General features: G+C 43.3%; 4 protein-coding genes across 9 annotated transcripts; 2 read left to right on the forward strand and 2 right to left on the reverse strand.

Moving 5' to 3' along the window:
- Window positions 1–1855: 1855 nt before the first annotated feature.
- Window positions 1856–24259, forward strand: MOV10 (Mov10 RISC complex RNA helicase). Of its 4 annotated transcripts, none has more exons than XM_031967309.1 (22): window positions 1856–2308; window positions 4764–4908; window positions 5060–5157; window positions 12013–12248; window positions 12503–12761; window positions 13267–13398; window positions 14208–14376; window positions 15919–16070; window positions 16413–16589; window positions 16820–16967; window positions 17395–17553; window positions 17757–17860; window positions 18035–18132; window positions 18248–18361; window positions 18994–19096; window positions 20076–20193; window positions 20820–21011; window positions 21152–21226; window positions 21372–21497; window positions 21577–21665; window positions 21941–22059; window positions 24157–24259. In XM_031967309.1, exons 1-22 carry the CDS (start codon window positions 2172–2174, stop codon window positions 24237–24239), a joined length of 3033 nt encoding a protein of 1010 aa, XP_031823169.1. In that variant the 5' UTR covers window positions 1856–2171; the 3' UTR covers window positions 24240–24259. The 4 variants fall into 4 exon arrangements, with proteins under 4 accessions (XP_031823169.1, XP_031823171.1, XP_031823168.1 ...); XM_031967311.1 differs by lacking the exon at window positions 24157–24259 and adding an exon at window positions 22142–22207 and having other exon boundaries at window positions 5057–5157; XM_031967308.1 differs by having other exon boundaries at window positions 1857–2308; window positions 5057–5157.
- On the reverse strand, window positions 22964–28213 carry RHOC (ras homolog family member C). 2 transcript variants are annotated; one of them, XM_003769788.4, is made up of 5 exons: window positions 28094–28213; window positions 24702–24865; window positions 24204–24324; window positions 23798–23928; window positions 22964–23568 (listed from the first exon to the last, which is right to left on the reverse strand). In XM_003769788.4, the coding sequence occupies exons 2-5, from the start codon at window positions 24855–24857 to the stop codon at window positions 23395–23397; spliced, it is 582 nt and encodes a 193-aa protein (XP_003769836.1). In that variant the 5' UTR covers window positions 24858–24865; window positions 28094–28213; the 3' UTR covers window positions 22964–23394. The 2 variants fall into 2 exon arrangements, with proteins under 2 accessions (XP_003769836.1, XP_031823172.1); XM_031967312.1 differs by lacking the exon at window positions 28094–28213 and adding an exon at window positions 28007–28027.
- Window positions 28214–28761: 548 nt separating this feature from the next.
- PPM1J (protein phosphatase, Mg2+/Mn2+ dependent 1J) lies at window positions 28762–34328 on the reverse strand. Its single transcript, XM_023503478.2, has 10 exons — window positions 33964–34328; window positions 32584–32698; window positions 31886–32182; window positions 31388–31500; window positions 31025–31109; window positions 30464–30582; window positions 30164–30227; window positions 29924–30031; window positions 29549–29700; window positions 28762–29066 (listed from the first exon to the last, which is right to left on the reverse strand). The coding sequence occupies exons 1-10, from the start codon at window positions 34281–34283 to the stop codon at window positions 28919–28921; spliced, it is 1521 nt and encodes a 506-aa protein (XP_023359246.1). The 5' UTR covers window positions 34284–34328; the 3' UTR covers window positions 28762–28918.
- A 3720-nt stretch (window positions 34329–38048) lies between these two features.
- On the forward strand, window positions 38049–46769 carry TAFA3 (TAFA chemokine like family member 3). Of its 2 annotated transcripts, XM_031967313.1 has the most exons (6): window positions 38051–38828; window positions 40759–40845; window positions 41206–41321; window positions 42159–42308; window positions 43903–44027; window positions 46361–46769. In XM_031967313.1, exons 3-6 carry the CDS (start codon window positions 41207–41209, stop codon window positions 46370–46372), a joined length of 402 nt encoding a protein of 133 aa, XP_031823173.1. In that variant the 5' UTR covers window positions 38051–38828; window positions 40759–40845; window position 41206; the 3' UTR covers window positions 46373–46769. The 2 variants fall into 2 exon arrangements, with proteins under 2 accessions (XP_003769851.1, XP_031823173.1); XM_003769803.3 differs by lacking the exon at window positions 40759–40845 and having other exon boundaries at window positions 38049–38828.
- Window positions 46770–69463: the final 22694 nt, after the last annotated feature.

A 69463-nucleotide genomic window follows, 5' to 3' on the forward strand; every position in this document is an offset into this window, starting at 1 on the left:
ACAAAATCTAGCTTCAGATACTTAACATATCCTAGCTGTGGGATCCTGGACAAGTCACTTAACCCCAATTGCCTCAGCAAAATCAATCAATCAATCAATAAAGATTTAAAAAACAAGAATGAATTATAAAAGTAGGTGTGGGGGGGGGGGGAGGGAAGGCAGTAGAAAGAAAATGTCTATAACAGGAAGTGATGAAAAACCAGACTGAACAAACAGTAGCAAACTTAGCCCCAAAGCCAAGGTGTGAGAATTGACTGTTAAGTTCCTCCCTTCTTTGAAGAAGCATAAAGTTAGAATTGTTTTCTGTGTGTCAGCTTTGTGGAACCGATTTTTTCTCTTTTTAAAAATTCTTTGTTATGAGGGATGGTTCTGAGATGGGACGGGAAAATGAAAGTGATTCAAAAAAATAAAAAAAATCCAAAAATTGTTATCATTGGATGAATAGGGTTGGGAGGAGGGGTAAGTTGGTTTTTAGAGACGGTTTATGGTAAAACGAAAAGACAGCCAAATTTGGAGTCACAAGATCTGACTTCATATTCTAACTCTGCCATTTATATATGAGCTTGGTCAAGTAATTTAGCTTCCCTGGACCTTAGTTTCCCCAAGAAGTCATTTTTAGTTGTTACTCTTCCTCCTACCCTCAGCATTTTACAGGTGAAGAAAAGGAGAGACAGAAAATGTTGCACTTGACCAAAGTTACAAAGCTCTTATTAGTTTTCCCCAACTCGTTTTTCCCCCCCACATTATATCAAGCCCGGGTACCAAGAATTTCATCCCATACTCCCTCACTCTGAAAGGTGACAAAGCAATAAAAATATTAGTATATTGCCCAATCTTTTTGTTTCTATTTGAAAGTGTTCTAAAAAAATTATGTCATATTAAGGCGTTTTATTTCCTGCTCTATCTTCTCATGGGTTTCGTGCTGGCTCTTCATCCCCTTCATATTCTGGAGCTGGGTGATCTGGGCTAAGAGTTTGTCACTTCGAATCGTGGAAGATACAGGCCTTTCCGTAAAGAATCAGTCTGCCTCCCACCAGACCGGGAAACAAAGGAAAGCCCAACCGGAGCAATTCCGAGTTCTCCAAGGCCCCCCACCCCCCATCTCTCCGGCTGGCTCATCCCGGCTACGTCTCTCCCCTATTTTCCACCCCCGCATACATCCAGTGCCAGTTAGTTCTTGCTTGTCTTAATTTTATCTCATTCTGAAGGACTCTGCCTGGTACTTTGCATCCTGTTCTTGTTCTTATCCTGGCACTGATATTGCAGTTAACCCTTTGTTGCCCAATGTACATGCTGCAAACCCTCCTCCAGGAGCTTCCTGTGGGGGGAGAGCCGATTTATCCGTGAAATAATTAATGCAAGTCGGAGCGCACCTAAGTCCCCGAATAGGTGACTGGAGCCGGGATTCTGGAGGCAAATAATAAAGGCGATGTGGCTGCCAGGGAAACTTTTTAGGCGTCACCCTTCTCCCCCTAGTCCTTTGGTCTATGTTTACACGGCTCTGTCCCCAGATCACCCCGGTTTTCTCCTTCCCCAGGGGTTCTACCCAGCCTAAGAGCGGCAGGTAGGGGAATGAGGCTGGGGATGGATGGCGGAAGGTTGGTCTCCAAATTGGGTCAGGGTCTCAGTGAGCTAGCAGGATGAGCTCTACTAGACAGGGACAGCCCCGGCGGATTCGGGTCTCTGTCCTGACCTTTACTCCCTACTTGTCAAATAAATACAAAGGCTCTGGAGTGGGGAGGGAAGGCTGGAGTGCACCGCGAGTGGGGTGCGGACACCCACCCCTTCCGGGCTTATCTGGGAGCCCTCGGCAGAACAGTGTCCGAGATTCGGGCTGGATGCCAGGGGAGGGAGCTCAGGATGAGAGGAGGGCCCGGAGGGAGGGGTCAGACTCCTTTGCGAAGAGTTAATGGGAGAGAAGGAGGAGAGAAGACGCAGTGACCGCACTAGCCGCCGCTGGAGAGAGGGTAGTTGAGGATGGACTAGGCTGCCTGCCGGGTCAGAGGTCGGAAGAAGGAGCTGCTGGACTGAATTAGGGGCTCCCGCAGCCCCACTTCGCCCCGTATCCCGAGACCTGGCACTTCCTCTTGCGCTGGGGACTTTCAGTTTCATTTCATTTCGCGCTTCAGCCCGGGCCCCTTCCGGACGCCAGCTCACTCCCCACCGCCGCGATGACCAAAAAGTTCACCCGCGCCAAGCTCCGAGAGACTGGGCAGAGATTTAAGAGTTTTCTGGCCGCCCGGGGAGAGGACCAAGAAACCAACCGCGAGCGGCTGCGAGACATTTACAACGAAGACTTCAAGATCAGGTACCTCTGGGGCTTTAGCTCATCCCCCTCAGCCAACCAAGCCAGACTACCCCACCCGCAGCCTCCTTGCAGCAGCCGCCACATCCTCCCCGCGAAGCACCTTTCCCCCCGGATTCGAGCCTCTACTGCCAAAGCCGGCAATCGCCGGGCCCTGTAGCTGCCCGACGATGCAAAGCCCCCACTCCCCGCTCCCCACCCCCATTCCCGCTTTCGCGATCCTGCTGCCCGGCTTCCACCCATTTTGACCAGAGCAGGACCTTAAACCCTAGACAGCCTTTCCCCCTACCCCGCACCCAAACGGGAGAAGCCAAGCCACTCGAGGAGCGCCGGACTCCGGGGAGACCGCTGACCACTGTATTTTTCTCCGAGAGGGGAAGGTTCAAAACGGAGCCCTAAGGGTGCCTATCTTCCCGGACCTCGGAGATAAAACTGTGTCCCTGAGAGACTCCCCTTTGCCCGCTTTCCCGGAACAGCTCACATCTAGCGCTTAAGAAATGCTTGTTGAGTTGAATTTTACTTAGCTTGAAAAATGCTTGTTGAGGTGGATTTCACACACACACACACAAGCGGTTGGGGGGGGGGGGGGCACTAAGTGGGCAGTCTCGGTAGGTTCTTTCCCTGGGAACCTCCAGAGCAAAAATGCAAAAATTTACTAGTTATTGAGCTCACTCTTCTGTTGTGGGCGATGAGCAGTTCTGCGGCCACTGGATTTAGTTGTATCAGCGATTTTCTTAGAGTTTCTTAAATCCCCTTTGTAAAGAAGGGAGGGCACTACGAGAGGGTTTTAATTCAATATATTCAGGTGAGGTAAATCACAAATTTACAAACGCCTCATTTTACAGATGAGGAAACTAGTCAGCCAAGAGAAAGAAAGTTACTTGCCAAAAGTTACACAGATTGTAAGCGACTGAACTGGATTTAGAACTCGGATCCTCTCATGATTCTGTAGGTGAAGGGTCAGGGTAATAATCTAAAAGGTCAGAGTACCTTCTAGGTATTGTCCCTGTTCTTTTGGACATCAGGCCTGGTCTGGTACTTTGGGTTATTTATGTTCTTGTGTGCCCAAACCTCTAAATCCAGACTAGCCAAGTAAGTGCTCTCAGTTCCTACTGGAATCCTGATCTTTACCTGTTTGGTCCTTCCTCTATGCCTTTGGGTTTCCACTTTGATTCTGCCGCTGGCCTAGAAGCCCCATTCACATTACCTTACCCCGAGGTTAATTTATCACCCCTACCTGTTTTCAAAGAGTAGCTTTCGTTACTGTTTATTTTTCTATCTAAAACAGACCCTTCTTTTCCCCACCTCCCCCAAACTGCTAATTTTTTTTTTTTTTTTTTTTTTTACCTTTGTCCTCCTCCCTTCCTACTCTGTTCTTTTAAAAGCTCACTTTACCTGGAGTCAGAAATTCAAAATATACATTTGCATAATAAAGGCTATCTCCTTCTAGTTTTTTCTTCCAATGTCTTAAATGCTTTTGACCTCCATATTTACATTCTAATACTTGAATGCCCCTAGACTTGTCTTGAGATTGGACTCTCCTCTTTCTCCACTGTTGGGCTGGGGGAGATTGATGGTAATGGGCTTTTAAGAGTTTTTAGGATTCTTTTGGAGCAGTTATACTCCTTACCAGTACAGCCCATTAATACCTTCTCCATTTACATATCTAATGTGGAGAAAGAGGTATATGTAATAAGGAAAAGCCATCCTATCATGAATTAAGCACCTACTACCCATCCTGCCTGAGATACAAAGAAAGGCAAAAATTGTTGCTCTTCTAGTTAAGATGTTAATTATTCTAGTTAATCTCTTGAGGAGCTTAAGATATAAGGGGGAGACATCATACAAATAACTGTATAAACATGATGAATAAAGATAGCTAGAAAAATGTGTCTGTACTTGTAAGATAAATTAGCCATCATCTCAGAAGGAAGAAGCTGGATTAAGGAAGAGCAGAAAAGCTTATTAAAGAAGACAAAATTTTAGCTGAGGCTTGAAGGAAATCCAGGGGTCAAGAATTCCCAATATGGAGGACAGCAAGTAAAAATCCAGGCAATCTGGAGATCTGGTGTCCTGTTCAAAGAACAACAAGGAGGCCGGCGTCTCTCAAGGGATATGGGAAAGGGACCGATGAGGAAGGTCGTTGAATGCCCAATAGGATTTTACCTTTGATCCTGGAGATAATAGGGAATTATTGGAGTTTGTTGAGGGGAGAAGGGAAGGTTGGCCAGGGTAACAGATTTTCATTTTATAAAGATCACTTTGTTGCACAATGGACTGGTGTAGGGAGACACTTGAAAGACCAATTACAAAGTATTGTAATCAATCAGGTGTCAGTGAGGGGATGAGGATTATGGTTACAGTGTCAAAGGAGAGAAGAGTATATAAGTATAGGGAAGACAGAATAGACAGAATTTGGTAACATATAGACCTAATTTCACTTATTCTCATTTCCTAGTCTCAGACCTTCTGGCAGCCATGGGGAACATGGAGACTTTGAGGATCCTGTTCCTACCTTCTCTTCCATGCTCTATGGGATGCGCTTCTATGGGCAAGCTAAGGTCACCAAGGATAAAGTCAAATTTTGCAAAGTGAATCACAAGGTAAGGCAATGAAATCCTCCGACCTAAATTCACCCCTTAATTTTTCATCTCATTATATCCTTATGAGGGGGGAAGGAGAGGATAGTTTAAGGAGGAAATGGGATAGTGCTTCTTCCCCTTGCCTGATACTCTTCTTCCTTGCTCTCAGAAGAAGAAGAAAATGAAACAGGAAGATAAGGTGTTTAAGGAAATCAAACCTCCAGGAGCCAAGAAGATGAAGTCCCAACTGTCAAAGATCTTCCAAGACCGGTATGTAGGAGTTGGAACAGGATGGACCTAGAGATGCAGCATGATGGGAACAGAGAGATACTGCTGGGGGGCGTGCTCTGTAGTGAGGATCTGTCCTGCTGTCCACTTCTGGACAGTTTCCATATTGGATTGGTTAAAGTGGGACAGTACTAAAAGGTGTTAACCTCAAATTATGCTAACTAATCACAAACTGTTCCACAATATTTTGTGAACCACAGAATCCCTCTGGTACCATGGTAATGTTAGGGAAGAGAAGGGAGTGAATAAAAGACATAAAGGAAGAATGGAAAGGAGAGATTCTTAGATAATTCTGTTAACAACACAGTTATCCCTTCCACATCACAACTTTTTCCAAGCCAGATTTCATATATCGTGGGTCAACATAAGAAATCAATCCAATTTCCCAGAAATTATACAAACAAAACATTTATAGGAATGTAGAATTTTAAGTCACAAAAATGGATGTTCTTCATAAGATGGAATTGGTTTGGTTCTTTCAATTTCCTCCTTTGATCCTTGGAGAATTTATTGGAATTTATTTCTCCATGGATCACTTATCCAAAGCCATTTGCATAAAGTCCATTGTAAATTTAGGACCAATATTTTGGATCATTAGCAGAATATTAGGGATTGATTTTGAACAAGTTTTAATATAACAAATAATAATAAAAATTATGAGACTTAGGGCAGTGAGTGCCCATTTTGGGTTATAGTTGTAAAACCAAGAAGAGAGTTCCCACTATGGGGCATCTACATTTTGATTGAAACATTAGGTTTCTATTTTAATCTGCAGCATTTTGTGGAGACTTGTTACAATCTCTCCTGATCAAAACAACAGGATTGATGGACCTTTGGCAAAGGCCTTTCATTATGAAGCAGTAATAAGTTCTAAAACCATGTGATTTTGCACAAACATCTGGGCTTTACATAAATTTTACATCTATAGGAGGGTGGTCAAACAGTGGCCAAACAGCATTTCATATAATTCCCACTTTGGTCTGTTTCACAGGAAAATTAAAACAAGGGAAGCATATCAGGCCATTTTAAGTGGGTTTCAGTGCCTAATTTACTAGGGAGGATTTTAAGATCTTTTGTTTACATATTCAACCTGACCTCAATTACCAAGGTAACCAAAAACTTTCAGTAAACATAAAATACCATGCTAAAGTATTCTAATAACAATAATATCAAGACTCCTTGTAGCCTGATAGATATACCACTCCCAATGTCCTTTTAATCATTTTATTTTGAGTCCCACATGTCCTATGTAGATGTCTGGTTCAGGCAAACATTTTCCCTTGGACTTTCTGGAATAGGTCTCATTCTTAGGACAGTTCTGAAGGAATATCCTCCTGGGAGATCTGCCCTTCTGGTTCCATGGTAATGTTAGGGAAGAGAAGGGAGTGAATAAAAGACATAAAGGTAGAATGGAAAGGAGATTCTTAGATAATTCTGTTAAAAATCTATCAGTAACAATACAATTATCCCTTCCACATCACAACTTTTTCTAAACCAGATTTGTTATATTGTGGGTCAGCATAAGAAATCAAATGGGAATTTTGGGGACTTTTGTGGGAGCTGCAGAAAAAGGCCAGCAGATGACAGAGCCTATGACCAAATTCTTAACACAAATTTTATAATAAGGTACTATCAATACCCTACAAAAGAAAAAAAAATATTCAGACTTATCTGATATGAAGGGAGGGCCAAAAATTTTTTGGATTTTTCCAGATCTTGGGGGTGCTAAGCCCCTAAATCCCTTGATGGGAAGAGATAACTATACTCAATATAATTTAGTGTTGAATCAGTAAGGGTTTGGTTTGGAAATCGAACCCTTCTATCGCTTTAAGTTATCAAAGACTTCAAAAAAAGTTGATGATTATCAATGCAATATGTAACATCCTTAATCTAATTTTGAGAACTTGTTACTACAATATACTCAAGGTCTGTAAATCCCAGCAGAGACATTTGGAGGCCTATTTCTCTCACACACACACATACATGGATACGTGTATAGGTATATATGTATGTATACACATATACATACATATGTATGTATACCACATTTGTATGTGGTATACAAATACATAATAGCCATACATTATAATGTACATACATAAATACATACATAAATAGCCAGTCTTTAATTCCCCCTTTGTGATCCATGGAGAAATAAATTCCAATAAATTCTAAAAGAACGAGATACTACAAGGAAATAATGTTAACATCAATATATAACTATGAGTAAGTGGATGGCAAGCCCAAGGACTCATTCAGCTGAAAATTGCATACTAAATTTTTATGTTCACTTTCTCTGATTTATGGAAATTTGCTCTTTAAAGAAAAGAAGGGACTAAATCAAGACTATCCCCTTTAAGGAACAGACGGACCTGAAATCATAGCAGGGGGAAACTCTTCTCCCTTTGTTTGATTCAAGGCATGAATTATATTTAACCACCAGTTGTCAATCAGACCTCACTGCCCTCTCACCTGTGGGTGACTAGAGCCAAACAGAGCAGACTGGAGACAGAAGAGAAGGGAATCAAACAGAATTTTTATTTCAAAGTGAGAGAAATAGCTTGCAATCAAGGGCACATGGGCTGGGCCTTGACCCTTGTAGGAAGACCTGTCTTAGTGTAGCTGAACCTTGATTTATATTTGTGCCTAGACAAAGTATCAAACAGTGTACTATATCAACAGTAGGGAGGCCCAGAAGTTTTAGTGAGACAAGGTTGTCTAAAAGAAAAAAAAATGTTTGTTTATAGGTTTCATGCCTGTGACTTTTGGTGCTTGCCTGAGTTTGGGGATCATCAGTTCCAAAAGCTTAGCACAAAGCATTGTTGTTATGTCAAGCTGAAGGTACAGCTTGCTTGTTGAACTGTAGCTTTGAAAAACAGAGTATCTCCATGTATTAAGTTACATATTATTCACAGGCTAGCAAAAGTCAGACTCAGAATTAATCAGATTGGTAAAATTTCCTGTTCAGAAAGGAAAATAGCAAAATGGGGAAAATGAGTCAAGAGGCTTCTAACTCAGTCTAAGGTTGGCCCCTCAACTTTCTCAGATACAAACATCCATCTGTAACAGTTATTGCACTCCTTTTTTTTCATATTAAAGCTTTTTATTTTCAAAACATATGCATGGATAAATTTTCAACATTGACTCTTACAAAACTTTGTGTTCCATATTGCACTCCCTTTTAACAACACAAGCATTTCCCTTGAATGGTGGACTATTGACTTAGTGATAATACCTGAAATCAAAACTTAGAACATCAAAACATAGTCCCATAAGATTTTAACTTAAATAGTAAAATTTCACTAATTACACCATAGGGCTAGGTTATTACTTTTTTTAATGATCTTGAGACAGTTAACAATGAACCAATATAAAGCCATTTCATTTACCCTTCATTTATAAATTAAGAATTATTACATTTTGGAGTTTCACACATACAATGAATAGTTACATATAAAATTATTTGTTTATTAACAGATGCAATTTCACAATTATCATAAGTGATGGCCAAATAATCCTAGATAACAACACTCATCATTATAAGCAAACCTGTAATCTCCCCGACTTTGGCTGGGAAGGATTCTAGTTCTTCCTGCTTCAATATTACTCACAAAAAGTGGTTAGCAGGCTGATCAGATCTTCTGACTGAGTCCTAGTAGGAAGTAAATCACAGACAAGGCTAATTTAAGGATTTTGTTCATTTTTTTCTCCCAACAGGAAATTATCCACTTTAAAGCAAATACATTCTATTAAATATTATTTGAGTATAAATTGCCTTAAAGTCAACAATTGTGCATAAAGAGGTGAGAGATTGAGATTTAGCAGTTTTCAAACAATGGTTTCTCAGATTTCACACATACATACACACAAAATTAGGAACAGTACTTATCTTTACTAAGATTTATACAATCCTTTCCCTTTGCCAGGCACTATTATAAGCACTTGACAATCATATGATCCTCACTACTACCTGGGAGGTAGGTGTTATTATTATTCTCTCCAAGACTTTTAAATCGCCCTAAGAGTCAAATCAATTCCTTTTGTTTCTTAACTTAACCCAGCTGATACCTTGGATAGGTGGACATTGGACTTACCTCATCCTATTCAAAGATTTTTCATTTATAAGCCTGGGAAAGTCAAAGAGGACCGGCATCTGGCTAGCAGTTACATCTTTAAAAAGAAAAAGGATGCTTAAATTTCTACAAAGGCCTTTAGCACAATTATTTGTAACAGTCCAAGAAAAACAAGTTTTATGAGTTTTCTTTTGTAATCCTAAATTGATTGGGAGAAGGCGGTACTGAAGAAGACATTCTATATTTGTCAAAGAGGCATTTCTCCAAAAGTTTCTAAAACATTTCTTATCTCAGTGGAATTGAAACTTCTCAAACCCTTTTCAAAATTAAATGTTTTCCTTCACATTAAGCTCCATTCATATGATCAATACAAAGGCACTCTACCGTTCTTCAGTTTTCTATTTTCCTCTTTTCTCTACTTTCTGAAATCTTTCCTCTTGTAATGGTCAACAAAGAGTTAACAATAGACAGTTCTTAAATTTAAGAGAATTATAAATTGTAAACTGCTTTCTCAAATAGTGAAATCACCTTCCTTCCCTGCAATAAATCTGTCACTTTCCAGGAAAAGAGTGATATGAGGTCTAAGTGCTGTTTCCATGTAACTTTCAAAAGAGTTTTATAAACTAACATTTCAGTTGCAAATTTATTGTCTAATGATGCTACGATGCCAAAAATTCCTGCAGACTGGGAACAAAGATTCTCTTATTTCTTATTTGTGTATCTTGTCTGCCTCTCTAATTTAAGGCAGAGTTAGGGATGGGGGGAGGGAGGAGAGAGAGGAGAAGAAGGGGAAGAGAGAAGAGAGAGAGGGAGTGGGTGGGAGGGAAAGAGGACAAGATAGGTGAGGGAGAGTAAGGAGTGGGGGAGAAAGAACTTTTCTGAAGAATTTGAAAATTCCTCTAAAAATTTTTTTTATTTTTTTGGGGGGAGAGCACTATTTCCTTTGGCTGATCAGGACATAAGAAGAAGTTGGTTTGATTTACACAAAACGTAGCTAAGCCAATAAGATAAAGATATAGATGTACCTGCTGGCAAAATTCCTCCTCTTCACCTCTCATTGAAATCATAATTTAAAAAAATTAGTGGGATATAAGAAAGAAACCCTGTCAACAAAAATCAGTGGGCACAATTTATTTTTTTAGTTTTTTGAGAAGTAATCAGGGTTAAATGACTTGCCCAGGGTCACACAGCTAGGAAGTATTTCTTCCTCCCAATAGGAAGTGTTTGAGACCTTATTTGAACTCTGATTTTCCTGATTCTAGGGCCGGTGCTTTGATACACAATTTTCCAAAATCTATATCTAATACCAAGTTCCTTTTATGACATAGATATGGTGCTGAAAGCTAAACTAAATAGGACCAAACAGAAAGAAAATTATGACCAATTTCTCTAATAAATGTTGATGCAAAAGTCTAAAATAACATATTAACAAAGAGATTATAGCAACTTATCACCAGGTTAATACACTATGATCAAGTAGGATTTATACCAGGAATCAAGACTGGTTCAATAGTAGGAAAACTATTAGCATAATTGACTATATCAATAACCAAACTAACAGAAATCATATGATTTTTATCAATAGATTCAGAAAAAGCATTTGACAAAATACAACACCCATTACTATGAAAAATACTAGAGAACATAGGAATAAATGGGGTTTTCCTTAAAATGATAAGTAGCATCTATCTAAAACCAAAAGCACTCTATACAATGGGGATAAACTAGAAGTATTCTCAGTAAGATCAGGGATGAAACAATGTTGCTCACTATCACCATTACATTCTATGTTGTAAAAACTGTATCTAAGCCTTTAATTTGCAGTAATTGAAAGTCCCTCCTTTGGGCCAGCTCAGGGCCTATCTGGATTTTTAAATATTATATTTTTGATCAATCTTTACACAATTTAAAAACTTTATTGTCTGAATGGGAAATTTCTCCTGCTTTCAAGCCAATAAAAACTTTCTTAAGGGGCTGTATGAATCTTTTGCATGTTTCACGCAATTTGTATATGTATGTATGTATGTGTTATAATATTTTTTCCTTTTTGGCTTTTTTTCTTTAAGGGACGGACTCCCTAAGGTTGAGGCCTACCTTAACTTTCAAGTATGTGATCGTGATTGAGACAGGAGTCCAACCTCTGAGGCAATCTTCCTTGGGGAAGACCCCTGGTGTACATTCTAGTTCTGAGAGGCTATCTAGGGTCAGGGTCCTTCTCTCAACCTCCTGACTGGCTCTCCAAAACTGTCTTGAATAAAATTAATAAGAGATTGAGAAAGTGAAATCTGAGCATACTTATTCATTAGCAAGGCTAATAGTTGTATAACAAATCAGATTCATGGCCTCTCAGTAGAAACAAGGACCTTGAACAGCAGTCATCAAAGCTTTCTCATAGTCAGTAATAAGAAACAAATCAGGTTACATGATCTTGAACAACAAAAGTGTACCTTCTTTCTGAGTGACCAAAGCATGACAGATACTAACCACACAAGTTATGCTAACTAATCACAAGTTGTCCCAGAACATTTTGTACTATCCAATTTCCCTGAAATTAATATGAACAAAACATTTACAGGAATACAGAATGTTAATATTATTCATAATATGGAGTTGGTTTAGTTCTTTCACAGTTGAACACATTTAATCTTGATTTTTTTTTTTTTTTTTTTTTTTTTTTTAGTATAATGTCCAGGGGGGACACTGCTGTCCTCTCACCTTATTTTCCTCTACCATCCTTACCTCTCCTCTTCTGAACATCTTCTAGGGCCAAATACATTCATGGGAAACATGGTGTGGATGTGGAGGTTGAGGGATGCTACCAGAACCAAGACGGGCAGCTTGTTATCCGTCTGGATCTGAACCAGGAGGTGATATTGACTCTGCGTCTTCACAATGGGGGAAGTTATCCTGTCACCTTGCTCCATATCATTCCACTTTTCCGAGTCACTCAGTTAACTTTCAAGTCAGAACTCCAAGAAGGGCCGATCACCCTAGATCCTGGTGAGGGGGATTTGGTGGATGGATTTCTGAATGGGAAGAGGTTATTGTTCTGGGGAAAAATTCTCGAGAGGGTTCTTGATAGGGACAAGGTATTCTTGCAGGGAAGAGGCCATCTGTGGTTGGGAAGAGTGGCTTTCAAAGAAAAGGTCTTTAAGGTGGGAATGGCATGAATCCTATGTGCTGGAAGGCCCCCTGTTGAGGGAAAGGATGCTTTCAGGGTGCCCCCTCATCTATTCAAAATTTCCTCCCCTCAGGTCACTTTCATGAACTCCATGTCCACTGTTACACCAGTTATGTGGGCTATTTCCCTGCAACGGTGCTGTGGAAGCTGCAGGGACCTTTGGGATCAAGGATAGAAGGATCAGAAATCTTCTACATTGCCCGATTCCTTGCCGTCATGTCCCGAAGCCCCCTGGCTGAAGCGCTGAAGCCCACGGCTCCCTACAGACCAAACCGATTTATACCACACCCAACTTTAAGAAGCCGGGTGGAAGATGGGTTGAGACCGGACAGGTAACAACATCTTCAGGCACAAAGATTTCTAGGACGGGGTGTGCCCACAGTGGGTCTGGGAATCAGGTGTGCAATTCTTGCTTCTAATTTTTTTTGTCGCCTGTAGGGAGCTATTTAAACTCTCTGGGTCTTAAGTTTTCATTTTTAAAGTGGAAATAATGACTAGCTATTAACTGTGTTTTGGAGTTGGTATAGGCAATGGTTCCTCTAAGCTGTTAGGTGATACAGTGGACCTACAGAAAAGAACACCCAAGTTTGAGGCTTACCAGCTCTGAGTCTCAAGTTCTTTATCTATAAGAGAGAAAAAGCACATCAAACTCAGAGATTTTTTTTTGGGGGGGGGGGGAATCAAATTAAGTGAAAATGCTTTACAAACCTTATATTGCTATATGAATGCTAACTAACTGTTTTGGAAGAAAAATAAAAGGAGGAAGCATAAAAGGGTTCAAATGCCCTTTGATTCCACGATGGTTGTCTTATTATATCTTTTTCCCCATTCCTGCAGGGGTCAGGGGTATGAACTGGAGATGACCTTGAATCTTCCCAAGTACCACTGCCCGAACCACCTAAAGCACCTGTTTCCACAACTCCTCAAATCGACCAATTTCAACCATCATAGTGATGTGGCTAAGATTCAGTATGTACCCAACTCTTCCCTCCCCAGCCTCCCTGCCCCATCTAAGTTATCTATTCCGAAGCTCTGTGTCAGTCTCCTCCCTTTTTTGTTTCTTCTTGCCCCCTCTCCTCTGAGGCCATATGCATTCTTCCCATTCCTCTCACCTCCATTTTTTTCCTCTTAGTGGAATGGGTTTGATTCTTTAGGAACCAATGGAGAGTAGCATAAAGATACTCGTAATAAAGGTATAGGGTAGAGCCTTTCATGGAGGAATTTATGGAAAGACATAAAAAAGAATGGTATGTTTTAAGAAGAAAACAATACATATGTTGTGAGTGAGAACAATGGAGGCAGTAGCCAATCTGGTGAACTGGGGCCTACTCTAGGATCTATGAGGGAAAAAGCATAAACCAGAGTATAGGGAAGAAGCCTTTGCTGTATACCTAAGGCTCCCTTTATGGAAAGAGAGCATAGTTGTAAGCAGACTGAATACCCAGTTCTGCTAGCCTTCTTTGAATCTCAATTTTCTTTATCTATTTGGAATAATACTTATGTTGATGATCTTGTGTATGAGCAAACCTTACAGCATCCTATAAACAAATGCTCTTGATATTAGTTTTACATAATTAGTAATACTATATTTTTCTTGCTTACCTATGTGATTTGATCAAGTCCTTGTGCCTCAGTTTCCTCATCTGTAAAATGAGATGGTCTCTTTCAGTTTCTGTGATTCCTGACTGTTTCTCTTCTGTCCCTTGTACAAAAGGGCACAACCGAAAGAAGGTAGAAGTTATTGGGGGGATATTGATCCAACCTTCCTTCTATCTTAGAAGCCGGCTGAAGACCCCACTAAATTGGAGGAATTATGAGGAGAAGCTTCAGCTGCTTCTATATTTGGAAGAGCTGCAGATGGAGCAAGACATACGCCACTATGATTTGGAGTCTGTCCCCATGGTCTGGGACCTAAAGGACCGAAACCCTCCGCTCCTCACCTTAGAGGTCAGCATTTTGTGAGAACCATGAGAAAGTTGGGGAGGTAGAGAAAGGAGACTGGGGTCCCTCTCTGGTGGAGAGTCAGCCAGAATGATGAAATGCATTTAAGCACACTAAAAACGGAACACCACACAGGTTAACCTAGAAACAAGTGTGAAATAATATGTTGTAAATAATTGTGTGTGAAACAATGACTAAGAATGTACAGAATGAAGGAGTGTTATAGAAAGACTGAAACTAAGTAGAATCAGGGAGAATTTCCTGGAGGGACTAAATCTGAGCAGGATTTTAAAGCTCTAGAACACAGATGAAGAGTGGAATATAGTGTTAGACATAACTGTTGTTAAGTCATTTTTCAATTGCCTTCAACTCTTCATGACTCCATTTGGGGTTTTCTTGGAAGAGATACTGGAGAGGTTTACCTTTTCTTTCTTCAACTAGTTTTACAGATGAGGGAACTGAGAGAAACAGGATTAAGTGACTTGCCCAAAGTCACACAGCTCTAGATAGTGTCTGAGGTCTGATTTAAATTCAGGGAGATAAGTCTTTTTGACTCCAGGCCCTGTACATAGTGTAGGTACCTCCTAGCTTCCCTAAACACAATCAGGATGGCCTTTAAAAAAGGTTTCTGGGGGGTCAAGGAACAAGGGTGGTTCCTTAGTTATGTTGCTGACACCATCTTGCCTTGATAAATCTTGGTTTTTATCTTTGGCAAGACTTACCTTTGAATGTGTGGACAGGTAAGTGGCCCTTTGAATAGAGCATGGTTTGGAGTCAGCAAGACTCCAAATGATCAAATCTGGCCTCAGACATTTCCTGGGTAAGCTAATTAACTATTTTTATAAAATGAGATGAGAAGGAAATCATGTAGCTCTCCCATTACCTTTGCTAAGAAAACCCAGATGGGGTCACAGAGTCAGATATCGTTGAAAAATGACTGAATATGTGTATGATTGAATGGAGAGAAGAACTGGAAGAGGAGTTGCTGGGAAGGAGTCAGTAGAGTAGCACAGGTGGCAGAACTTGCCCTCCCCAAACCATTTCCTCTCTCTCTCTCGCTCTCTTTTTTTTTTTTTTTTTTTTTTTTTTTACTTTTATAACTTTTTATTTATAAGATATATGCATGGGTAATTTTTCAACATTGACCCTTGCAAAACTTTCTGTTGCAACTTTTCCTCTCCTCCCCACCCCCTCTCCTAGATGGTAGGTAGACCAATACATGTTAAATATGTTAAAGTATATGTTAAATCCAATATATGTATACATATTTATACAGTTATCTTGCTGCACAAGGAAAATTGGATCTAGAAAGAAGGTTAAAAAACAAAACAAAACCCTAAGAAGGAAAACAAAAAATGCAAGCAAACAATAACAGAAAGAGTAGAAAGGCTCTGTTGTGGTCCACACTCATTTCCCTCATTTCTCTCTCTGGGTACAACTGATTCTTTTCATTACTGAACATTTGGAACTAAACCATTTCCTCTTAAAATGGTGATCAATTGTGTACTGCTCCTAGTGGGTGCTCATTGCCATGCTTTTTCTCACCAGGTTCCTGGAGTAGCCGAGAACCGTCCTTCTGTGCTCCGAGGGGACCACTTATTTGCTATCCCAAACTTGAATCAGAGCCAAAATGTGACCATATATAAGGGCTTTGTGCATCAGGTCGAGTTGGATCGGATCAAGCTGAGCTTCTCTTCCAGGTAAGATGGAAGGAAGAGGTAAGCTTGGGGTTAAATGGTGCGGATGGGAGTGGGCTTCTTTTCATCCTGGGTCAGGGGGAAGTGAGATTAGGAAACTGGATGTACTCCTTCACAGATAGGGAAGTGCATGGATTTCTTCATAAAGATGAAGTTAAGTTGTGGTAAGTGGCAAAGGACTTTTTTTTAGTGTGGGGTCAGAGAAGAGAGAGTGTGAGAGTCCTAGATTTGGGAGAGGCCAGGTTATAGGAGTATTAAAAAAAGTTCTGGGAAAGAGAGGGAGGGAGTATATGTTATCCATTTTAATCTTGTGTATTCCTCTGTCCCCCATTCACCTTCCCTCAGACTCCTGGAGCAATTTGTGAAAGGGATGACTTTCAAGGTGACCTTCACCTTCAACCGACAACCCCTTCGAGTCCAACACCGAGCCCTGAAATTGTCAAGACCTCACATGTTGGAACCATTGCTGTTTCCATCGTCCCCCCGTGGGATCCCGCTCCTGCCTCCCAAATTCCAACTTTCGTGAGCAAACTGCTTGTGGGGAGACAGAGGGAGGGGTTTGTATGCTGGGGGAAGAAGGGCTAGAAACTGGGAGAAGCATATGAGAAAGTGGGTCCAGGTTTGGAAGGAGCCCCCTGCAAGTTTTCTAGCTTAAGAAATGTTTAATTCCAGTGGCCCTGGGGATGGAAGGGTCCATTTAAAGACTGGTGTCAGCCCACACACCTGCCCTCTTTGTCTTGTCTTTCCCCAAGGCTATATGACCGGAATCTAGAGTCCAACCCTGAGCAGCTGCAAGCAGTGAGGCACATAGTTCTGGGCACTTCTCGTCCCACTCCCTACATTATCTTTGGGCCTCCTGGAACTGGAAAGACTGTCACCTTGGTGGAGGCTATTAAACAGGTCTGGGTCCAGCAGAAACAATCTCTCCTTATAGAGACTTTCAATTTCTGTTGAATTTCTACCTCATACCACCTCTCTTTCCCAAGACTTTGGTGCCCTCTCCAGGCCCCTGAAATATATGCCCTGGATCTAGCTAGAGAAGAGGTTGTAAGGGGGAAGGTACCATCAGGCCACTAGTAGACGATTCCAGGAGCTCTTGCCACTGATCTTTCCATCCCTTCAAACAGACCCCTTCTTTCCCTTTCAAAAAAAAAAAAAAAAAAAAAAAACTCGCCAAATTTTAATTCTCCCATAGGTCATAGGGCAAATGTACATTGGGGGAACTCACACTTGGAAAAATTAAAAAACAAAAAACCTGCATCTGTGCTCTCTCTTTCCCACTGGGGGTCTGGGGATGGGGAGTTTTTGAAGAGTACTCCGCCTCCAGGTGGTGAAGCACCTGCCAGATGCCCATGTCCTGGCCTGTGCCCCATCCAACTCGGCAGCTGACCTGCTTTGCAAGAACCTCCGGCCTCACTTGCCCAATTCCATTTACCGCCTGCTGGCACCCAGTAGGGACATCCACTTTGTGCCTGATGAAATCAAGGTGACTGGGCTTGGGAGTGGGATCCTGGGAGGAGAGAGATGGACGGAGAAGTTTTAGGAGATTTAGAACTGAGAATTTTGTGGCTGAGGAAACAGAGGGATTAGGTTTCAGAGGGGCTGGGAAGTGAGAATTGGGAGCTGGAGTGGGGTGGCAGTGGGGAAGGCAGGCTGTGACCCTAATCTACCTGATCCTCCGTATCCCAGTCCTGCTGTAATTGGGACCCACAGAAAGGGATGTATGTTTATCCCGCCAAGAAGAAGCTGCAGGAATACCGTGTTCTCATCACCACCCTCTTCACTGCTGCCAGGTGGGAAGTGTGTGTATGTGTATATGAGTGATAGAAAGAGATTCAGAGACAGAAAGACAGAAAAAAAAACAGTGAGAGAGACAGAGAAAAAGACGGATGAAAGAAGGGAAGGAAAGAGAGAGAGGCTGTTTAATTGGTTCTTTGGCTGAAGTCTGACCCACCTGGTACTCTTAGACTGGTGTCGGCCGAGTTCCCTCCTGGCCATTTCACCCACGTCTTCATTGATGAGGCTGGCCATGCTATGGAACCTGAGTGTCTTGTGGCTGTCGCAGGTGAGAATATGGGATGCAGAAGTCTGGTCGATCACCTGGGGAGATCTTCCCTTTGCTTAGTCTTCCCCCTAACAATCTCCCATTTTCATCCCTCTCAAACCTCTCTCCTCTCCAGGCTTGCTGGCCATTAGGGATTCAGAGAAACCAGGTGGACAACTGGTTCTGGCCGGAGATCCCCAGCAGTTGGGGCCGGTGCTACGGTCCTCCATCGCTCAGAAACACGGATTGGGTAAGTGGGGGTGGTTGGGGAAATATCTCAATATGATGAATCCAGTATTTTAATTTTGTAAACACTAGTATGACACTCCTCTGCTACCTCCCACTCCTGTGGGACTCCAGATTCCTAAGAGGTGGTCAGTGAGTGTGGGGGGGAAGGAAGATGGACCCACTATTTCCCTTCTCCGCATGACAGTTCCTCAGATACATGGAGTGATCATGTCCCCTTCGAGCCTTTCTTCTCTAGTCTAAGCAACCCCAGTTCCTACAACTGATGCTCTTAAGGGTCTTCAAACTATGGCCAGCGGGCCAGATGCAGCAGCTGAAGACGTTTATCCCCCTCACCCAGGGCTATGAAGTTTCTTTATTTAAAGGCCCACAAAAGTTTTTTTTTTTTTTTTTTTTTTTTTTAACTATAGTCCGGCCCTCCAACAGTCTGAGGGACAGTGAACTGGCCCCCTATTTAAAAAGTTTGAGGACCCCTGTTCTTAGAGGTCTGTCCTCCCAAAAAAAGGGATCTTAAAATTTCTCAGGAACTGGGCCATAAGAAAACCCCACACCTTCTCCCTCCACCCCAACAATTTAGGAGTGATATGTTCCCTATCCAACTCGGCTCAACAATGTCCCTAACTGACTCCCACGCAGGTGTCTCTTTGCTGGAGCGGCTTCTGAAATACAACCCTTTGTACCAGAAGGGCCCCAAGGGGTATGACCCCCAGCTTGTCACCAAGTTATTGCGCAACTACAGGTATCATCTCCAAGACCCACTGTATCCCTTCTCCTCACCAAACCCTACCTCCTTTCTGCCAAGATCCCCTCCTGTTGGCTCTTAGCTGTCCTTCTGTACAAATAAGCGTAACTAGCTTATGTCACATTAGCACTTTATAAGTCACAAATATTTCCACAGCCACTATAAATTTGGTCCTCACAACAACTTGGTAAGATTGTGAGAACACCCGTCGTTAACTCCACTTAACAGATGGAAGAACAGTTAAGTGACTTGCCCATACAGCCATTATGCTGGTTTTCTGACTTCTATTTAGTGTAGCGTTTTTTTTCTCACTCAAAACACACATCTCTTCCTGGCCCAGACGTGGGAACCCTTATCATGTGTCTGCTCCTGAAAGCCACCTTTAGCCAGTGGAGGTAAATGTTCACATACAGCAATTCCAGGGGAGTTACAAAGGGTAGGAACAGGGAAAGGTATTGGAAGATTTCATAGTTATCTTGGGCTAAAAAATTCAAAACCTGTTCTTGAGCTTACAACCTAGTGAAGAGCTAGGGTGTGTACACAGCTCAGTATATCCATACTGCTACTTTCAGGAGTAGGGACACATCATGGAGGCAGGGGATGGCACATAAGCTGATCCCTCAAGAATGAAGGTGAAAGGGGCAGCTAGATGGTACAGTTCAAGTCAGATCTCAGACACTTAAAATTAGCTGTGGTCACACAGGAAAGGCAAGCCCCTTCCCCCAAATTCACACAAAAAAGGTAGCAAGAGTGAAGATGAGGAAGGAGTGTGTACTAGATAGAGAATTCATGAGTGAAGTTTTATCAGAGCAGAGCAGAGTTGGAGAGTAATGATGTTGAAAAGCTAGGGTGCAGCCAGACTAAAAGGCTTTTTAAATACTTAAGGTTCTGAGCAGCGATTTTGAGTATTCTGATCAGGTGTGAGCATTAGGACCCCAGGTTCCTTTCTTCTATCTCCTTGCTCTTTGCCCCTCAGGTCTCACCCTCACATCCTGTACATCCCCAACAATCGGTACTATGACGGGGAACTCCAACCCTATGCGGACCAAATGGACAGAGAACGATATTGTCACTGGGAGGAGCTGCCTCAGCAGGTTTGTGGGACTGCGGGTTCTGGAGGTCTGAGCAAAGTCCTCTTGGGTCCTGGTCATCTGTGAAAAGGGTACAGCTGTTTCTTTGGTTCACTGGGATGAGGAGTTTTTTTAATCTGGAGGGTTGGTTTTGTTGGCGAGGGGATGGGCATTGGAATCTCCCATTGAGTAAACTTGTCTTTACCAATTCAATCTGCACCTACTTTGCGCAATCAAATCTTTGTGAGTTATCTGGTTTGACTCACTCATTTATCTGATATATGCAGAAAGACTAGACGTTAAATCTTCTTGACTCTAGGCTAACTCTTAAAAGTTCAAACAGAGGGAAGGAATTTCGCCTCTTTGTTTTCTTTGTCCCACTGCTCGCCAGAAAGGGGCAACTCGATGGAGGCAGATTCTCAGGAATCAAGTAATTTGTCTTGAGAGGGAGGGAGAAATGGGGTGTCAGAGATGGAAGATTTTTGGGGGGAGGTGAGGCAGAAGCAGAGAAAGATGGAATCTCCTATTTTTAAGGCAGAAATGTTCAGTTGGTCCTGGGTACAACATCTCTGCAATCAGCCCCAGTGATGGGAAGAGAATTCAGGACCAGTTGGGTTGACTGCTTGCTGTATCATTCCTTATCACTACAGGGCTTCCCGATCATTTTTCATGGCGTGATGGGCAAGGATGACCGGGAAGGAAACAGCCCATCCTTCTTCAACTCTGAGGAGGCAGCCACTGTTGTTTTCTACCTGAAGAAACTTCTGACTTCATCACCCAAAAAAGGCCAGGGCCGGCTGAGCCCCCAGAATGTGGGAGTTATCTCCCCATACAGGAAACAGGTTAGATCGAAGCAAGGGCCCTGCTGTGGTGGCTGTTCTATGCCTCCCTTTCCTAACAGCCACTAAAAGGAAAATGTCCTACAAGATTTAGTCCCTTCACCGAAGACAAGTCGGCTTCAGCATCTTTTCTCATGTTCCAGGTGGAGAAAATCTACCAGTGTATCACCAAACTGGACAAGGAGCTTCGGGGGCTTGACAACATCAAGGATTTGAAGGTGAAGGCCATTCTAACATCTTCTAGGCCCTTCCTTTCCCATTTCTGCCCTGCCCTCAGTTCAGCATCTACAAACTCCGCAACCAAATCGAGACGGCCCCGATTTCTCTTCCCCTTTCTCCAACCTCCACTGTCTTTGCTGTTAGGTGGGTTCAGTGGAGGAGTTCCAAGGGCAAGAGCGGAGCGTTCTTCTAGTGTCCACTGTCCGGAGCAGCCAGAATTTTGTCCAGATGGATTTTGATTTCAATCTGGGCTTTCTCCGAAATCCCAAGGTCAGTCGGGGAGAAGGGGAAACGGGACGAGTTTTAAGACCTGGTCCCTCCCCTCATTGTTTTCCCTTTCTTGTTGCAGAGATTCAATGTGGCTGTGACCCGAGCCAAGGCCCTCCTCATTATTGTGGGCAACCCTCTGCTGCTGTGCCAGGATCCCGAATGGAACACGTGAGGGATCCTGGGTGCTTTTGCCTCCTTTCCTCCCACCTTAGAGCCTCTCAGAATGCCCATGGGCTAGTGGGGGTTAAGAAGCAGGGGCCCATCCTTCCCTCTACTCTGGATTCCAGGGAGGGACTGGACAGTTGTAATCTCTAGAGTTATGTTGCGGCTGCAAGTAGCCATGTGTATATACACATGGATAAGGCAGGCTTAACCTCTGAAACTCAAATCACATCCCCTACAATGAATTTAAGATGTCACTGTCCCTCCTCTCCTTTGCCCAGGTTTCTGAAGTTCTGCAAAAAAAATGGCGGCTACACGGGCTGTCCTTTCCCCACCCTGGAAACAGAGCAGGCCCTAGAGCAACAGCTGAGCACCCTGAGCCTCGGCCCCTCTACCTCAGGTAAGGTGGCCCCCGAAACTTCCCAGGTCACAGCCCCAGCCCCACCCCAAAAGACAGGAAGCCTTCCAAGGGTCAAAACCAGTCCTTCTCTGCCCCCCTGGCATTCCCTCCTCCTTTTTCTAGAAACTCACCCTCACGACCTCCTGGCAAGTGGCCTTCAGGAGCAAGTGGAGCCAGCCTGGAGAAATGAGCTTTAAGGAGACCCTCCCCCTCCGCCCAACTAGCCCCCCACCCTCCGCCATGTCTCATGCCTGTACGTCCCAGACACGGAACAGAAGAACCCCACTGAGTTCTATCTTCTTGGGCAGGAAAGGAGGGAGGATAAGTGCGATAGAAAGGAGAAATTTGCACCAAGCCATTCCCCCTCCTCCTCCCAAGCTAGAGATGACAGATCAAGCTTCTGGGATTTTTTTTTTTTTTTTTTCTCTTTTGTGGGGAGGGAGAAGGAAGAGGATTCTGCAAATAATAAAATTTGTTGTAAGCCATGACCTCTGGGCCTCCAGTCCACCTCCTCACAGCTTCCTGCTGGGTCTGGCTCTGTCTTCCAAAGGATGGGGTGGGACCAAGGGAAAAGGAGGCAGGCAAAGGGACCTTGTCCCCACCCCTAGAGCCTGGGGCCAAAGGAGGAAGCCGAGTGGGAGGTGGACGGGAAGCCACCCACGCAGCCTTCTAATTTTAGCCCCAGCCAAAGGCCACTCCCCTCCAGCCCGCCTCCTCGGGCGCTGGGCCAAGACTGACCTCATTCCCAGCCCGGCCTGGGGGAAGAGGGGGTGGCCGGCTCCGGGGCGGCACACCAGGCCAACCCCCTTTGGCTGTGTTTTTTCCTCCAGGAAGGAGAACAGGAGGGTATCTGGGGGGGAGGGAACAAGGAGGGGAGGAGAGAGAAGCAGCCAAGGAGCCAATCTTGAGAGCCCCTATAGACTTTTATTGACCGTCTTCCATGAGGAAGAACAATGAGAAAATAATCCTCGGCCCAACCTAAAGTGGAGGGTGGGGGTGGGGAAGAAGGCTCCCTGGAGGGGAGGTACTGAAAGAACTAGGCTCCAGAACTAGTTATATGTAAAAAATGCTGGTGGGCGAACCTTAGGGAGGGCAGCACAGACAGGGAAGTCCCTCACCCCCACCCCTGCATCCTGAACATGAAAAGCACAGTCCTATTTCAGATGGGAGCAAGCGCTAAGCTCTGACACCCACGAGGATACCGAGGGTCCCTTTCCCCTAAAGGACCTTCCCCACTCTCAAGAGCAGAACATTAGAACACACGCAGCCTTGAGCAGGAAGGACCAACAACTATTTGGAGTCCGTCGGTGTAGACTGGGTGGGGGTGGGGGGGCCTCAGAGCAGAGGGCAGCCCCGTCGCCGCTTGTTCTTCCGGACCTGCAGGCCGGCCCGGGTGGCCATCTCGAACACTTCCCGGACCCCTTCCTTGGTCTTGGCAGAACACTCGAGGTAGCCAAAGGCGCTGATGCGATTGGCCATGTCCCGGCCCTCCTCTGACCTCACGGGTTCCTGCGGGAAGAGCCGGAGAGGTTAGGAGGGGAGCTGGGGCTTCCCCAAGCTCTCCTCTTCCCAGGAAGTCGGGGTTGAACTTAAAAACGGGCCCAGGTTTGGGGGGAAGGAAAAGCCAGGACTTGGAGCACGTCCTTCTCTCCGGGTTCTGCTGGTCTGTTCCTTGCGTCCACACCCTTGTCCCCCCCCTCTTCCTTGGGAGGTAACCAGCCCCACCCTCAGCCCCTACCTGCTTCATCTTGGCCAGCTCTCTCCGGGTGTGCTCGTCCTGTCTCAGGTCCTTCTTATTCCCCACCAGGATGATGGGCACATTGGGACAGAAGTGCTTGACTTCTGGGGTCCATTTCTCAGGGATGTTCTCTGCACACAAGACCCACCAATGCGTGAACATAAGAAAGACGGCAGCTTCTACCCCATACCTGCCGAATACCCCGGGATGTTACTCCTTCCTGCCTATGAGCTCGGGAAAAACTGTCTCCTAAATGGCTTTCTGGGAAAAGGCAAAAAGTTCCTCCTTCTCCCCCCACAATAACCCCTGAGGGCGACTTATGGGGCTGACTAATTCTAAGGGTTCTCCTTCTTATACAGGGCTGTCAGGGAATCTCCCATTCCCCACCCCGCCCCTCATGCCTCACCAAGGCTGTCTGGGCTATCAATGGAGAAGCACATGAGGATGACATCAGTGTCGGGGTAAGAGAGTGGCCGGAGTCGGTCATAGTCTTCCTGCCCGGCTGTGTCCCACAGTGCCAGCTCCACCTGAATGACAGGCAGTCAGGGGTTAGTTAGTCCGTCCGTCCCGCCCCCCAGAGAATCAACCCACCAAAGAGCCCGTTAGCGCAATGCCCTTGTTTTTACAGATGAGGAAACTGAGGGCCCGGGGAGGTGATGTGCTTTGCCCAAAAAGACAGGGAGCACAGAAAGATCTGAGCTCTCGACTCCTTCCCTTGTCCCAACCAGAGTGAGGGTCTCTCAGGAGAGACCGATTCTGGCACTCGGCTAAAAGGGTCTCTGCTGCTTCCAGCTCTACTTGGCATTTGTAGCCAGCGACAGGGTGGGAACAAGGGGGCAATGAGGATTTTCTGGCCAAGGAGGAAGGGTCCCGGCTCTGGCCCGGGGTCCGCTTCCCCGCTCACCTGTTTGCCGTCCACTTCGATGTCGGCGATGTAGTTCTCGAAGACCGTGGGGACATAGACCTCGGGGAACTGGTCCTTGCTGAAGACAATGAGGAGGCAGGTCTTTCCACAGGCCCCATCCCCCACAATCACCAGCTTCTTGCGGATCGCAGCCATGGCTGGAGCTGGAAGAGATAAGGGTCAGTGGGGATGGCTGAACCTAGCACAGTAAAGATCTAATCAAGCCCCACAAACATTCCCTTTGAACCCTAAGGAAACAGACAGACAGGGTGGGAGGGGGTTTGCTCAGGCGCAGGCCCTGCTGCAGTTACCCTAGTTCCCAGATCCGGGGGGGGGGGGGGGGGGGATTTGGGGAAGGGACCAGCTAGGACCACTTCCGGTGATTCAGAGGTCAAGAATGGGCCTTCCCCTTGGGCCGGGGAGATGCAGAGTGGGCCCTAGCAAGAAGACAGAAAGGGAACCCCCAGGCCTGGGACAGTAGCCACAGGCCCAAATCTTCCCCCTCACCCCCCCCAGCAGGGAACACAAAAGAGGCTCAGTCCTGGCAATACCCTCAACCCTGGTGCTGGGCATCTTGCCCACTCCCTCCCCCAAGGGCTGGCAGTTACACTGGGTCACTCAGCCCCGGGAGGGGGACAATAGCCACACTGTAGGGCAGTCACACACGGCATCTCTGGCTGAAAAGAATTCCCAGGAGAATAGCCTTCTCCGGCCGGTCCCCCTCCCTGGAGCAGCCATTCCAGGCTCCAGTTCCTCCAGCCCCCAACCAAATTCAGCTCCCTCGAGGCCCTGCCCAGTCCCTCGGACGCCCCTCCCTGTGACTCAGGCTAGGAGAGTCAGCTTCCTGGGGTTTGCAAACACTAACCTCCCCCAGCACACATGTCCAAAACAAGTCATCACACCTTCCTATCGCCCAGAACCCGGCCTGGCCCTCACCGTGAAGGAAGAATCCCTTTCTCCTGGTTCCCTGGGGAAAGAGGCTGACCTGGTGGCCACTTTTTAAATTCCCAGATGGCTTTTTGCCTTGAGGAAGAGGGAGGCTCTGGAAACCTGATGAGCTTTGGGGGTTGGGGGAGGATTGTAATCCAACTGGGAGGGGCCCTAAAAGGAGCGTAAATAAGGCTTAATCTAAGAGCTGTATACAAGGAGGGGGAAGGGAAATCCAATTCTGACACCAAATCCCGTGGTATATGTTCTCGGTTTCACTTTTGGACTGCCCCTTACTAGCTCTGCTCCTTCACCTCGAGTGCAGCCCCTCCAAGTCCCTTTCTCCAGGAAGAAACCCTTAATCAGAGTAAAGGAAAAACATTTCTAGGAGTATGGATATAGATATGTATTAGGATTGGGGGGGAGGGGAGAAAAGTTACAAATCAGGATGAATATTCAATCCATCCAATGAGTCTCAAGGCCTCAGTTTCTTCCTCTGTAAAATGAAGGCTTAAATTGTTTCTAGGATCCCTCTCAGCTCTAAACTTGAGGTCTCAGGTTCCACTTAAGGGCAGAGATGAGATCCCATGGACTCTTCTAGGATGAAAAGGGGGAAAGGCAGGAACAGATCACCCCCTACAAAATGATTCCTCCAGTCAGACAAGATTTCCTCTACCCACCATCTTGCTCCAAGTCAAAACTTAAAGGGAAAGTTATCTGGATAGAAGGCTTCAGACAGATGGGAAGAGTCACAGCCCTCTCTAAACTACTCTCCCCAACATGGGGCAGCACCAGATTTGGGGAAAACCAGGGGGGGAGGGAAGGGAAGTAGAACCAGATTTGGGGAAAGCCCCCGACGGCAATGGGGGGAAGGGAGGACTTCAGGCCAATCCCATTTTCTGGGGCAGAAATTGGAGGGGAAGGTCAGTCGGGAAGATGAGCAGGATTCTCCTGTTTTAAAAAAGTTAAGGAGCAACTGAATCAGGCAGGAACAAGACTGAAGCTGGCTAAGCCAGAGGGGAAGGGGGAGGGGGCTGTGACCTTTCCTACCGGGGGTTAAGAGGGTCAGTTCTCCCGAGTTCCAGTTCAACTCCAAAATTTACAGAGGCCCAGGGAGGTGAAGTGAGCCATTGCCACACAAGTAGAGCGGCCTGGCCCGGGAGTGACTAACCAAAGTGTTCCAGGTCTGGGGCCAAAAGCTCCCAGCAAAAAGGCAGGCAGGGCTGCTCCACGGACCCCACCCTGGAGGCCTTCGCCAACTACCCACCATTTCACTGAAGCCCCTTAGGTCCAAAGCGGCAAAGACTCGGACCAGGGCCGGGAAGGAGACGTCTGGACTCCCCCAAAGCTGCTTCTTGGGTTTCCAGGGTGACGTGACCCGCCGGACACCCACCCCCACCCCCGGCAGAAGAAACACTCTGGGCCTTGGTCAAACACAATCCTCAACTTTGGAACTTATTTGGAGACTGGATGTTGGGAAGAACGGGGCGTGGGAGCTGGGGGAGGGGGAAGTTGTCAAGGAAATCAGAATCTACCCTCTCCAATCTTGTAACAAGGCAGCCAAATTTTTAAATCTGTCAATTTTTAAGTCCGTCAAATCGGATGAGAAAAAAATTACTTTTGTTCACTCCCGAAGAGAAATCTGGCGTTTTCTTCCCTTGCGACGGCGGGCAACAAAGCGTTTTCCTAACCAGAAATGGTCCGAGCTTTCCCCGAAGTGCCCGGAGGGCGATCCATAACAAAAAGGGGTCTGGGGTGGTAGAAGGGTTTGGGTGGGGACGGAGGGGGGGGGGCGTGGGCCTGTTACTAAGATGGCTAGGTCCTCTTACCACCCTCCCCCACCCCGACCTCCAGAATGCCCCAGGGGGTGGGGGTCGCATTAGGATTCCCTAAAACAGAATCAAACCCAGACACACGCGCAAGCACCGCAGAAAGACCATCTCGAGCCCGGCTGGGAGCCTGGTAAAGGCTATCCCCCTACCCCCCCCACCCGCCCCCCGTCCCCGACCTCCTGGGAGGGACAGCACTTCCAAGTCCCGTTCCCTGGCTGAGTAAGTATCACGCTCCGATTCGGGGCTCGCACACCCATCGGGGCGCTCAGCCGCGAAAGGAGGGAAAGATTTAAGGAAACCGACGGGGCGGGGGGAGGGGAAAGGGTCAGGGGGCCCAGTCTGTGAGTAAAGAAAAGAGAGGAGAGGAGAAAAGAGAGGGAGGAGGGGAGAGATGGAGCCGCTCTCCCTTCCCGCCCCCCCATCAGCCCCTCATCCCAGCGCAGCCCGCGACGGTAGCGGCATCCACCGGACAGAGCAAACGGGACCCTTTCCCCCGCCGAAGAGGGGACCGCCGCGGGCCAAAGCCAAGGCTCCCTCGCTTCCTACCTGGCACCGAGCAGCACAGGCCGGAGGAGGAAGGAGAAAGCTCCCGGGCTGCCCCCCGCCCTCTTCCCCAGCCCCTTTTCCCGGTACCTCGGGCTCCGCTCCGCGCCGCGTAGTCTCAGCACTGGGCGAAGACTGACCCGGGGGTGGGGGCCGCCTCGCCCTCCTTCAGCGCAGCCTCGGGGAGGGGGCGGTCCGGGGAGGTGGGGGCGGGGAGGCTGGGTCGGGCCGGAGGAGAGGGCGGGGAAAGGACGGGGAAGAGGTTGAGCTTAGGCCGAGTCCGGGAGGGACACGCCCCTCTCCCCAAACCCTCCAGTCCGCCTGCCCAAGGCCGGGGTCCAGGTGGCCGCACTGGTGGCCCTCGGTTACCCGCACCTCAGAGGAAGAGGGATGGGAGCCAGCGGGAGTGCTCAGGAAAAGGCGGCAGGGGGATAGGTGCCCGGACCCAGGATTAGGGGGTGCCCCAGGGCACAGCTTTGGAGTGGCCACGGGAAAGTTGGGAGAAGCTCTGGGCGGGGAAGAGTCCGGAAGCGGCCGGGGCTGCCCTCCCGCGCCCAGCTCCGCCTGCACTCCTGGGTCTCCACCTGGGGCGAGGAGGAGCTTGGAAAGGCTAGGGACTGGAGAGGGAAGGAGAGAGGGAGGCAGGCAGCGGGCCTGCTGGGTCACTTCTCTGGATCGCCTTCCCTCTTCGGAAGCCCAATCCCCTCCTGATCTCAGCTTTTCCCCAAAGTAGAGACGCACGCAGTTTTTGGATCCGTTTGATTTATTTACACACATCCCAGGGTAAGATAGAAGCAGCAGACAATCCCCGCCCAGTGAAAGTCCTCCCGAACAGTATTATGGCCCCAGCTGCAAGGGCTGGGCTGGGCTGGAGCCGGATTCTGAAGAGGCTGAGGGAGGAGGGGCCTGGGCCCCTTAAGTATAGCTGCCAGGCCCCCCTAATGGGATGACGAAGACAGAAATATCATCAACAGAGCCCATTTTGTTATTGGGGAGCCGCCAGCCCTGCTCCCTGGAGATGCCCCTGGCCCCCAAGACCAGGGCTTGGGCCAGTGCAGTGTACCTGCCAGGAACATACATGTACTCAGGTTACCTCCGTGTGATAATAAAAGTAATGGTCAGAATGATGATGGCCCCTTACAATTGTATCATCTTTCTTTCAGCTTCTAAAGGACTTTCCCGTTTACTATCTCACAACTGCCGTATTTAAAGTTGGTATTATTTATAGACTCATAACTGAGAGCCTCAAAGACCTTGGAGATTGTAATCTAGCCATTTTATGGCTAGATGGGGACGAGGAAACCCAAATTAAGCAAGTCAAATGCTTGTTTAAGATCTCAGAAACAATACTAAGCTGAGATTTTGTATTATCCCCATTTTACAAGTGAAGAGACTAAATGTAGAACAAGCTAGGTGTCTTACTGTAGATCACCTAGACATCTGGACCTTTTGGTGCCCAGTCCAGTGCTTGAGAAACACGGGCAAGTAGCATGCATGAGGATATGTAGAATTTGACTGTTCTGTGACCTTTCCATCCAATCTCACCTGCTGGGATCGTTAGGCTCGTAGCTGGACAGAACTTTGTCCACAGTGACAGCCACATCTTTATCACTGTTGACATCCCATAATCCATCTGTTCCCAGGATTAACACGTCATCAGGGCAGTGCTCATACTGGGTCAGGTCATATACCTGTACCTGGAGAGGTTTAGGAAGGGGTGAGTAAGTAGGTAGATGGGTCAGATATTCACTGGAGCTGAAAGGTGGGAATGTCTGAAGGTCAGGACAAAGGGCTAAGGAGTAAACCTTAGTATGTGTAAACCTTGATAAAATTTGAACATACAGTGAAGAGGAGTGATACGGGCTTTAAAAAGTCAGGAGGTCCAAGGGTGGGGTGTATAACAGGATTATTACAGCTCACCTCAGGGAAACAGGAGAGGAAGGGTTTGACAGGCAGCGTAGAACTGCACACTTTTAGATTATGGTCACCCAAGCCTCGGGTTACTCCGATGGTGGCCATTACCCGAGCCTGAAAGGAATGAGCACTATTTAAATTCTTCCTCACAGCTTAAAAGACCATTTGTTGACACTATGATTCTCCCTTTCCTTCCCTCTCTCCGTTCCTTATCTACCACATATGTACTTCCCTCAGAGGCTTTACCTTTTTGCCTTCTCCACAAATCAGGGGAAACCTGAGATCTTCCAGTTCAATCTTTTTATAGGCCCTGGGGAGGGGGAAGCAGGGAAAGTATTACCCAGATATCAAACTACTTCATCCCCCTAAGAAGAGGCCACCCTGATTCTCACTCAGCTTCCCTGGAAAAGGAGTCTCTGTCCTTACAACCAATACCCAGCCTCTGCCTAAAGCAGTGAGCCTCCTGGCTTACCCATGGGAAGGGCCTCCCAGTGATGGGGCGATGAGGGGACCAAGCAATAATAACTAGCCGAAAGGCAGCATTACCAGCCAGTCATGCTCTGGTCTCGATACAGCACTCGTTGACCCAGCTCTTTTGGCTGAACTCTCCGGGGGAACTGGAGGTGGGTGAACTCACTGCCCAGTAGTTCTGGCTTCAGGAAACCCTGATGGATTGTGGCAGGGTTTGGTGAGGAGCAAATCGCATCCAAAGGAATTGGGGGATCACGAGGGGCCCCGGGTTATGTCACATCACCCCCTACTCTTGCACATCATTTATCAGTGCAAGATAAGTTTGGTTCTCAGGACACAGAAGAGTGATTCCTTCACAGTGACTAAAATATCCCCCTTCCCATCCAGTACATTTTCTTCCCTCCTTTTACATTTTACCTTAATCCCTTTCCTCAACTATGAATGCAGAATATGAAATTGAAATGCCCCATCAGATAATCCTCTCATCTTAGACTTTCCCCAGCCAGAGGAGAGCTACTCATTACAGCGGGAAAAACTGAGGCAAAGTCTGTATATGAAATAAAAGGCATGGTAGCCCTGGAGAAACTGAAGTCCAGGAGAGGTGCAGGGAAAAAGGGAGGGTTGGGTCTTACTTACAAGGAGTTGCAGTCTTTGTCTTTCTGTCTCAGGGGTAAACTCCCGAGACATTGGAATGATGTCCCCATTTCGAATAATGATAGCCCTAGGATGAAGGAAGGCAATGTAGAAGCAGCTTCAAGACCAAACCAAAGCTGAAGAGGCTCTGACCAGACCTCCCCAGATTTATTGCCCCAAGCCAGACCTGCCCAGACCTTCTCCCAGTGAATTCCCCGCAATTCTTTTGTCCCTAAATGCCATCCCCTTGTTATCTGACCTCTCCTATCTCCCAGCCTTCTTTATGCCTGTAGTTTCTTTGTTCTAGCAGCCACTGTGACCTTTAACCCTCAAAACCAGGTCCGGCTCCATTCTTCTTGCCCATACCTGCTGTCTCCAGCATTGGCCACATACATCTTCCCTAGGAGGTAGACCACAACCAGGGCACAGCAACCACCGACTGCGTGCTGACCCCTCTGCTCTCGTGCCATGTGCTCATCCTACCATCAGGGAAAGGTGGGAGAAGTGGGAAGGTAAAGAATTGGCAGTAAAGAGGCTCATCCCAACCCCGGGGAGAAACTGTGACCCAAATCTGCCCGTGCCCCAGTTATGCTGACTAAATTGTTGGTGTGATAGAGACAAAAGGGGGCTGGGAGGGAGGGTCTGCTTAGGAAGAAGTGTCAGAAATGAATGGAATCCACAGAACTGGGAGAAAGGAAGGAAAATCTTTTAATTTCCCTTTCCAAAATCTTTTTAAGGTTGAGCTCAGATTCTTTGAACCTCTCCCTTTGTGGCACAGGGGTACCTTCCATTAATATCCACAATGACTCTCTCCTGGGAGCTAAAGTGTCTCCCTCCCCACCCTGATACTCTCTTGCCTCTTACCATGAACTGGAAGGCGTTCTCAATGGCTCCCACTACCAGGCTCTCGTGGGTCACCTCTTTCTGCAATGGCCAGCAGGACTGGGACCCACTGGGACACGAGGACTCCGAGGAGACAGAAGCCTTGGTATCAGATGGAAGGCACAGAGGTGGGGGAGCAGGGTCCTGCAGAATCTCCACCAGGCCCCGAAGCTGTTCCCGGATATATCGATGAAGAAGTCTGGAGGCCATCTCTGCGGCCCCAGCCCCTGCATGGCCGTCGAACAGGCCCCAGTAGTGGAAGCAGAGACCCTGTTGGCCCTGAAGAGAAACGATGGAGAGGATGAGATGGGTAGGAAAAACTGGGAGGGGACCAAGCCAGGTCAAGGAAGAACAGGATCAGAGAAAAACATCAATGTCAGTTTGATGGGAGCAGAGGTTAAGGGTCAGAAATGTGAGGTCAGATAGAATCCCGACCAAAGGTCAAACTTGTAGTAAACTAGTAATTAGCAAGGGTTGGGGCACTGGTTGTGTTATAAACTGGGATTGACAAATTTTCTTAAAGGGAGCTCAAGGCCAACAATAGGAATTTTTTTTTAAATCCAAATATCCAAAGCTGAAGATGAGACAGTCAAAGCTGAGCAGCTGGCTAATTAAGGTTGGGACCCAGGGTTTCCATAATGATTTCATATTTCAGGAGGTCAGGAGCGTGAGGAACTCACCTGGTCCGTGATGGATTTCCCTGGCCCACCCATTCTGGCCTGTCTGCCTTCAACATAAACCACCTCACAGCATGCCTGGTCCTCATTATGCCGACTCTTGCCTGCGTTAATGACCCTGCCAGGCCAGATTGACCACATCAGGTTGGACACCCAGCCAGAGACCCAGAATAGTCCCCCTCCCCCATCATCGGCAGCTTCCTAGCCAAGTGTTGAAAGGTCAGAGCTGGCCTGGGATCCGGGCCAGAGACAGGCACAAGGATTGGATGGAAGGGAACTATACACCGAGCTTTAGTTTGGGGGGTTCTACTTTCCCATCTGACAGAAGTTCCCTTCACTACTCCCCTCACACCTCGTCTTGACAAGGGAGAAGTTAGAAGTGAGTTAGGATTACTCTAATTTTAAGAAAACACTATAATGGGGGTGGAGGAGAGAAGAGGAAAGGAGGGGAGATTTTACTTCCTCGGGTCCTGCCTTCTATATCCTCCATGAGGAAAACCCAGCCCTCTTTGGGCTACAGATTCTAAAATGGGACAGGGAACGCATTCTGGTCCTTTGCAAAATGGGGAAGTGCACCAACTCAATCAGAAAAAGAGGAATTAGAGGGGAGACAGCCCCTTCGACCCCGGAAAGATCATGCCGGGAGTGAGAGTGGGGGTGGGGACCATTATGTCACTACCCCCACTTCCCTCCATCAATCCCATCCCACTTCCAGCTTTGGCTTTCTCTGCAGAGACATTAAAAATGCATCCCCGGGTGGGAACCCGCCCGGATTCTAACTCTCGAGCTGCAGAGCTAGCCTTGGCTCAGGCGAGCTATTATCTAGCTCCTCCCCGGCCCCCACCTGCCCCGACACCTCTCGCTACCTCCCCCCTCCCCAAGGGAGCAAGGCCGAAGCTTCGAGTCCCAGGCTATTTCTGGTGTGGAGGGGGAGGGGAATGGCTGGTCCTGAGGCCAGGAGTCAGCGCAGGGGGTGCTCCCTGGTTCCAGTTCAGCTCCCGTCTTAACAGATCCCCCCTCCCTTTCTTTTTCTCTACGGCACTCCTCTATCTATTAACTGCCGAGCCGAGAAGTGAGCAACTTATAGCACAGGTTTTCCAGCCTCGCCCTCTGCCTCCCCGCTCCGGGATGTGGGGTGGGAATCCCAGAAAAGAGTGAAGGGCGTGAAAGGGGTCCCGGAGTGGTGAGATTTTGGGGACACCAGCCTTGAGATTTCTGGTGCGGGGCATCCCCAAAAGAGACAGGGGTCCGAGGGGCAGGGGCAGGGAAGGAGAGTGAATCTCGGGATTTCAGGGGCAAATCTGGGGGAGGGGAAGAGGGAAGATCTCGGGGTCCGGGCCCCTAAGATGCCATTTTGGAATGGGCTCAGAGCGGGGGGCTCACTCGGCATAGCCAGTTCTCCAGGGCAGGCGGCGGCTCGTATCCGGGGGGCTCTGCACGACCCGGCCAGCGTGATCTTCCGCCCGTCTTAGCCCCCCCGGGCTCAGCTGCAAGAAGGTCGGTCGTGAGAAACTGCCCCGACTCTCCACAGCGCCCCCCGATGCTCTGCTTCCGCTTTCGGCCCCCGCCGGAGGGCTTCGGGGTGCCGTTGGGGGAGCAGTGGGGACGGGCGACGCTGTAGCAGGGAGGTCTTTGGACCCAGACCCCGGTGGACCCCCGGAGCTGACCAGGTGCGCCACGGCGGAGCGCACTCTGTTTAGCATGCTGCTACTCTTGGCTTCGCCCCCAGACTTGGCCCTGCCCTAAGAACGCCCCACCCCTGAGGGTTCTGGGAGGGAGGTGCTGACTCCAGCCCTTCAGATCCCGGAACGGGGTGATCTCTAAGCTGTGCTTAACTCTCCATCACTGGCTCCCACTTCTCCCAGGCCAGCTGCAGAGCTGCTGAACTTGGCCAGCATCACCTAGCCCCGTTTCCCTTGCCTCTTTCCTCGCTTCTTCCTTTGCCTCAGTTTCCCTTCACTGACCTGGGAAGGAAATGGACTCCCTATCTGTAGGGAAGTGTGTTGGGTCTCCAGGTCTCCCGTGTACTAGACCAGACTTCATAAATTAGAAGTCCTTTTCTGAGGAGCTGGAAACCAATGAACCAAGGAAGACCCAAGTGGTTTTTTAGTGGAGCTCTCTGAGAATAAACCTCACCTGCATACTAGCCTTGCAGGGGGACCTTCCTGAAGGAACACAGCTGGACCAGATTACCTCAGTGCCTTAACTAGGTGGCTGCCCTGAGGAATTAAGTGTCTGCAACCTCTGGGTGTGAGGCTGCCTGGTGACTTGGTGTGACAACACCTCTATGTGCGGTGGGGGAGGATAGGGGAGAAGGGCAAGGTAATGGCTGAATATGGGCAAACTAACTTGAATTAGGGAATTAATCTGTACATGTAATTTCCCTATGGATCATTTTCCCATGTAGACCATCTCCTGTGGCAAAGGCTTTATTATCACTGTCTTTTTTTCTCCTTCCCTCCCCTTCTAAGCCTAGCTACCTCCTTTCCTTTTGGTTGCCCTAGTCTCCCCCCAGTCTATGTCCCCAGTATTAGAGATCTGAGGGGCCTAAGTTTGGTTTTTTTGTTTGTTTTTATTTTTTTAAGAGGAAAAGTGATTTAGATGATAACTGACAAAGTTCAGTGGGGCACTGAGCCTGTCATGTAACTACCACTGGAGGGAGACACAGGCCAAGCTAACCATCTTTAGTTGGGGGAAAAGGACAGAAAATTGGGTTGCCCTACAGAAATTCAGAAAAGAGAAATACTAAAATAGAGTTAGGATAAAGTATAATAACTTATGGAAAGGAGCTGTGATTTCATCAGTTTGGAGAACTTCCTCCATCAATAGGGATCACAAGCTGCTTGAGACACAGAAAGGTTTATTCGGAGTCATTCAAATAGGAAGCGTCAAAGCCTGGACTTTCTAAGCCCAGCACCCATTAAACACTAAATCATGATGCCCCCCCCAAAAAAAAAGATCTTAATAAATGTCTGTTGAATTGACCTGAAGGCATAGATAAGAATGTCACTATATGTCAATTTTCCAGAAATACCTAGTTGTTATTATTCAGTGTTTCTGGGGCATCTCTCTGCTATCTTGTGTAGCCCTTCTGTATGCTTTACATTCCTCACCCAACACAAAGGATATAAATATGTGTGTGTGTCTATGTATCTATATCTGTATAATTATATATAAATATAGATAGATAATCAGGACCTTGTAGCCTTAATTGAAGAAAATGGTTAGTCATTTCATTTATAATCAAAATCTCTCCTCACCCTGATCCCTTCATCTTCGCTCCCCAAATTCTTGCAGAATTCTAGACTTTAGCTCTTTAAGAGACCACCTAGTTCAATGCATGTCTGAAGAAGGTGATGCCAGTAAGTCGACTTACTTTTTAACTCTGAGATTCTTTGATTCTGTGAATCATCCAAACTCATTGCTCCCAAATCAATTACAATATTTATCTCTTGGGGACTACAATGGATGAGATCTAATTTCTCCACTATTAACCAAACTTTCTTAAGCCAGTCACCTCTGATAGTTAGGTTTCAGGATGCTGCTTTAAATGACCATTTTGCCATTAATGTAGAAAGAAGGAAGAAAAAGAGAAGCCAGTGCAACATAGAGAGAGCACTGACCATGGAGTCTGAAGATCTGTGTTCAACTTCCTCTTTTGATATAAAGGCCAAAGTAACCTTATGGTAGTCATTTAATTTCCTCTGAGATTGCCAAAGTTCCCTTCTAGCTCTCTATATAGGATCACTCAATCAACAAGCATTTATTGACCTACTAAGTGCCGGAAACTTTGTTGGGTGTTGGGGACACAAAGACAAAACTGAAACAATCCATACCCTCAAGGGACTTACTTTCATGAGGAGCTAACACTTACATTGCTAAGTAATCATAATAATGAACATTTGCATGGCCCTTACTGTGTGCAAAGTGGTAAACACTTTTCATTTATCATCTCTTTTGATTCTCACAACAACTCTGGGAGGTAGGTGTTGTTTTATAGAGGGAGAAACTGAAATGGAGCTTAAATGACTTGTCCAAGGTCATAGATCTAGTAAAAGTCTGAGTCTAGATTTGAATTCACAACATCCTGACTCCAGTTCTAGCACTCTACTTACTTTTATTGTTCAGTCATGCCCAAATCCTTCATGACTCTATTTGGGACTATTTTTGGCAAAGATATTGGACTGATTTGTCATTTCTTTTTCCAGCTCATTTTATAGATGAGGAAACTGAGGCAAATAGGGTTAAGTAAATTGCTCAGGGTCACACAGGTAGTAAGTGTGGGAGGCAGATTTGAATTTAGGAAGATGAGTTTTCCTGATGTCAAGCCCAGCACTCAATCCATTGCTATGACCTATTTGACAAGACAGTACGCTAGTTAAGGCAATCACGAAAGTATCTTTTTGGAAAAGAAACTTGGACTGAATTTTAAAGGAAAATTAGTCATTCTAAGAGGAAGAGAATCCAGGCTGACTACTTTGGAGTAGGGGCAGTAGGGCATAGAGTAAGGAAATGGAGTGAGAGCATCAAGTGAGCCAAGACTGTTGCTGGATGGAGGCTAATGCATGAGAAGAGTGGCGTGGTAGGAAGAGCTGGGTTGTTAAGAGCTTTCAATGTCAGAGAGAGTTTTTATTTGATCCTAGAGGTAATAGGGAGCCATTAAGGATTTATTGAGTAGGGAAACGACATGGTCAGATCTGCACTTTAGGAAGAGCACTATGACAGAAGGAGAAATATAGCTCCTAGAAGCCAAAAAACTTGCTAATCAGTTGGGTTTCCTCCCACAATTAGGAAGCTTTTCGCTTGCGGTCAAAAACAGTTGTGGGTGTGGAGGGAAACAGGGTGGTATGATCAGCTGAGGCTTGCCTGAAGAAAACCAGCATCTTCACTATCCCGAAGTGGTTTTTGACTAAAGGCAGACCAGAATCTAGGGGTTCAATGGTCTTGGGACCCTAGAGAAAGGCTGGAAAAAGTCCAGGCAGGGGGTGAGAAAGTGAGGGCATATAAATGCCCCAGAGTACGGTCTTGGTTGCTTTGTACTAGTTAGTTCTGACTTTGGCTGTTGACTGTGGGCTGGAGGGAAGAGAAGGGGAGCTGGTGGTGGGGGGTCCTTTTTTGTGTGTGTCTCTGGGCGGGGAATCCAAAGCCAGACTCATTCACTCTATTCCTGATATCCTGGCTTGGGGCCAAGTCATAGACAGAGTGGGTTTTTTAATAGATTGATTTTTTTTTATTCCCTCCTCTTTCTAGTCTTCTTGAAAATATGAATACAGTTTTATTTCTTGGAAGAGAAATTTCTTTTGTTTCAGGAACTTGGAAAAGAAATCTTTCATAGCTGTGTTCCTAAGTCCTGGGAGACTGCATTAAAAATACAGGTCTATTAAAAGTACCACTTAGGTCCCTCTTTGCACACCCGCCCCCATGTTGCACCTTGGGTGACTGTCTACCTGCCTACCCAGTTCTGTCCCAGTTCTGTCAACGCCCTTCTCTCCGGCGCTCCGAGGGTACGTCAGGGAATGGACTAAAGAATGGTGTCATTTCGGAGTTGGAAGGGACCTTGGGACTTGGAGCCGGGAGTATCTTTCCTCCAAATTTGTCAGTGTGAGTTCATCCAGCTGGGACATAAAGGTTATCTCCCGGATACAGGAGCCAGAGGCGAGGGGCTGGGGACGCGCGGAGGATGGGGGGCGAGGTGGTCCCCACTCTCCTCCTTCCCGGGGTGGCCGCCAGAGGCCGCTGCTACCCGGTTCCCGCCGGCCGCCCCCTCACCGACGCTGGTCCCGCTGTCCCCGCTGTCCCGGCTGGGGCTCCGGCGGCTTAGCGGGGCTCGGCGGCGCGCGCTGCGTTCTCGTCCCAGGAGGAGGAGTAGCAGGCGGCGGTGCAGGGCTCCGGGCGCGGAGGCGGCCCGCGGCGGACAGAGGCGCAGCGGCTGCGCGCTTTTTAGCCTTTCGGGGCTGGAGAACCAGAGCGAGAGGAGCTGAGCCGAGCTCCGCAGCGCTGGGCTGGGCCGGGCCGGGCCCGGGAGCGGCACCCTCGGAAACGGCTTGGCTGGAGCCCCGCTGCCCCGAGAGCGCAGCGTCTGGTGACGGAGACCCGGAGCATCCGGACGGTTCCCGGCGGAACCAAGCCGGGCAGTGCGGGCACTGCAGGGCGGCAACGGCCCGGCCCCGGCCACAGGCTCTCGGGTCCCGGGTCCTCGAGCGTAGGAGCGGGGAGACCTCTGGTTCGGCGGGCAGAAGCGGCCGCAGGTACGAGGCTCGAGGAAGCTCCAGGTGTTGCGGTCCGGGAGGGTTTGGAGAGGGGCTGGGAGGACGAGGGGGAGGGGAAAGTGGGAGTCCAGTCCCGTAGGCTAGGAAGGTATCCGATGGCCCCGTATCCAGAATTTCTTCTGTAAGGTAGGGCACTGCTAGCAATGGTCTGTGGAACCGAGAGAGAGGACAGGAGGGTCTGGTCTCTTCCAGAGTCTGAGGGGTGATTTGGTACCGTGATCATCACCCCTCCGAGACAGAAGGAGAAACTGAGGCAGAAGTAGACCCCAAATTCTTCGATGTCGAAGCGGAAGCAGACCACTTCCCCTTCCCCCCATCCCACCAAGGAGAACCTACTTTCTCTAATTGTTAATGAAAGAGGGAGTGAATGGCGGAGGAAGACTTACAAAAGGCCTCCATTGAGGATACCAATCTGTTTCCTTCCAGCATCCTTTCCTTAATGTACGCACGGTTTAGGACCCCTTGGAGCTGGGGGGAGGGGGGGAGCATTCCTGTAGATTGTGCGAGTTGGGGGAATGGGCCAGCAAAATCCAGAGGTATCGAAGATAATCAAAATGGTATTATTTATAGGCAGGGGGAAGAGGTGACCAGATCTAGCTGAATGATCTTTCTGATCCTCAGAGCTCCACCTACCTCCCAAACTGTGTGGACGTTAACCCAGGGTAAAATGGACACACAAGAAGAATTTTCCACCTCCCAGCTCCCTTTCTTTTCCCTCCCTTCAAAACATCTTATATTCTTCCAACTAGGTATAAAGTGAAGTGTTATCAGCTATGGCAAGGTCACTGACTCCATCCCCTACTCTTGGAGACCTGGGAACAAAAACACCAGGGTCCCTCCCCCAACTTTGTAGTCCTGAGTATCATCTTTATTCTTTAATTCTTACTGTATTCTCTCTGTCATCTCTCTGTCTCTCTCTCTCCCTCCCCCCTTGTCTCTTTGTCTCTGTCTGTCTGTCTCTCTCTCTCTCCCTCTCTCCCTCCCCCTTGTCTCTGTCTCTCTCTGTCTCTCTCTCTCTCTCCCTCCCTCCTCTCTTGTGTCTGTCTGTCCGTCTGTCTCTCCTCTTGTGTCTCTGTCTCTCTCTGTCTCTCTCTCTCCCTGTCTCTCGTGTCTCTCTCTCCCTGTCTCTCGTGTCTCTCTCTCTCGTCTCTTCTCTTCTCTTCTCTTCTCTTCTCTTCTCTTCTCTTCTCTTCTCTTCTCTTCTCTTCTCTCTCTCCTTTCCTCCCTGAAAGAAAGAGTAACTATTTGGGGTTCTCTTTTCTGGGAATCAGAGACCCTTGTGTGATGTAGTCCTCTAGAATATAGGGATATGAGGACAGCAGAAGTGGAATTAACTCAATTTATCTTTCCAGGAGAAAGGAAAGTGACCAAAGACTCTACAAGGGCTGGGATACATACACAGGGAATTTTGTGTAGATGGGATAAAAAGCTGAGGGGTGGGAAGATGCCTTCAGATAAGGATCAATCTTTTGACCTGAGATCTTTGAGGAAAGAGGAAACACATACCCTCTCAAGATAAAGGAAAAGAGCAAGAATGATTTAGGACTCTAGAAATTTTGCTCAGGGATCTGGCATCTGAGGGATTTGCCTGATGAACTTTAGCACCCTACCACCCCACAAGTATCCTCACCTTCTCTCTTTGCTCTTTAACATTTTGCTCTATCTCTCTCTCTCCCTCCCTTCCTCTTCCCTCCTTTCCCCCTTTCCCTCTCTTTCCCTCCTTTCCCCCTTTCCCTCTCTTTCCCTCCCTCCCCCTTCTCTCTTTACCCCCTCCTTCTCTCTCTCCCTCTCCTCCTTCTTTTCCCCTCCCTCTCTCCCTCCCTCCCTCTCTCCCCCTTCCTCTCTTTCTCTCCCTCTTCCTCTCTTTCTCTCCCTCCCTCTTCCTTCCTTTCTTTCTCTCCCTCTCCAGAGACCCCAATGTTTTCTCCCACTCACCCAGGTGGAATAAGTTTGAGTCCAGTACATTTACAAGTAACAGCTGGGAACCCAGTAAGAGGTGAGTCGGGGGAAATGTGCCAAATTAAAGAAAGGCAGCCAAGACTTGGTAGAAGGAAGGAAGGAAGCATACTGACTCCATCTTTTTTTTTTTTTTTTTTTTTTTTTTTTTTTTTTTTTTTTGGTGGGTTTCAACTTCATCCCTTATTCTAAGATGCTCATTTCCCTTCTTGGTCTCTTCTGGTTTTGGTACCATCCTCCTATTCTGTGGGCTCTATAGGGTTCCCTTCGTTTCCACCTTGCTTCACTGGTATGTTTGAGAACCTAATCCTGGTTGGGATAGAAAGAGGAGCAAGAGCATGGAGGTATTGGAATTTTAGCCCTTTCCATCCTCATATGTCTTATCTTGATTTTTCTTCAGAATGAGTGAGAGGGACTTTCGGAGCTGGAGCACAGGGGTCTGTCTTTTGGTGCTCTGCTTGGCCACACTCTGGGCAAGGCTGGCATTCGCTTCATCACATCCTCGGACTCACGCAGGTTTTTGGTTTTTTGATTTTTTTCTGAGAAGGGAGGATGAGGAGTGGGCTTTTGGAAGACATGGGACTTTTGAAGGGATTTGGAGCAGAGATGAGGAGAGGTGTGTTCTGTTTGACATCATAATTTGACTAATAGGACTTTGGACCCTGCCTCAAGGGATTGGAGAAAGACTAGAGAATTAGGACCATCCATTCTGAACAGATGCTAGGCTTAGTGGGTAAAAGTTTCATTGGCTTATTTCATTTGGTGCTGCTTTCTGTCCTTATGCTTAAAAAAGAAAGAAAGAAAGAAACAAGTTCAGGTCATTCCATATAGCACTGGGAAGATGGCCAATTGCTCCACACAGTAGTCCCACCCTGGAGAGGAACCAGAAAAGAAGCTTTATATAGGAGAGTGGGGATTCAAGGGTTAAGTCTGGACCCCTGTCCTAATTCTGTGGTTTTCCTTCTGGAATAGTGAAAGCCTATGTAATCGGATAATCCTCCTGACTCATTTGTAAGTCCCCTAGTCCTCTCTAAACCCCCACACTGTGAAGGCAAGATGGGGAGCGGCTGGAGGCTCATTCTCTTTGGCCTGAGTGGGTAGGGAGGGCTCTTTTGAAAGGTGTGGTCATTGTGGTCTCTGTCTCATTCTTGGGCTAAGTACTCCTTCAGAAGAGTAGGGGAGTGTTCTGAAAATGCCCAGGAGGATTTCTACTTGTCTCTTAATGGAAATAATTTTTAAAAAATATTCTCTGCCCTGAGGGTGGGAGCTAAGTGTCAGGGGATGTCCACTATGTCCCTGGAGCATTGGATAAGTGAGGAAGGACAGCAACCCTGCTGACATTTCTTCTTCCAGTACACGTGGAACCTGGCACCTGTGAAGTCATAGCTGCCCATCGATGCTGCAACCGAAACCGAATTGAGGAGCGATCCCAGACAGTCAAATGCTCCTGCTTTCCGGGCCAAGTAGCAGGAACCACTAGGGCAAAACCATCCTGTGTGGACGGTGAGTGGCTGGGGACATGGTCAGAGCAAGGAGGGGAAAGTAGCAAGAATGCATAAGACCAGTGGAAAAAACTAAAAATTCAAATATCATTTCTGGCTTTAGGAAATGAGAGGAAGTTCTCTTTCCAGCCACTGAATCCATTGCTCATTTGAGCGATTACTGTTGTAATGGTACCTGACAATGGTGATGATACTAACAATAAAAATAATAATTTTTCTATGCACATAGCATGAAAGGCATTATTATTCTTTTTTTCCAGATGAGATGAGTCTTTCTTACACACTTATCCCTTCACATTTTTACCTTCTTTAACCCCAAGTCTTAAATTTGACCTCAGACACTTAGAAGCTATGTGATCCTGGGCAAGTCATGTAATCCTGTTTGCCTCAATTTCCTTATTTAGAAAAATATGAGCTGGAGAAGGAAATAGCACATCATTCCAAGTGAGGGCAGAGAAAGTTGGACATGACTAAAACAATTGAGCTATTTATACCCTCACTTCCTTAGACATATAGATCTCTCTTTCTTTTTCTCTCTCTCTCCTCTCTCTCTCTCTATTCTCTCTCTCTCTCTTTCTCTCTCACACACACATCTACCCACACACCTACACCCCCCACCTCTCTCTCTCTCTTTGACTTTCTGTCTTTCTCACTCACGTTCTCTGTCTCTGTGTGTGTCTCTCTCTCAAATACACACATACACACAAACAACTCTGCCTCTATCTCTCTCCCTCCACATACACATAATCATGCCCAAATACATCCACAGACCTCTCCCTTTCTTTCTCAGTATCTCTCTTCCCTTCCTTCTTGCCTTCTTCCTTTCCTCTATCCTTTTTTTTCTCCCCCCTCTTTCTTTTCTCTCTTCTCTCTCCATTCCTTATTGCCTTTTTCTTCTCTTATCCCTCCCCCCGCCCCAGCACATGAACACTCCAATATATACTTTCTCACACACTAACTCTGGCACACTTATACATCTAGGGGAGGGACTATTCCATTTATGTCTTTGCATTTCTAGGCCCTAGCAGTGCCTGGCACATGGCAGACACTTAGTACTTGCTCCCTGACCATTCCCTTATCCATTAACACTCTTGTTTATTCATGAATTTATTAATCTCAGCATACCTTCCATCTCCTCAAACATTTGCTCACGTACAGAAGCAGAAACACAGTTCTACTGCCACAGGAAAGGGCTATGTGGAAGAGCTGCCTTTACATTGGTGATGAGGTTGAACTTTATGATAGATTGCTCCTGTTTTCCTGCCCTTGATTGGTCTGGGTTATCCTTGCAGAGCTGAAGGGATTACCTGGACTGGAAGTCACTGTGGGAGCATTCTGAGGCTTCAGTCTGGGAGGTGTCCCTTCTTACCTCAGCCCTCCCGGCTATAAAGGATGGCAGTGGTCGAGGGCCTTCGGGCTCTGGTTCCCTCCTTCCTACTTCAAGAAAGTCGCTTCTGTCCCAGGGGGTTGTGTGAAGAAGACCTCCCTCATTGTCTCCTCCAGCAGCAGGAGGATGGACCTAGTCTCTGGTACTTTTCACCCACATATGTGCACCAGAGCCCATGCTGACCCCTCACCACTTTCCATTCCCACAGCCTCCATTGTCCTGCAGAAGTGGTGGTGTCAGATGCAGCCCTGTCTGCCTGAGGAGGAGTGTAAGGTGCTCCCAGACCTCTCTGGATGGAGCTGTAGCAGTGGGAACAAAGTCAAAACCACTAAGGTACCTGGGAATGGATCTCTCATTCACTCTCACTATTCAAAGAAGAAAGAAAAGGAAAGTTCCTGGTTATATTCTGAGGAGGCAGGCCAATAGTGGAGGTCCAAACCATGAATCTGTGCAGGTGCAGATCTGATTTGATTTCTGAGAACTAATCAGGATCTGAATTTTGATCTTGTCTCTCCATATAAAATGCTGGGTGATCCTGGCAGGTTCCTGCTTCTTCTGTCACAGGGTTAGAGAGAAATTTTAGAAACCTACCCTTCTGCCTCATTAAAATAGAGAGAAGTCAATCTATAAGTCAATAACTGATGAAATGATATGGGATAATAGCAGAGACAACCTCCTTTTCCCCAGAACTCCTGGGGTGTAGCCTCCCTGCCTATCCACCCTTGGTCCAGGGCTCCTCGCCCAGCTGTCTTTATACCCTCCTACCCACTTCCTTCTAGGTTGACAGCTCTGCCGTGGTAGAACCCAACACGATTATTATTTTCATGGTTTGCTGCCTGCCCCACAGAACAAGGGGTAATTAAAATTTTATCAAACTTATTAGCAATTCCATGTGTGCCTTGCTTAATCAGTCGCATCATTCTCTCATCACCATTTATACAGGCTAGTGAGGCTCCATCTATCTATTCCAGAGCTAGGCTGCTTCCCAACCCTGCCCCCTCTGATGCCTAAATCCAAAAATGATTGTGAAAAGACAGGGGAAGCGGGGGAAGGAGGGGAAGCTGCCATCAGAGTCTGAAGGGTTATTATAAGGAGGATGCCAGTCAGCTCTTCTCCATCTCCAAAGAGCCTGAAACACAGGAAAGGGGGCTTAAGTTGCAGCAGCAGTACCGGAGAGTTTAGTTAGCTACAAAGCAGAACTTATTTGTCTACTGGGAGAGGCAGTCTGTTGTACTATGGAACGTGTCGGACTCGGAAAAACCTGAGTTTAATGTGTTTGGGATACTTACTGGCAGTGTGACCAGAGACAAATCACTTAATCTGTAAAATGTCTCCTTCACAAAGTAGTAAGCTCAAATGAGAAAATGTTGGGAAAGGGTTTCAAAGCTCTGTATGTGTCTATGTATATATCTTTTTTTATTCTTATTATAGTTTTTTATTGACAAAATATATGCATGGGTAATTTTTTAACATTGACCCTTGCAAACACTTCTGTTCCAAATTTTCCCCTCCTCCCTCACCCCTCTCCTGGATGGCAGGCAGTCCCATACATGTTAAACATATTAAAGTATCTGTTAAATAAAATATATGTGTATATATTTATACAGTTCTCTTTTGCACAAGAAAAATCAGATTTAGAAAGGTAAAAATAACCTGGGAAGAAAAATAAAAATACAAGCAAACAACAATAGAAAGAGTGTAAATGCTATGTTGTGGTCCACACTCATTTCCCAGTGTTCTTTCGCTGAGTGTAGCTGATTCTGTTCATCGTATTATATATTTTGGTGTGTATATAAATGTGTAGATTGTATATTTATGTGTGTGTGTATATATATGTATGTATAAAATCATAACACATATAAGCATGTATAAGTATGTGTATATATACATTCATATGTATATCAGCGATTATAATTATTTGCAAGTGAGAGAGAAGATAGAGAATCTTGGTATCGTTTTAAGAATAAGAATCCCATGTCACTTAAAATATTTGTTACTACTTTATAGGATCGAATTTGTACAAATCTCTATAAAATAGGGAATACTTAATCTTATTTTGTTCCATGTGCCCCTTTGGCAGTCTGGTGCAGCATGTGACCCCTTCTCAGGATAGTGTTTTTAAATGCATAAAATAAATTATTTAAGATTATATAGGGGTAGCTAGGTGGCGCAGTGGGTAGAGCACCTGAGTTCAAATCTGATCTCAGACACTTAATACTTCCTAGCTATGTGACCTTGGGCAAGTCACTTAACCCTAATTGCTTCAAGGGAAAAAATTATATAAACCAATTACATTTAAACACAGTTGTCAAAATATTTTTAAAAAATAAATTCACTGAAATTCTGAAATCTCCCCATAGATCGTAGGTTAGCCATTGCCTTTAAGAGATGCTCACTAATTGTCTCTGTACTATTCCTGTAGCTTAGGGAATTGCCAAACCAGGAAAAAGTGGGGGCTCCTGGTTTCCTTTTCTCAGGCCTTTCTGAGCAGCATGGCCAAAATTATGAATCAGAGGAAAGAATCAAAAGCCGCCTGGATGGCCTTTTCCTTATGAGGAGTTTGTGATTGATGGGATGAGGCAGCTGTTTCTCTCTGAGCAGATCATAGCAGGTGCTGAAGATAGGCTTGGTTATAGCCATACCTAACTCCTCGTCCTATTTTTCAGGTCACACGATAGCCCTTGGGAATACATTCTGGCCCAGAGGAGAACGATGGAACCATGAGCCAAAGAAGACTTGAGAAGGACTAATGTCCTAGAAGATGGGAATAACTGGAAGCTCTAGGTGGGCCTGCCTCATCAGAATCGCAAGGCAATGGAGACGCTGTCTTCTGGTGGACCTGAACATCACTGCAATGTCCTCTCTCCCAGGGACATTTCCATAAGCAAGAAATGAGTGTTTCTAAACATCCTCTGTGAAGAGCTCTGTGCTAAGGGAAGACATTTTTGACATAATTCCTGTTTTGAGGGAGCAAACAATCTAGCTGGGGAGCCAGATGCACATAGGAAATTGTCAGGGATAAGTGAGTGCTAGCATTATTTATTGTTTTTGAAGCTATTGGGGGAAAAGTGGAGGTGAGGAAATTAGATTCTCTGTCTTTCAGACCTTCCCCTTTCCTTGGGCTGATGGTAACAAGCTAGGAGAGTCACATCCATTGTTCCCAACTGAATCGAATGTCCTGAAGCTGCTGACATTTTGAAGGAAAGCATTCCTCTCTTACCACAAGTTAGTAATGGCATCAACCCTTTTGAATGAGAGAGTCAAGTGGGAGGATAGCAGACCACAAAATCCCAGCAGAGTTTGTGCAATGGAATAGCCTGTTAAAGCAGTTGCTTCCATAGAATTTTGGAGTGGGATTTTATGAGTCTCCTTAAAAGAGGAAAGGACCCAATAAAGAACATCTATAAATAGAGCAAATGAGGTAGCAGAGTTTTGTAGAAAGAATACTGGGTTTGGAGTCAACACTTGGATTAGAGTCTCGGCCGTGCGATTTACTAGCTGTGTGATCTTCGGCAAGTCATTTAACTCTGATCCAAAGTACTCATCTGTTAAATTGGATATCTCTAAGATCTCTTTAGAGAATTCTTATTTTTATGATTCGGTGAGCTTCTTTGAGATGATGGATATGAGAGCGTTTTGTACTTTTTAAAGTACAAAAGGAAAGAGTATCACTCTCACATAATCCAGACCCTCTCCTCAATTTTTTTTTAACAAAAAAAGAGGGGTCAGAATGGCTAATTAATTTGTCCAAGGCCACACAGCTAGTTTTCCCACCACTCTAAAACCAATATTTTCTGTCCATCCTATGAGTTGGGGTTCTAACTGGAACGATATTGAGGAATGGATATTTAAACAAGGGTTGCTCATCATGTACCTCTTTTCCTAAGTATAGGAATGTGATATGGCCTGACTCAGGAAAGGAAGGACATAGGGAGTGGGGAGATCAGAGTGAAATTGTTGTCAAATTCAACTTCTGTTGTCCTCAATATTCAGGAATCTCTCACCAAATTTAACTGTACAGCCTCAGAATATTGAGCAGTTTTCAGCTTCAGTCCCTGAAAGGTCCAAAGCATTCAGGTGACCTTCAAAGGGCATCTATTTCTGGGTGTATGCTATTGTGTTATGTCCACCTTTCCCTGATCCTTAGGAAGATAGAAGTGAGAGGTTTGTGTCTCCTGTCTTCCCTAGTCAAGCTGATACAGATCTTATAGACTTCCGGCATACAGAGTTGGAAAGAGTCTTAGAGATAATCTTCCCTTGTTTTACAAAGGGATAAGGCACTGGGGTCCAGAGAAATGAAATAGATAACCCTAAGTTGAATAAGTAGTTAGCAGCAGAGCTAGAAGTACATCAGTTTCCTAAAACTCAGTCAGCTCTTTTCCCTTTATAACATATGTCCCAGAAGCCAGAATCAAGAGGATCCAAAGATGGGATATGGACTTTGGAGGGAGCAGATGTGGGGGCCCTGAGGATATTGGAAGAGAAGGTGGTGATCATATGGTCAAATGGAAGAAAACCTCTGGGCTATTATCATTCCAAATGCATTTTGGATATAAAAATGGTGATGACTCAGGTTTGGGAGGAAAGGGCTATTGGGCTGAAAGGAACTCTATGGTTGAATGTTGACCCAGACTAGGCTGACAAGTCTTCAAGGAATTGTAGAAAGTCAAAATGAATCTCAGAGGTCATCTTAACCAAGTCCCACCTGGGTAGAAGTTCCCTCTTCACAATTCCAATAAGCGTTCATCTGGTCTCAAGTTGAATACCTCCAGTTAAGGGGAATTCAACAAGAAGGGGTTGTCCAGACAGGTCAGGGAATGCCTGGGCTCCCCCAACCCCTGGTCCTATCTGCTCCTCAAGAGAAACACACCTATCTGATATTCTTTATCTACTCTCAATACTGCTCTGTCCGGCATTGTTACTAGATGGTGCAGTACAGATAGAGTGCTAGCCCTGAAATCAGGAAACGCTGAGTTCAGATATAGCCTTAAGACACTTACTAGGTGTGTGATCCTAGACAAGTCACTTAAACCCTGCTTGCCTCAGTTTCCTCATCTGTAAAATGAGCTGGAAATGGCAAACTATTCCAGTAACTTTCCTAAGGAAACCCCAGAAGTGTTGGACATGTCCCAAAACAACTAAATATAACAGCATTTTTTTTTTAAATCAAGAATTTACTTTTTTTATGGGCAACTAGATAGAATGCTGAGCCTGGAGTCAGGAAGTCTCAACTTCATCTTCTCATCTATACTCCAATAGCCAAGAATCCAGTAACCAAGATAACCCCGAGTGGAGTCATGAAGAATTGACTCGATAATAACATCTTCAATTCCTTCCTTCACTCTAACCTGCTTCACAGTTTATCTTCATATTTTTGTAACTGAGTATTTAATCTTAACTTCTCATTTGAGTGTAAATACCAGATTCTGAAATATTAAATTCATTTTAATCTCTGCAAATGCCGGAGTCAAAAGGCGGGTGTAGGGGGAGAAATAGGTGAAAGATTTGCCATCTCTTTCTTCAGGACCTGGGAACTGACCTGTTCTTCTTTGAAGCAAAGAAATGATTTAGATGATCTTTGGAGGGCCTGGCCAGCATTGCAACAAGACAATGTCTGTCCATTCTGTCCCTTAGAGGATTAGGGATCTAAACACCAGATTTCTTCTTGTTGTTGTTTTTAATAACTCTTGAGAAATTGGTAACAAAAAGTAATGGTCAGTGGGATACTGTGTTAGAACTCCCAAGTGATGGAACAGAAGGATTCTTACCTCCTAGTGCTGAGACTAGGAATGAAGGATAGAGTTCCAGAGCCAGAGAAGTTTCCCTTCCTATTTCCAACCATTGATCCCAAGAAGGACTCTGGCTGCCCCTAAAGAATCTTTGATCCAGGAACTCCAAGCCCACTCTCCCCACAGACAAATAGATCATGACCCATGGAATGAGACTGAGAGAATGAGGATGGTATCCTAGAAGTCTTCATCATTGAATCATAAAATCATGCCCAAACCTAGTAATCAGTAGGAAGTATAGCATAGACAATGGTTCCTTTACTAATCCCAATTGTTCCTGTTTTCCAAGGGTATAAATGGAATTTTTTTTTTTAACTTGAGGGCAATATAGTGATGGTGGGGGAAGTAAGGTAACTGAGAGACACAACATAGACTCCAAGAGAAGAAAATCTGTCCCATCCTTTCCTTCCTCAACCTCAGCTGGGTTGAAATACCAGCCTCTTGACCTTTCTTGGGTCTTACTTTTCTCCCAGTTTTATGGAGTGGGACAGGGGCTCCCAGAGAGCCACGAGCCATGACACATGTGGAAGTTGTTGCCTAGGACCAAGCCCTAGCTAGCCCAGCTGGGCTTCCATCTGCTTCCCATCCTACCTCACTCTACTCATTCAAAACCCCATTGACATTTATTAAACAGCTCCTTTCCATTTGTTGAAATTTGCTAATTCCATCCCTTGGGTTGCTTCCTTCTATTGAGACCCTTCTACCCTCTATCATATTTTTCTTCTTCCTCAGTGAGGATAAGGAGTTGGGTAAAGAACTGATTCTAGAAGAGTGCTAAACAAATAATTGGGAATCACTAGTGAAGGGACCTGCCTATCTTCTCCCTCTTAAAGAAGTTGCGATAATTTTTTCATCAGCTTTCCTGACAGCTTAGGAATTTTAATTTATTTCCCAGGGGTGGGGGATTCTTGAGCGCTTCCCCCCCCCCCCCCCAGCAGTGAGGTTCATAGGTTCCCTGCCAGCTGTGCAGGGAGCCTTCAGGCCAAAGGAAGGTTCCATCCTCTGGGGACCTTGTGGGTGATTCATATTTGCTGCCTGGCAGCTTAATTAAGGTCTATGAGTTACATGCTAATTAGTGGCCCCAAATAATCCCCAGGGTTGAAGGGATTGAAAGCTCCAGCTGTACTCTGAGTCCTGTCTGTGGACATATACCCAGGGCCTGAGAGAAAGTGAGCTCCAGGCAGGGAAGAGCATGAATATGCTTTCTCCTTGAGTCACCCAGCCCACTGAACTCAGGAGACAAAGGAAGAGAAATGAGAAACAATTAGGAGATGGAGAGAGATGGACTGATATAGTTAGGAAGAAAGAGGGAGAGAGGGAGGAGAAATCATTTAGAATTTGTCAGTTGTTCAGAACTCTGGGGAATATTTCAATTCTCTGTATGAAACTATTGAGTTATAGTCCTTCATGGGAGAAGGGGGAGGAGGTGCAGGGTTGAGTGGGAGGAGCCTTTTGAGTGGTTTATTTAAAGACTAGCCTTCTCTGATAGAGGGGCACTGAGATGCTGGTATTTCCTTCAAACCCTCCTCATTAAATCTTAGTAAATGAAGCCTTCATAGTAATCAATATAGTTAAATGATGAATTTGAATTTATTTCCTGGGCCATTCTGCTACATCTTTCCAGATTTATTGAGACTGGTCCTGCACTAACTCCATTCCCATTGATCCTTTAAAATGCCCCTAATGCTGTTTAACAACCACAAGAAACGGAGAGAGACTTAGAAGAGAGACATTGAGACAGTGAGAATTCTATAAGAAGGATCACATCACAGTTGAAGAACTCCTGTTATACATTTCTATTGAAAATCTTTTTTAAAGAAATAGGTATAGGTGCATTTGTGTATATGTGGTTTTCTGTGCATGTGTGTGTGAGCTCATGTGCACCTGATTGTGTGTTTCCATGTGTGCATTTGCCTCTTTGTATGTGTGTGCTTGCCTATCTCTCTGTATACAAAGACTACACAGTTTCATCCCACTTCTTGAGGGTCAATGTCAGGAAATTATGGAGCCCTTACTATAAAGAACTGGGTTTATCTTCCTTTCCCCTTATAGGGAAGAGGAATTGGTTTCTGATTTCTTTAGGTTCATAATGAACTTTCAGAATTGAGTTGGAAGAAATCTAATATCTAAAGGAAAATGTAGAAATGAAACCCTTCCAGACCTCATAATATACTATAGAGCAGTTATCACCCAACTATTTGATAGAATAGACATTTAAAAAAAAAGATTAGTGGAATAGATTAGATAAGAAAGACTCTGAAACAAGTGAACTCAATAATCTGTTGCTCATATTTCTGAGAGTATCCATCACTTGGGTAAGAACTCCCTATCTGACAAGAATTAGTGGGAAAATTTGGCAGAAAGGTTTAGACAAATATGTTATACCATATACTACAATAAGCTCAAAATGTTTTTGTGAAATGAATATTGTTTGTCTTTGCTCTTAAAAAGGACCATAATATCTGGTAGGTGGTGCTATGACATGCAAGTGAATTGGATTTAAATGAAGAAGCGCTGTGCAAAGTCACCAGCCTCACTTTCTCCTCCAGAGACATTTGGGTTCAGTGGCAAGATATAGGTCAGGGGGACTAGAGATGGCCCTGGATGCAGTGGGAGACGTTGGCCTTTTAAAGCTAAGGTCTTTAAAAGGTTTCAACTAAAGCCCATACCATAAAAAGTTAGAAGGAATCCAGATTGAATACCTTTTACAACTAGGGCTAAGGGGAGAATTCTTTTTTTTTTTTTCATAATTATAACTTTTTATTGACAGAACCCATGCCTGGATAATTTTTTACAACATTATCCCTTGCACTCACTTCTGTTCCGATTTTTCCCCTCCCTCTCTTTACCCCCTCCCCCAGATGGCAAGCAGTCCTATACATGTTAAATATGTCACAGTATATCCTAGATACAATATATGTGTGCAGAACCAAACAGTTCTCTTGTTGCACAGGAAGAATTGGATTCAGAAGGTAAAAATAACCCAGGAAGAAAAACCAAAATGCAAACAGTTTACATTCATTTCCCAGTGTTCTTTCTTTCGGTGTAGCTACTTCTGTCCATCGTTGATCAATTGAAACTGAATTAGATCTTCTCTTTGTTGAAGAAATCCACTTCCATCAGAATACACCCTCATACAGTATCGTTATTGAGGTATATAATGATCTTCTGGTTCTGCTCATTTCACTCAGCATCAGTTCGTGTAAGTCTCTCCAAGTCTCTCTGTATTCATCCTGCTGGTCATTTCTTACAGAACAATAATATTCCATAACATTCATATACCGCAGTTTATTCAACCATTCTCCAATTGATGGGCATCCATTCATTTTCCAGTTTCTAGCCACTACAAACAGGGCTGCCACAAACATTTTGGCACATATAGGTTAAGGGGAGAATTCTTAACCATTCACTTCTAGGTGATGAGAATAGATAAAAGAGAGAATTTCAGTTACATAGCATTGAATAGCTTTTGCACAAATCATGACATCTAGAATAAGAAAAGAAGTTGTTGATTGGGAAAAACTTTGTATCAAATATTTTTCATAAAAGTCCAATATCCAAGACTTAAGGAATTAATACCATTATAGAAGCCCAAAAGTCATATCCCAGTGCATAAGTGGTCAAAGTTATAAATGAATAGTTCTTAAAAGATGAATTGCAAACTATTTTTTTTTTATTTAATAGCCTTTTATTTACAGGATATATACATGGGTAACTTTACAGCATTAACAATTGCCAAACCTCTTGTTCCAATTTTTCACCTCTTACCCTCCACCCCCTCCCCCAGATGGCAGGATGACCAGTAGATGTTAAATATATTAAAATATAAATTAGATACACAATAAGTATACATGACCAAAACGTTATTTTGCTGTAGAAAAAGAATCAGACTCTGAAATATTGTACAATTAGCTTGTGAAGGAAATCAAAAATGCAGGTGTGCATAAATATAGGGATTGGGAATTCAATGTAATGGTTTTTAGTCATCTCCCAGAGTTCTTTTTCTGGGCATAGCTAGTTCAGTTCATTACTGCTCCATTAGAAATGATTTGGTTGATCTCGTTGCTGAGGATGGCCTAGTCCATCAGAACTGGTCATCATATAGTATTGTTGTTGAAGTATATAATGATCTCCTGGTCCTGCTCATTTCACTCAGCATCAGTTCGTGTAAGTCTCTCCAGGCCTTTCTGAAATCATCCTGTTGGTCATTTCTTACAGAACAGTAATATTCCATAATATTCATATACCACAATTTATTCAGCCATTCTCCAATTGATGGACATCCATTCAGTTTCCAGTTTTTAGCCACTACGAAAAGGGCGAATTGCAAACTATTAACAACTATGTGAAAAAATGATCCAAATCACTATAAGAGAAATGCAAATCAAAAAAAATTTGAGTTTTCATCCCAAACTCAGAAAATTAGCAAAAATGATTTGAGATGGAACTAGTCAAAGTTGAAGTGTTTGGAAAAAGGCATAAAAATCTGCTAGTGAAGCTGTGAATTGGTCCACCCATTTTGGAAAGCAACTCTCAGGCTAAGAAACTAACTAAAAAGTCTATCTCTTTTAACCTAGAGATGTCACTGCTAGGTATAAAAGGTGGGACATGGTGAAGGAAGAAAGTTCCTATATAAACCCAAATATTTATAGCAGTACTTTTGTAAAAGCAAAAAAATTAGAAAAAATGTAGAAGTCTTCTGGGTAAACAAATTGTGATAAGTGGATATAATTAATAATAGAACTATAAGAAATGTTGACTATAATGAATAGACATATGGAAAGATATGAATTCATGAAAAGTGATGTACGCAGAGATGATAATCTTCATAATGACTATAACAAAGGAGATAGAGATAATTGGGAATAATAACAACAAACCGATTGAAACTGAAGGGGGTCAGATTGTAATGACCACATATAGTCTCTAAAAAAAGAGAGGAGAATATATCTCCCTGTCTTCATTGCAGATCTAAGTAAGGGTCTATGACTGTGGAATATTGTAAGTAATGTTAGAAGTATTTGATATGTTAGTTTAGCTAAACTTTTTTCCTCTCTCTTTTCTTCTTCATTATAAAAGATGGCTCTCAGGGATGGAAGGAAAGTGGAATATATTGGGGAAAATCAGATGATGAAAGAACAAAACATTAGTAAAAAAAAATTTTTTTAATAAAAGGATTGATCAAAAGCTGATTAGTAGGGGCTTGGTTACATGTGTGCATATTCCAGATATTGTGGATATTATTATTTTTAAAAATATTTTTTATTTATTAATTTTAAGGCATCTAAGTGGTACAGTGATTAGAAGGCCAGGCTTGGAGTTAAGAAAATTTTAGTTCAAATCTGACCTCAGACACTTATTAGTTGTATGACCCATGAACAAGTCACTTGACATTTGTTTGCCTCAGTTTACTCATCTGTAAAATGGAGGTAATGACAGCACCTATCTTGCAGGGTTGCTATAAGAATCAAATGAAATAATATATGTAAAGCACTCAGTATAATGCCTGACATATATTGAGCACTATGTAAATGTTATCTATTATTATTAATTTTTTAAAAATTATTTATTTTAAATATACATTGCTTTATGAATTATGTTAGGAAAAAAATCAGAACAAAATGGAAAAACCATGGGACAGGAAAAAAACAGAAAAAAGAAGTGAACATAGCATGTGTTGATTTACATTCAGCCTTCATCGTTCTTTTTCTGGATGCAGATGGTATTTTCTATCCAAAGTCTATTGGGATTGCCTTGGATATTGTTATTAGTTTTTAAAGTTTTGCTGATGATTTTCTCTTTTAATGGCATTATTACTTCCCAATAACCCCCACCCCTCTCCCAATATAACTGTTCTTTGTAAGAAAGTACAATTAAACTGAGCAAATTAATATATTGGCCATATCTGATGATGTTTGCCCATTCTGCTACTTTATTCCACCATCTTTCTTCTTGAAGTTGGGAAGCAAATCTATATAAATTTTCTGACATCATGATCAGTCACTTTGTTATTCAAAAGTACTGAAGTCTTTTCTCATTGTTTTTTCTCACATTATTGTGATCATTGTGAAATTTGTTCTCCTGGTTTTCTTACCTGCTTCAGTTGATATGTCTAAGTTTTTCCAAATTATTTATGCTTGTTGTTCACAATTCTAGATGAGGGAGTTGGAATACTTCTAGCTTCTTATCACCACTTTCAACCTTACCCTCTATCACCATCACTCCGTAACTTCTTCCCTATATCTGCTACCAAATCAAAATTCTGGTAGCTCTTATTTCCAGGACACTTGCTTTCTTTTGGAGTTCATTGTGGTCTTTCAATCACCTCCCATTTCTGCTCTCATATTAAGGGACTTGAGTCTAGATAATCATACCCTCTCAGTATCTTACTACTTACTACTTACATACTTACTATGAACTTACCTCTCAGTGTCTTAACTTGCTTATTTCCCATAACCAACTCTTCTATCCCTACCTCAGTTATCCACAGAGGTGGTCATACTTGGATCTTGCTATCAATGTTTATGAACTCTGGAATTGTATGATATCTTTTATCTTATCTAATAACAATCTATTATCATTCTGCTTCTCTCTTTGCCTTGCAACCCCAAACCCTGTGCTTCATCCTCCTCACGACCCCCTATCCCTCACCTTCTTAATTTTCCCCAGGCCATTTGCCTGTTCTACTATCTATAGTATATAAACTATATAAACTGTATATAGAGAGATTATACATAATACATACATACGTGTGTGTATATATATACTATATAATCTCTCTCTCTCTCTCTCTCTCTCTCTATATATATATATATATATATATATATACACACACACACACACACACACACACACATTGTCTTCCCTTCTTCATCTTGATTCCTAGTGAACCAAACCTACATTGTCCTTGATTTGGCTCTTGAATTTTCTCTCAGTTTCTTCTCTTGAATTTCTTTCTTCTTTATCCTATCATTGATCTTGTCCTGCCCAGACTGAGTCCTTTATTACTCTCACCATTCTCTGCTTCTGTTTCTACTCACATGATGCTGAATGAAGCTGAAGAAAACTCACATAATCATAGAAACTGTATCCACTATAAACTTAGGCTACATGATCTCAACTGATCTTTGCTACTTCAGAGCAATACTTTTACACTTCATCTTCCAAACCTTTTCATTCTTCCTCAAACCTTCCATGGCTCCTCTTTTCCCCATTCTCTCAACTGAGAGCCTTGCCTCATTCACTGTGGGCTTCCTCTTTCCCCCCTCCTTTTCAACTCATGTCTTCTGCCACCATTTTTGCCTTCACCTTTGACTCACATGAATAGCCAAGAGGATGAATTAGGGTGGGAGGGAGGTGGCGGTATTCATGCTGGACTATCACCATAATTCATGCAGGGTTGAGCACTTATTAGAGGCACAGCTAGAATTCACTGATATCAATTCAATGATTTTTGTGTGAGGATAGAATTTCAAGGCAAGATATGCAGCTTGAGCCAAATCTTTATAAACTTTGTCTACAGCAATGACACAGAAGTTAGGATTACATAATTATCTGAATGATCACTCAATAGTTAGGGTTCATATAGGTCTCATATTTTGTGAGATAATTTCCCTTTTCAAGATCTGTCTCATGTTTCCAAAAAAGCTTGTCAAAAATGCTATCAATTTGTCTTGTATTTTATTTATTTATTTATTTTTTAATTATAGCTTTTTATTTACAAGTTATATGCATGGGTAATTTTACAGCATTGATGATTGCCAAACCTTTTGTTCCAATTTTTCCTTTCCCCTCCCTCCCCCCCAGATGGCAGGCTGACCGATACATGTTGAATATGTTAAAGTATAAATTAAATACAATATAAGTATACATGTCCACACAGTTATTTTGCTGTACAAAAAGAATCGTTTGTACTATATTTTAAAGTGTTTAGTGCACAATACAAACCAGAGATCAAATGATTTTGATCTTATATTTGAACAATGTAGGAGGGAAATCCTAAAAAATGATGACAAAAAATTGAGATTGCAGTTATCTTCACTGCTCACTGTAATTCTACATAAGACTATTGTTTAAAATATAATTTTGTATTTCCTTCTCCAGGACCTTGAGAGGATGCCACTGAAAATATGAATGTCACTATTGGCAAAAATCAAAACCCTGTACTTTTTTGAAAAAATAGAAAACAAACCCAAAAATAATCCACATCACCATGGATGTAAAGCAGAAGATGTTTTTGTGAACATTCGTATGAAAACTATCAAATATACTAATCACTGGTTGCATGGTAACATAACATAGATCTAATAATATTGAGCTGCCTTATAGATTTTTCTGTCTTCACTTCTGCTACAAGATTCTTTGTGCTAATACACATTACTGAGATGATAAAAGTATCAAACATGAATACAAGTATGTAAGGATGTGCCTTAGAGAAGGGTTCTGAAAGAGATCAGTCAGTCATTTTTTTTTTTTGTCATATCTGATTATTTGGGACCCCATTTGAGGTTTTCTTGGCAGATACTGGAGTGGTCTACCATTTCCTTCTCTGACTCATTTTTATAGAAGAAATAACTGAGGCAAACAGGGTTAAGTGACTTGTCCAGGGTCACGCAGTTGGGAAATGTCTGAGGATGGATTTGAATTCATGAAGATGATTTTTCCTGACTCTGCTGCATTGCCTAGTTACCCTAGTTTATTGTTATATACAATCAAAAGTATTGATATTAACAAAATATTCAATTATGTTCAGGTCTTTAAAACTATACTGGACCTCATTTATTGAGATCACTCAAGGATGTGAATGAGAATTTTGAAGACTTTAGGAGATACAACATTTTGGAAAATATATTAAAGGTCACTTTTTGTATTTCTTATATTTATTTTAACTTACATTATAATATAGTGGTATATCAGTATACTTCACATGGTCCCATGAATTTTGTAATATAATTATTGTTTTTTAAAACTTAAAAATTTTATTGTTTAAACCTTTTATTTTTTAAACCATATTTTATTTTTTCCAATTACATATAAAAACAATTTTTAACATTCTTTTAAAAAATGTTTTTGAATTCCAAGTTCTCTTCCATCTTTTCTTTCTTCCCCTCTTACTGAAATAGTAAGCAATTCGATATAGGTTATACGTGTGCAATTGTGCAAAAATTTCCATATTAGTCATGTTGTGAAAGAAAACACAGACTAAAATAAATAAAGCCCTTGAAAATGAAAAAAAAAAAAACAAAGAAAGTGATGCTTTTAATGTGTATTCTGACTCCATTAATTCTTTCTCTGAAGGTGGAGAACTTTTTTTTTTAATGATGAATCCTTTGGAATTATTTTGGATCATTGTATTGCTGAGAATAGCTAAGTTCAGTTCCCTGAACCCAGTGTTGATCATTGTACAATATTGCTGTGACTTTGTATAATATTTTCCTGGTTCTGCTAACTTCATTCTGCATTAGTTCATATAAGTCTTTTCTGAAATTATTGTTTGTCATTTCTTATAGCACAATAGTATTCCATTACAATCATATGCCACAGCTTGTTCAGGCATTCCCCAATTGGTGAATATCCTCTCAATTTCTTTGCCACCACAAAAAGAGCTGCTACAAATATTTTTGCACAACTATGGCTTTTTCCCTTTAAAAAAAAAATCTTTGGAATATAGACCCAATAGTGATATTTCTGCTTATGCACAGATGTATAGCCCTTTGTGCATAGTTTCAAAATGTTCTGAATCCACAAATCAGTTCACAATTCCATCAAAAGTGTATTAGTATCTTAATTTTCCCACATCCCCTTCAACAATGATCATTTTCTTATTCTGTCATATTAGCTAATCTGATAGACATGAAGTGGTACCTCAGGGTTGTTTTAATTTATATTTTTTAATTAATAGTGATTTAGGACCTTTTTTCATGTGACTATAGAAAGCTTTTATTTCTTCATCTGAAAATTGCCTGTTCATATTGTAATGCTGGAGAAACTGAGAAAGATAATCTCTATTAGAGAGTATTTAATAGTTTATTAAATGGAGAGATATACTGGAACCAAATGGATCTATGGTTTGGTCCCAGGGCTGAATGAGACTATGGTCTCCTAGAATCCAGCCTTGAATGTTGGATACAAGATTCTTTTATAGGGTAACAAAATGGTGACATAATGGGGGAGGTACCTAGGATGAGGATGACATAATGGAGGCAGGCACCTAGGATGACATAATGGAGGGAGATACAGGAGAGGCTCCTGATATTCTAATGATGTCTAAAATGGATAGACCTTTATCCCATCAAATATTAAGAGGGAATGATTATAGCCTGAAGAAGATTAACTGAATAGGACAATTAGGGAAACTGGGCCAGGACATTAAAAGGCAACTGTGGCACAATAATATCCTGTTATCAATATAGCGATAGGGAAATGACTTGTATTTTTAGAAATTTGACTCAGTTCTCTATATATCTGAAAAATAAACCTTTTTCAGAGATACTTGTTATAAAATGTTTTCCCTCAGTTTTCTGCTCTCCTATTTTCAGTTACATTGGTTTTGTTTGTGCAAAACCTTTTTAATTTAATATAATCAAAACCATCCATTTTGCATCTCATAATGCTCTCTAGCATTTGTTTGGAAGGTATATTCTTCTCTTATCCATAGATAATTTGCTTATGGAATCACCCTTTATGTCTAAATCTGTAAAACATCTAAAAATCAAATTGTTTATATAGATGCATCCAAAAACAATTTCCCTAGAGGTTAAACAACTGAGGGTTGGCCCTCCCTCTGACATATATTGGCTGTGTGATTCTGGTCACATCATTTATATTCTCCCTATTTTTGGCAACTGGTTTTTTAATATATTTTATTATTATTATTTTATCATAGCTTTTTATTTACAAAACATATGCATGGGCAATTTTTCAACATTGACCCTTGCAAAACCTTCTATTTGAACTTTTCCCCTCCTTTTCCCCACCACCTCCCCTAGATGGCAGGTAGTCTAATACATGTCTAATATGTTGAAATATATTTTAAATCCAATATATGTATACATATTTATATAGTTATCTTGCTGCACAAAGAAAATCTGATCTAGAAAGAAAGAAAAAAAAAAACCTGAGAAGGAAAACAAAAATGCAAGCAAACAATAAGAGAAAAAGTGTAAAAGCTCTGTTATGGTCCACGCTCATTTTCCATAGTTCTCTCTCTGGGTGTAGCTGATTTTCTTCTTTACTAAACTATTGGAACTGGTTTGAATCCTCTCATTGTTGAAAAAAGTCATGTCCATCAGAATTGATCATCTTATAATCTTGTTGCTGTGTATAATGATCTCCTGGTTCTGCTTATTTCCCTCAGCATCAGTTTATATAAGTCTCTCCAGGACTCCCTGAAATCATCTTGCTGGTCATTTCTTACAGAACAATAATATTTCATAATACAACTCTTTAAGAGTATGAGTTTCAGAGAAAGTACTAGACTTCATTGATGGAGCTTCCTCATGTGTTTTTTCCTTGTACTATTGGAATCATAGATCCCATTTTTATCCCTAATAACATTCACCTTACAGGGTTGTTTTGATTATCAAATGAGATAATATATATGAAACCCCTTAACAAATCTTAAAAAAACATACAAAGCTTTATTATTGTTGTTAATAAACCTGTTCCCATACTTGCTAATATGTGCCCCTGGGCAAGTAACTTAATCTACTTGAACTTCGTAGTGATGAAGGAACCCCAAAACTCTCTGAAAACTCCTTCAAGGAGAAATTCTCTTTGAATCCTCCTCAGTGAGACCCACCTCAAGGAACCAATATAAAATGGTTTATCTTGGTGGGATGAGTTGAAGTGTTCATTTCCAAGATTTTCTATCCCTATTGTTGATTCAAAACCACTCCCAGTAAATGATCTCATCTAGGTCTGGGGGCAGTGACAGCAATGAGGGAATCTCATTCAATTAAAACTTCTGTCTCAGATTTCCTTATAAAAACTGTAACTTGGGGCTCAGTCCTTGCAGAGGACCTAATATGCCATCCATGGCATATTAGCAAACCTCTGCCCACTGGAATGATATTCTCTTTCAGGTTACCCTCACCCAAGACTTTATATCTCTCTGTTGGGATTTCTCTACTAGAAACTTTACTTCTCCGTCGGGACCTTGCCACTAAGGAATTCAGCCTTTCTATTCATGCAGTGGTCCTCAAAGTGTAGTCCAAAGAATTGCTGGGGTCTCTGAAACCCTTTCTGAGGGTCTACAAATTCAAAATAATTTTTTTATTTCTAATATAGTAAATAGCTATAAATATAACCCATGTGAACAAAAACTCTTTGAACAGATCCTCGAAAGTTTTTTAACAACATGAAGATGCTGACAACAAAGGTTTGAGAACCACCGTATTCATGCATAACAAAGGTTGACTTCCCAATGCCTACAATAAACTTCCTTTTATCAGTCTAACTTTTCAGGTTCGTAAATTCCTTTACAAAGGACCTCTGTGCCGCCTGAAGCAGGGTTCCCATAACTCCCTATCCTGTGTCAAATCCTAAGGGGCCTTAGGGGAGCCAAACCTCTTCATTTGGTTCCCTGAACCCCAAACTTGCCACTAACCTCATCATTTAACTCCCTGACCACCAGGAACCCTAATCTAATCATTTGGTTCCCTGAATCTAATCTAATCAATAGGATGGTTGTGGAGAAAGTACTTCATCTAAAGAATGCAAGTTGAATTGTTCCAATTTTTCAGAGGATGATTGAAGGAGTCTCGAATTCAAGTCTTTTTTACTCGAAATTCAATGCCCTTTTTTCTGTTACCAACTGTTTCTCATGAGAATAGTTGAAAATTAGGCTGGAAAGGCAGATGAGTTTAAATTGTAGCAAATATTGCTACTCACTTGCCCTTTAGTCTCCTGGGAGATAGTTTCATCCCGTTTTCTGCCCTAGGCTAGCTGAGGTGAGAAGGTCTTCTTGTCACTGAATTGGTGAGATACAGAGGTAGGAGATCATTCAGACCATAAATCATTCCTGTCCAAGGAAATCTCCTGTGGTTTAGGGATTTAAGTCTCTCATTTCACTTCTCTTCATTCACTTTCTCATTTGTCTTAGAGTTGTTTCCCTTTATTCCTCTATATCCCTTAGTTACTGCTCTTTCTTTTTAGCCTGGGCCAGGAAGTGGATTGATTGGACTTAGATAGGCAATCTGAACCCTAAATCCCTTAGACATTTAGTTGTAAATGTATGTTGTTAAGATTGAAATGAAGGTAAACTGAGGCACAAAGTTCTCAAAGAGATCATAACAAAGTGTGGATTTTCCAATAGACTCTCAGTCACTTCATCAATAGCTAAGACCCCGAGGAGGACTTACAGATCATTTTTATAGACAAAAGGAGTAGAATCCATAGTAATAGGTGGGGAAAACAATTATGATTGACTGGAGATTGGGTATGTGAGGCTAGCAACGACCCCTCTCCTTCCATCTTGTTGCTAACGGATTGGGAATACCTGCAAAGTTTGTTAGTGGGACATGAATAACAAAGCAAACATCCTTGAAGGACGGAGATAGCAGCTGAAAATTTCAACAGATTTTTTTTGACATAAGAGCAGATCATTGATTTTAGTTAACTCAGAGACAATAATGCGACTTGGGCAGTTACAAAAATGTCCATGGTAATACCAAAATAAATCAATTACAAAGTAGTCAATTTGATTGTTTTCAGTGTGAAATGTAGCTCTTTGAAATTTAAAATGCTATAGAGATGACAAAGGGTCTACTTTTGGAATTCTCATTAAAAGGCCAAGGTAATGGTAGAATTTCCTAAATTCGTCAGTCCACAAAATGTCCTCAAGCACCACCAGGTGAAGGGAGGAGAGAAAACCAGCACCTGAGATGGAGGGGTGATTGTTGGTAGTTGTGATGGTGATGGTGGTAGAAGGAAGATTTTATTTGCTTGTAGCCTAATTTCTCTCTTTCCACTATCTGCCTTAATACAGTGTCATCATGTTCTAATTTACAAGGCAATAATATAGGGTTTGTCATTTCCTATCGCTCTAGAAAGCTTCTTTTTCTCCTTAATATATCCCAGCCCTCAAATTCAGGATTACCCGAAGAAGGAGAGAGCCAGCGATGAATCAATGAGATGCTAATAAGTTGTTTGCTTTTTAACTGCTGATTCTTAAAGATTAGGCTTCTAATGAGCTGAATGAACATCAACAATCAGGCCGGAAACAACTTTTAATTAAATTTACATAGAAACAATTGGCTGCAATTATAATGATTATCCACAGTGAATGTGGGTGTGTTTCATGTTAGCCAGGGTTTGGGGGAAATATTTCAGGCTGTGGGGCTTTGTGCAGGAGCTGGATCAAGGTATGTTCATATACAAACATTGGGAAGTGAACACACTGTGGAATAAAATGTGATGGAGTATTATTGTGCTGTAAGAAATAAAAAAAAAATAGAGATTTCAAAGACATATGGAAAGACTCAGATGGGCTAACGGAGGGCGAAGAATCACAAACTAGAACCTTATAATACCAATTTTACAAAAAGAACAATTTTGAAGACTTTTTTAAACTGGTGAAGGATGAAATAAACAGAAACAAAACAATTCGTACTATAATAACAACTCTGTAAAAACAACAACATTGATAGTAGTAAGAATCCTAATCAACAAATACAATAACCATCCCTGATTCCAGAGGAGTAAACTAAGTGGTGCAGTGAGTAAAGTCAGAGGAGATGGAGTCAGGAGGACCCGAATTCAAATTTTACTTGAGACACTTCTTAGCTGTGTTATTCTGAGCGAAGTCTCTTAACACTGTTTGCCACAGTTTCCTCATCTGCAAAATGAGCTGGAGAAGGAAATGGTAAATGACTGCATTATCTGTGCCAAGAAAATCCCAAATGGAGTCAGAAAGTGTTGGACAAGACTGAACAATAACAAATATTTGCATTCTGCTTTAAGGTTTACAAATAGCCTTGCCTATAGTTGTCTTCACAACAGCTTCATAAGGTAAACTATTGTTCCCAATGTTAAAGATGGGAAAATTGAGACTGAGAAAATTTAAATGATTTGCCAAAGGTCTCATCACTAGCAAGTGTCTGAGAGAAGTTTTGAACTTAGGCCTTCCCGGTTCTATGTCTAGGCCTGGATCCACTATGTCAACCAGTGATAATTTTTATGAAAAATTTCCGGAGGTTCTAGAGGGTCACAAATTTAACATGAATCAATAATTTAGTATGTAGTGGTTGGTTATAAAACAGGCCCTTAAATGTTTTTTCATTCATGCATTCTTTAGACAGCTAAGTGGGAGAGTAGCCAGAAATCTGGACCTGGAATACAGACTTTCACTAACTGTGTGACCTCTGGTGAGACACTAAACTTCTCTGTGCCTCAGTTTCTTCATCTGCAAAATATATAATAATGCCAGTAGTATCTATTTCACAGACTTATTGTGAAGGCTCAAAAGAGTTAATGTGCAGTAAGAGTTTTGTGAACTTTAAAGTACTATAGAAATGTCAGGTTGTTTTTTTTTTTATAACTGCGAAAAAAACTACTTCAACAAGGGGGATAATAATCTGTCTGTACTGTGTTCCAGGTGAATAGCACAGAGAATATTATGTTCCATTCTGGGAGCTGAATTATAAGACACGCATTGACAATAATGATGGCTAACATTTATATGACTCATTCATATTATCTCCTTTGATTTTCACAACTACTCTGTGAAGAAAGGGTTATGATTATCCTCATTTTACAGATAAAGAAATTGAGGCAGAGAATGATTAATTGGTTAGCTCAAGGTTAGTCAATAAATGTTTGGGGTAGGTTCTGAATTCAGGTCTTCTTGACTTCTTATCCATTATGCTCTTTAGCTGCCTAAATAAGTGGGTAAGTGGAGAATGTTCAGTGGAGGGGGGGGGGGTGTAATGGAGCAGTAAAAGATCTTGAGATGGTATCTTGTGAAGGATGATAATGTTTGGCTTGGAAGAGACATAATTCTGCCTTCACGTATTTAAAGAATTGTCATGTGGTGTTTAATGTGTATTGGATTTCTTGCGCTCTAAGGGAGGGAGTGGGGGGATGGAGGGAGAAAAAATCTGGAACAAAGATTTTGCAAGAGAGAATGTTGAAAAGTATCTTTGCATATATTTTGAAAGTAAAAAAGATATTCAAATTTTTAAAAATTGTCATGTGGAAAAAAAGATAATATTTATTCTTTTTGGTCCCAGGGGAGTCGATTTATTTATTTATTTATTTTGCTGAAGCAATTGGGATTAAGTGACTTGCCGAGGGTCACACAGCTAAGAAGTGTTAAGTGTCTGAGGTCATATTTGAATTCAAGTCCTCCTGACTTCAGGGCTGGTGTGCTCTATCCACTGTACCACCTAGCTGCCTACGGAGTAAATTTAGGAGAATGAATGCAGAATTTCAGAGAGACCCATTTTTGATTGATATCAGGAAAATCTCCCTGAAAATTCATTATCCATTTGAGGTATTTAAGGAAAAATTGGAAGATTACTGGTCAAGTCTTTTGTAAAAGGAATTTGCTATCACATAAAGTTGGACTCAGAGTGTCCTTTGAAATTCTGTAGCTCTTCACTGGGCCAGGAACTGTGCTAAATCCTTCCCATAGTCCTCAATCATTAATTCCAAAGTCTCCTTCCCTACCCAGTCTTTAATCTGAAGTAAAATAGACAGGTTTGAGGTTTTCCTCCTTTACTTCCCTCTTAATCAATTAATTAATCAATCAACAAAGTAGGGCTATCGACAAGTTAAGTGCTTATGGAGGATCAGGGTGTCGAGAAACCGTGTCATTCAAGAAATATTTGAAAGAAGTTCTATTGAAATCTGCTCCCTGACCTTAGTCAAAGCCTTTCCATCATGGTAGAAGCTGATAGATCTTGAACTCCGCTGGTATAGCCTTTGAGAATGCAGGGTGACCTCAAGGCTAGTTGGAGTAGGACTTTGTGGAGGAATTGGGGTAGGGAGAGCAGATATCTGAAATGTCTTCAAATATCTGAAGAGCCATCATATGTACGGGGGAAGAATAAACATTGTCAGTCAGGCAGTTGTCAGTAAACATTTATTAATGTCTATTATGTGCTAGGAACTGTGCTAAGTCCTGAGGATATATCAAGAAGACAAAATTAGGCCTGATGAATGAGAGTTATATGGAATGATCTATAAAAGATTTCTAATTATTAGAGCTGTCCAAAAATGAAACAGTATACCTCATGAAGTAATGAAATCTCCATCAACTCATGACTGTCCAGTCTTTTTATAATTTGTAGAAGAGTTTCTTCATTTGGGTACAAAATGACATGTAATAAATGACATATAGAGTCTGTCTTTCTCAGAATATATAATTCTATTAAACATTTATTGAGCATCTATTAGGTAGGACACAAAGGGATGTACGGATAGTTCCTGTCCTCAAAGATGAGACAACATGGAAATTTAATACTATTAATAAGTAATACATGATTGGGTTGAAGTCTTTGCCTCAGCTTCAACATCAGGAAATGTCTATTAAGCTCCTACTATGTGTAAGACACTTAGCGCAGCCTGGCACCTAATAGGCACTTAATAAATGTTTATTGAATTGAACTGATTGGTACTGGGGATACATAAACAAAATTGAAAAAAAAAATTCCTTTAAGTAGCTTATATTCTTCTGGGAGTCAGGAGAATATCACTTCTCTATAGATAAGCAAATGCAAAATAATTTAAGGATGAAGAAAATGTTAATAACTGGGAGGGGAAGAAAGGAAGGAAAAACTTTATGTAGAGGACAAGGCAGACAGTTCCAATGATCTTGTGATGATGAGAGCCATCTACACTCAGAGAGAGGACTGTGAGAACTGAGTGTGAATCGCAACATAGCATTTTCACTTTTTCTTTGTTGTTGTTTGCTTGCATTTTATTTTGTTTCTCATTTTTTCCTTTTTTGATCTCATTCTTCTTGTGCAGCAAGATAATTGTATAAATATGTATGATTATATTGGATTTACATATATATATATATATATATATTTTATTTTTACATGTTTAACATATATTGGATTAGTTGCCTTCTAAGGGAAGGGGGGGGGGTAAAATTGGAACAAAAGGCTTTTCAAGGGTCAGTGTTGAAAAATTATCCTTGCATATGTTTTGAAAATAAAAGACTTCAATAAAAAAAAAAGAAGAAGATAAGGTACGGTGGAAAGTACATTCTAGGCATGGGAGAAAGACTATGCAAAAGCATGAGGGTGGGGAGATGGAATGCCCTGTAAGAAAAACCGATAGGAAACCACCTTAATTGTAATGGAGAAAATGATTAATATGAGTAAGACTGGAAAGATAGGTAGAACATTTTAGATTTCAAAGAAAGAAGTATTTTTTTTATTCTAGAAAATTTTATAGTAGGAAAGTGATATGGCCAGACCGCCACTTTAGGTGAGTGATTTTGATTAAGTGGGGAATGGATTAAAAATAAAGGGAAAGGGAAACAAGAACTAATAAGTTTATTGAATTAGTGGTGAAAGGTGATGAGGACTTGGACTGGTACAAAGGCTGTATAAATGGAGAGGAAAGGATAGATGAAATAGATATGAACATAAAATGAACAAGTCTTTGGAAGTGATTGGTTATGGTGGAGGAAAGGAAGGAGAAAGTAAAGGATAACTCCAAAGCAGGGAAGCTAAGTGACTGGATGGAAGGATGATGGCAGCTTTAAAAGAGGGAAATTTGGATGAGGGGAAGTGATTTCTTTTTGTGGGGGGGGAGGGCGGGGGTTAAGATGAGATGAAAGGAATATAAGAAATTCAGTTTGGGGAATACTCTGATAATAATTTGCTATGTAGCTTTGACCTAGGCACTTTATCTCTTGGCCTAATTTTGCCATAAAATGGAAATGATGAGACAAATCTCCTTTATAACAAACCATGGTTAGACAACAATTTGTGTGAAAAATGATTGAACAGTATGATGTGGCAATCAAAAGAAACTAAACTGATGTTAGGTTGCATTAAGGAAGAGAGAGTTTCTAGGAACATGGAGGTAATAATGCCTCTGCCTTCATCACAATTCATGTATACCATTTTATTCAGTCCTAGACAGCCATCTCCAGAGGAAGGCAATCAGATTGAAGTTTCCATGTCATATAGATAAAGCCTTTATTAAGCAATTATGGCCACATACTCTGCTAAGCACCAGGAATACAAGTCTCAGATGAGGGTCTGTTGAAGGAACTGGGGGTATTTATATTGAAGAAGAAAAAATTAAGAGGACTCATGATAGCTGTGTTCAAGTTGAAAGGATAGCAAGTGGAAGAGGTATGAGACTGGTTTGGATTAAGGGGGCATAACCAGAAGCATTATATAGAAATTGCAAAGACACAAATTTAAGCTTAATGTACAAAATTTCATAATATATCTGTCCCAAAATCCAGAGAAAGAATTGAAAAATAGAAATGTGTAAAGATGATGTTATATAGATATATACATATTTGTGTCTAATGGTAGTCATGGGTGTGGGGGGGATTAGAGAGGGAAGGGGAAAAAAAAGACATTTACATGATAAGCATGTAAATTCATTATATATTTTAAAGGATGAGCAAGTTGTACATAATAGATTTGCAGTTTTATTGTATAGAATCATCTTTTTATTATATTATATTATGGAAATGCTCCTTTTATTCCATCAATTAAAAATAAAATAAATAAAAAACAAAATAAAACAAAAAAGCAAAGTGTGAAGAACTGACTAGAAAGTCTGTAAGCTCTCTCTCCTTGAAACCGAGGTTAAATGACCGCTTGTCAGATATGTCTGAATCAGGATTCCTTCTGGTTATGGCTTGTTGTTATTCCTTCCACCTCTCAAATTCTGTGATTCTGTAATACATGTACTAACACAGGGTTGTTGTGAAAATCAAATGAGATGACATGCTAAAAAGTGCTATTATAAATGTTAGCCATTATGATTACTGGTGCTATTATG

This window comes from Sarcophilus harrisii, chromosome 4 (genome assembly GCF_902635505.1).
Source record: "Sarcophilus harrisii chromosome 4, mSarHar1.11, whole genome shotgun sequence".
In the NCBI taxonomy this organism is placed as follows: Eukaryota; Metazoa; Chordata; class Mammalia; order Dasyuromorphia; family Dasyuridae; genus Sarcophilus; species Sarcophilus harrisii.

What these genes read in the sequence shown, in the direction of transcription:
- MOV10 (XM_031967308.1), top strand. Translation starts at nt 2,172, where the DNA reads ATGACCAAAAAGTTCACCCGCGCCAAGCTCCGAGAGACTGGGCAGAGA. An exon ending in GTGTCTTGTGGCTGTCGCAG is followed by an intron (nt 18,133 to 18,247) that starts GTGAGAATATGG and finishes TCTCCTCTCCAG; the next exon opens with GCTTGCTGGCCATTAGGGAT. An exon ending in ACAACATCAAGGATTTGAAG is followed by an intron (nt 21,227 to 21,371) that starts GTGAAGGCCATT and finishes CTTTGCTGTTAG; the next exon opens with GTGGGTTCAGTGGAGGAGTT.
- RHOC (XM_003769788.4), bottom strand. Translation starts at nt 24,857, where the DNA reads ATGGCTGCGATCCGCAAGAAGCTGGTGATTGTGGGGGATGGGGCCTGT. An exon ending in TCGAAGTGGACGGCAAACAG is followed by an intron (nt 24,325 to 24,701) that starts GTGAGCGGGGAA and finishes CCTGTCATTCAG; the next exon opens with GTGGAGCTGGCACTGTGGGA. An exon ending in AGCTGGCCAAGATGAAGCAG is followed by an intron (nt 23,569 to 23,797) that starts GTAGGGGCTGAG and finishes CTCTTCCCGCAG; the next exon opens with GAACCCGTGAGGTCAGAGGA.
- PPM1J (XM_023503478.2), bottom strand. Translation starts at nt 34,283, where the DNA reads ATGCTAAACAGAGTGCGCTCCGCCGTGGCGCACCTGGTCAGCTCCGGG. An exon ending in GGAAATCCATCACGGACCAG is followed by an intron (nt 32,183 to 32,583) that starts GTGAGTTCCTCA and finishes GTTTCTCTTCAG; the next exon opens with GGCCAACAGGGTCTCTGCTT. An exon ending in GACCAGAGCATGACTGGCTG is followed by an intron (nt 30,228 to 30,463) that starts GTAATGCTGCCT and finishes CCCCCTCCCCAG; the next exon opens with GGCCTATAAAAAGATTGAAC.
- TAFA3 (XM_003769803.3), top strand. Translation starts at nt 41,207, where the DNA reads ATGAGTGAGAGGGACTTTCGGAGCTGGAGCACAGGGGTCTGTCTTTTG. An exon ending in ACATCCTCGGACTCACGCAG is followed by an intron (nt 41,322 to 42,158) that starts GTTTTTGGTTTT and finishes TTCTTCTTCCAG; the next exon opens with TACACGTGGAACCTGGCACC. An exon ending in AAAACCATCCTGTGTGGACG is followed by an intron (nt 42,309 to 43,902) that starts GTGAGTGGCTGG and finishes CCATTCCCACAG; the next exon opens with CCTCCATTGTCCTGCAGAAG.